General features: G+C 33.7%; 4 protein-coding genes and 1 pseudogene across 11 annotated transcripts; 2 read left to right on the forward strand and 3 right to left on the reverse strand.

Moving 5' to 3' along the window:
- The first annotated feature begins 904 nt into the window (after window positions 1-904).
- On the forward strand, window positions 905-6,444 carry LOC110730535 (putative pentatricopeptide repeat-containing protein At3g08820). Of its 2 annotated transcripts, none has more exons than XR_002513081.1 (3): window positions 905-1,120; window positions 2,179-5,407; window positions 5,513-6,444. XR_002513081.1 is itself a non-coding variant. In XM_021910347.1 (3 exons), the coding sequence occupies exon 3, from the start codon at window positions 2,548-2,550 to the stop codon at window positions 3,967-3,969; it is 1,422 nt and encodes a 473-aa protein (XP_021766039.1). In that variant the 5' UTR covers window positions 906-1,120; window positions 2,179-2,411; window positions 2,535-2,547; the 3' UTR covers window positions 3,970-6,444. The 2 variants fall into 2 exon arrangements, 1 of the variants encoding a protein (XP_021766039.1); XM_021910347.1 differs by having other exon boundaries at window positions 906-1,120; window positions 2,179-2,411; window positions 2,535-6,444.
- A 2,371-nt stretch (window positions 6,445-8,815) lies between these two features.
- On the reverse strand, window positions 8,816-12,801 carry LOC110732545. The gene is made up of 3 exons (XM_021912502.1): window positions 12,345-12,801; window positions 11,401-11,549; window positions 8,816-11,279 (listed from the first exon to the last, which is right to left on the reverse strand). The coding sequence occupies exons 1-3, from the start codon at window positions 12,500-12,502 to the stop codon at window positions 11,227-11,229; spliced, it is 360 nt and encodes a 119-aa protein (XP_021768194.1). The 5' UTR covers window positions 12,503-12,801; the 3' UTR covers window positions 8,816-11,226.
- A 6,901-nt stretch (window positions 12,802-19,702) lies between these two features.
- Window positions 19,703-22,330, reverse strand: LOC110730545 (60S ribosomal protein L10). Its single transcript, XM_021910359.1, has 4 exons — window positions 22,183-22,330; window positions 21,112-21,613; window positions 20,663-20,744; window positions 19,703-20,072 (listed from the first exon to the last, which is right to left on the reverse strand). The coding sequence occupies exons 1-4, from the start codon at window positions 22,190-22,192 to the stop codon at window positions 19,977-19,979; spliced, it is 690 nt and encodes a 229-aa protein (XP_021766051.1). The 5' UTR covers window positions 22,193-22,330; the 3' UTR covers window positions 19,703-19,976.
- A 3,742-nt stretch (window positions 22,331-26,072) lies between these two features.
- Window positions 26,073-37,401, reverse strand: LOC110730555 (annotated as a pseudogene).
- Window positions 37,402-58,138: 20,737 nt separating this feature from the next.
- LOC110730561 lies at window positions 58,139-66,467 on the forward strand. 7 transcript variants are annotated; one of them, XR_002513094.1, is made up of 14 exons: window positions 58,139-58,279; window positions 58,503-58,611; window positions 59,574-59,658; window positions 60,127-60,433; window positions 60,517-60,761; window positions 61,080-61,293; window positions 61,903-62,199; window positions 62,289-62,448; window positions 62,658-62,892; window positions 63,116-63,294; window positions 63,634-63,812; window positions 63,944-64,072; window positions 64,262-64,344; window positions 64,484-65,887. XR_002513094.1 is itself a non-coding variant. In XM_021910396.1 (13 exons), exons 9-13 carry the CDS (start codon window positions 63,681-63,683, stop codon window positions 66,296-66,298), a joined length of 732 nt encoding a protein of 243 aa, XP_021766088.1. In that variant the 5' UTR covers window positions 58,139-58,279; window positions 58,503-58,611; window positions 59,574-59,658; window positions 60,127-60,433; window positions 60,517-60,761; window positions 61,080-61,293; window positions 61,903-62,199; window positions 62,289-62,448; window positions 63,634-63,680; the 3' UTR covers window positions 66,299-66,467. The 7 variants fall into 7 exon arrangements, 3 of the variants coding, with proteins under 3 accessions (XP_021766088.1, XP_021766083.1, XP_021766075.1); XR_002513092.1 differs by having other exon boundaries at window positions 60,132-60,433; window positions 64,201-64,344; window positions 64,484-65,886; XR_002513101.1 differs by lacking the exon at window positions 58,503-58,611 and having other exon boundaries at window positions 60,132-60,433; window positions 64,201-64,344; window positions 64,484-65,888.
- Window positions 66,468-72,089: the final 5,622 nt, after the last annotated feature.

Consider the following 72,089-nt stretch of genomic DNA (forward strand, 5'->3'; position numbering starts at 1 on the left):
GGTTAACATTTTCCCTTGTATTTGCTTCCACCATGTCTTCATCTTGAGAATTATCTCCACCAAAAATCAAATGTGTCATTTTACGTTTGGGTTTCTTATTTGATCGATCAATTTGGTCCCTCTCCTCAGTTGAGGGAAGAATTCCATGGTTGTCATTAAGGTTTTCCTTAGGGTTTGTCATCTGGCTGAGAGAGAATAGGCGGAAAACTATTTTTACAGAGAAAGTATGTTGTACTAGTATTTTAAACAATTTCTAACCAACATATATTGACTTATTTTTTAATTATCTATATTGACTAATTTATAATTAATATTTCCTCCGTTTCTTTTTAGTTGACACGTTTCTTTAGTCACGTTTGCCAATGTAAAAATTCAACCGTTAATATCTTTAATTACCGATTACCAAAAATTATAAAAAGTTGATATTTTGAAAATATACACGAATCTAACAAAACTCCACATGACTGTATTTTTTATTACGTATAAATCACAAAATACGATCAAAGAAAAGTGTGTGAATAGTACTAAGTCAAAACGTGTCAACTAAAAAAAACAGAGGTAGTATATAATTATATATTAATATTATAATCCAAGCATAGCTCGGACACTGACTAGTACTCCCTCTGTCCCTTATTTTTTGCCTCATTTGACTTTTCACGGTGTTCAAGACACGTCTTCAAATGCATATATCTCCATTTCTATACGCGTAAAAATTATAAAAACTTGATATTAATAAACTATACAATGAGACAATTCTAATAAGATCCCACATGAATATATTATCACTTATAAATCAACGAAAATTTATGGTCAAAGTTTTAAAAGTTTTGACCCATATTTTTACAATGGGGATACTACATATCAAAGTTTCAAAATGTTTAACTTTTCTTACTTTTCAAAAAGAAAAAAACCCTTTAATTGACAGAAACGGTGTGGTCTCTTAAAACCCCGCCCCACAAACATCCAAAGTAGAAACGGTAATGGGAAGAAAGTTGGAGTATTGGTTTCGAAAATAATTCTCCCAAGAACAATCTCAAATATGAATATCGAGTAGAAAGGATTTAGGGCATATTCAAACTCCTTTTCAACGAATTCAACTCATTCACTCGTTAATCACTAGGTAAATTCTTTCATTGCCTACTTCTTTCGAATTCTAATTGATTTTTTTTTTTTTTTTTCCCTTACATTGGCTAAGGTATTGTATAATGAGAATGTCAATTTGTGGTTTTGATTATGTTTTATGCCTTGAAATTGGATTGATAGATGTTTAATTTAAGCCTAAACTAGTTAATTACTGGCTATTTTTTGTGTAATTTGCTAGGTTCTGCTGCTAATACTTAATTGTTAACAATTAATGAAACCCATTACTAGTAATTTGGGTTTTACCTTGCAATTGAAACTTTTCAGATTATTTGAGATTTATACTTTGAGCATTTGTGATAATGGCTCAACTTAGCTGCTTTTGAATCGGTTAGAGTGTTAGTAATTTAGTGTTTGGTTTGCAATTGAAACTTTTCAGATTATTTGAACTGTTAAATTTTGAGTCGAGAGAGCATGTTTTGGATATTGGTTTGGTTAGAGTGTTAGACCATGTTTCAGGGTCCGATTGGTTTATTTGCAGTTTAAGAAATGTTTGAATGGAAGACAAGATGAGCTTGTTTGCGTTCATTGCTTGATATTAAAGGCGTATACATGATTCCTTTCGTTCGATGATTGATTAGTATTCCTATGCCATGATGTATCTTTGGATTCCTACTTTGTTATCACTAGTCTATAGTTGTTTCACTTGTCTGTGCTCGTCATTTGTTCAATTCATCATTATGATATTAATTTTTCTGAAGTACTATGTAGGACATATAGCATTTAATCTTTGTGGTTTAGATGGATAAGAGGAATAGCAATAACTTGTCATCGTCATTTATATGCGTGATGGGAAGCAGGTTCCTGTTGGTTACGCAAAGTGCTTCTTGTTGCCATTCTTGCTAATCACTAGGTTCTTATCAATGTCATCATCAACTCAAATCTCAATTAGAATTGGACTTAATTGAATACTTTTAATTTGCTTCTGTTAATGCCCACTTCATGTTGCATAACCGTTTGAAACCCTCAAACTTTATTATTTCAACAGTAGTCTTTGAGTCTAACTTTTCTAAACAAATGATGCTAAACTTTTTGCAGGTAAAGATGATTAAAATGTTTTGATGTTGGAGTCATTTCTAGATGATTTTTTTACATTTGAAGTGGAAACTTAGGAGCTAATTGGTAAATGGTAATGTCATTTCATACTTTATCTTGAAGGTTTCTTTTCATGAGTTGAACATTGTAAACTTGACTTTTTCTGCGTTCTTTGTGAGAATAAGAAAGTTTGCTAGTTCAAATTGTTAATGAAAGGATCAACTTGCAATTCCAAGGTATGGTTTCGTCTCCTGGACTCATGTTTGGTGTGTTTTTGGTTACTTTTCTATTATTTGAAGCACAGTAATTGATCTGAATGGAGCCACAGCTGACGATTTTTGTATGCATATTGGTGAAAGGTTCTCGAAGGAGATGGTGATGACTTTAGCAGGAACTCCAGCAATTCGACCGTCCATTTCTCTCATAAAAGCTTTGGAGCTGAAAAGCTGTTTCGACATTGGCTTCAGATCCTTTGAGCACCTCAAACAAGCCCATGCACGCCTTTTACGCCTTGGGTTGTGCCAAGAAAATCACCTCCTCGACACCCTTTTGGGATATTACACTCAATTTGGCAACACCCATTATTCCAAACTTATTTTCGATCAAACCAATGAGCCCAATATCTTTCTTTTTCATACAATTATTAAAGGGTTGGTTTCAAATGACTTATTTGAAGAAGCTATCAAATACTACCAATCTATGCGTTCAAAGAGCTTGTTGCCCAATAGATTTACTATTTCATTCGCCCTGAAAGCCTGTGCTAGGATTTATGACTATCGGTCGGGATTGAAAATCCATAGCCTTGTTGTAAAATTGGGTTTTGATAAATATGTGTTTGTTAATAATAGTCTGGTGTCCATGTACTCAAAATGTGGGAGTATATACGATGCCCATAAAGTATTTGATAATATGCCGGAGAAAGATTCACTCTCTTGGAATGTTATTATTAGTGGGTATCATGATGTTGGGAAATTTTCGGAAGTTTTGAGCTTGTTTAGAGGATTTTTGAGAAATGGTTTGAAACCAGATGAATTAACTCTTGCTAGGATTCTTTGTGCTTGTGCAGAGCTGGGCGCGCTTGAATTTGGTGAGTGGATTCACAGGTATATTAACTTAAATGGCTTAGTAAAAGATTTGGCTCTAAATACCTCGTTGATTTACATGTATACCAAGTGTGGATGTATGGACAAAGCACGGGGTATCTTTGATCAAATGCTTGAAAAGGATGTAGTTGCTTGGACTTCTATTATTCAAGGGTATGTGGTAAATGGTTTTGCAAAGGAAGCAATAGACATGTTCTTTGAAATGGAGAGAGAGAATGTAAAGCCTGATTGCTACGCCATTGTTGCCATGGTACATGCGTGTACAAGGCTTGGAGCAATGAAATTGGGAGAGCGGGCAATCAACTCCCTTAAGTGGGAAGAAGTGGTGGCCAACCTTCCTCTTGGAAAAACCATAATTGACATGTATGCTAAATGTGGGAATTCTAACTCTGCATGGAAAGTTTTTAAAGAGATGAAGGAGAGAGACATTGCAGTTTGGACTTCTACAATGTCTGGCCTATTCATGAATGGGCATGCTAAAGTTGCATTTGGTCTTTTTGCCCAGATGGTAAAATTTGGTCTCCAACCAAATGGTAGTACTTTCATAGGCCTGCTAAACCTTCGTGTCTGTGGTAAACGTCATTCAGCAATCAAGATCATTTCAGGGATTACTAGAAGAGCGATTGTGCTAAGAGACACGAACCTCCATTGCTTTATTGTCGGGACATGTTTGTGTAAAGATTATCGGTAAAGTTTCAATACATACGGCAAACTTCTTGGTTGGATGACAATATAACCAAGACAAACAGCATAGCTCTGTCCTCTGTGAACTTTACAAATATACGCGGAAGTTTTTACAGATGCAAAAGAAAGAAGGTGATGTTTAGTTGAATACTTTTTGTGCAGCAAACATTTCTATGGGAAATCTTGCTACTGTATCTCTTGCTTTCCCCTTTTTGTGACTCTAAGCTAAAACCAAAATTCTGATGATTCTAAGGATCATATTCCTTTGTTTCTGTATCTCTTGCTTCCCCCTTTTTCCTACATCGATTCTTACTCTATTTTATACTTCACCAAACTTCATGAGTAATGAAGTTGATGATAATGAAGATAAAGCTGAATTTTGGATAAGCTTCCTGAAATGTTTTCAGGTTCTCTCTCCCTCTTTTTCTTTTCCAGAATATATTTATATCTGCTGCATTATTTCCCAGTGGTGACTTGGAAATGGGGGATTTAGGGCTCATTTCTCTCACATTTTCACTGTAAATTTGTTAAAAATAGCTAACATTTTTTTTTCAGATGCAACCATTTAATAATGTATCCCTATCAGATCTTAAAAGTTTTGGTAAATCTTTGAGTTCTTTTATATATTAGAAAGTTTATTTGTTACTTCATAGACAAATAAATTCTACTTTTTTTTTCTTTTTATTTACTTTTGTGAATATGAGACTGAAACCAACAGGGAATTGGGGCAGATTTTCTCTGGGTTAAAAAAAATTTTGATGATAATATATCTAAGTCTTCTTTTATAGATTATTATGGGTGTATCATAATTGCTTTTGTTATAGTGCTAGGTGACCTATCTTCAATAATGCATGGGACATATATATGTGTTTTTCAGTCACCGTGTTTTGGCAATTATGCTATGCCACGAACTGGAAAGAAGTTTTGATTCAATCGGAACATATTCAGTAAGTTATCTTATGTATTCTGAGTTAAGGAATAAAGGGAGACCAATGCTACAGTTTTGATGAGATAAATCAAGAAGTAGTGCTTTTTGTGGAGGAAACAAAGACCAATTGAGAGCACATTTGGTCAGCATGTTAACATCCACTGGACACAGAACGGAATGAGTTTTATCATTTACTCCCCCACCTTATTTGATACTTTTCCATTTACTTTTTCAGATTTAAACAAAACCTTGCGCTAGATGATTTGAAGGTTTATTAGGAAGCGCTTCTAAACATTGATGTATCAGCTGGATTCGCTCGCCTCTGACCTCTGAGACTAGTATAGATTATGAATCAAATAAAGACCTTACCTAGAGCAATTGATCAAGTATCAATAAACAATTCAAACGATCTTGAACATTGAAGATAGTTCTTCGTTCCAGATTCGAGTGGCAGGTACTTCATTTGATCATTCATTTTCAGATTCTCCAGGTCACAAGATCCCCAACTTTTAACCAGGTATCGACTTCCAATCTTTTTGTTAGAAGAAAATTTCTAATGTTAGCAATTTAATATTGTAGAAGTAATTTGATTGGTTATTGCCTGAATATAAACATCTTTCAGGATGAACAGCTATTTATAATGCTATCAAATGGATTCATAGGCATTCACGAAAGAGAAATTCTTTGTGCAATGCTTCTGCTCTTTTTATAAATTTTTTGAGGCAATATAGTCTTGTTATGCTTCACGATTTGATAACCTTCGACTGCATGAACTCCTGTATCGGCCTACTCAATGTGTTTCTGCATTCTCGACTATAACTATATTTGGTAAGCCAGAGTTGGAACTCTTGGAAGTATTGGAGTTGAGAACTGATGATGTGCACAGCGGCTCGGCAGAGTAGCAGTTGAAGTAATTTGTATGATTCTATGCACAAAGATATGCAATTATGCCGAGCAGGCGAGCAGGGCAGTGGTAGTTTGTATGATACTCCCTCCGTCTTTTTATTAAAAACCTTTATTTTATTTTGGGGAGCCCAAAATTAAGAGCTTATTTCTATTTTAAGGTTAGTACTGTTTGAGAATTCTCCTCTTTTTGATGAGTTATCACTTTTTTTTTGTACTGATGACATCAATTTCCAACACTTTATCTCCCTCTCTTCAATTATTCCCAACCACTTTTTTATTCCTCTCTATCTCTCTCTAACCCTACATGCATTTATGTACTTCTACTAACTTTTTTAATTCCCGTGAAAACCCAAATAGTCTCTTAATTAAGAGACGGAGGAAATAATATTTACAAATATGTTTTACTTCGGTAGGATAAATGTATGAAATATTATCATTTAGATATTGTAACATTTACATGAAAGAAACACTGTGAAAGTTTGTATGATGGAATTATAAAAAATTTCATAATATTGTACTCCTATCCGATTTATTTTGGTTACCCATTAAATGTCTTCTTTTGTTATGTACATTTAACCTATTAACTTACTCTTTTCCCACTCTAAATAAGATACAAATTGATTACTCTCTCCGTTGTTGTTTTTTTTTTTTTTTTTTTTTCACAATCTAAAATGCGTATCTTTGACCCCAATTAAACATGTGTAAAAAAAAAATATATATATATATATATATATATATATATATATTTTGAAAATTCATTTCAAGAAAAATCTACACAAATATCCTACATGATATTGTTTTGATGATCTTCATAATAGTGTATCTTTGTAGTCAAAGTTTTCAAAAATTGGCCATAAAAGTCAAAACGTACTTAAAAAAAATGTTTAGTAATTTTGGTGTGAAATTATTTTATTAGAAATTTAGAATCTATCTTTTTAAACTTAATTTTTTTTTTTTTGAAAATAAGTGAAAATGAGAAGATCCATCTATTAATTAAGGCTACAACAATTCAAAATCAATTAGTATGATACAACTTAAAAAGAAAATTACGTTCAACCTCCAAATTAGCTTGGACTATTAACCCTTGGAAAGACCTAGTTTTATATACCACAGAAGATAAACAAGGTAGCACCAATGATGAAATATTTGCGCATCTGAACTTGAATCACTTTTTTTTTTTTTTTTTTTTTTTTTTTGGTAAGAAAAATTATTCCACCGTTATACATTGTTCATCTTAGACATTTTTGGGTATTTGATAATTTATTGAAAAAGATGGCACATTAAGAGAGGCGAGTCATAAAGATTTATTTCTCGGATTGATATTGTGAAGGATGAAGGTGAGAGTGATAGCTTGTGGGGAGGCAGGCAATAGAGGTAGCTGGTGGCGAGTGGTGGTGGCTATCACGGCACGGTATTAGCAGTAGTGGTGCCGGTGCATGTGGAGCCAAATGAAAGAAAGAGTGGAATGAGGTAATTTTATGGACGAGGCAAAGGGTTCACTCAAGCCAAAATGCAGGTGACATTTAACAATTCACTTATTATTTATAGAGAATATAATGTGTTAGTGGTTAGGATAGAGAAAACATACTCAAGCTATTTGCATATATATAAAGGTAAGAAAAATAATTATTAGGAAGCATTCCTCACTAGGGGAATTTCTAATGTAAGGATAAGGATGAGATTCCGTATATGCTTGAACTATTTTGCTTATACTTGTGACTTGTGTTACTAGTTAGGAAGGAGTACATCAATAGTGCTTAGAATATGCTTCCTTCAAACAATTTCTTTCCAAAATTAACGAAAGGTAATTTTACAAACATTTATGAAGATGATAAAATAGAAAAACAGCTCTATTGAGTTTTTATTCGCATTAAAATTTGAAATCCGCAGTCTGCACTCGACCAATGATCCTCCTGCTTCAGGCCCCCCCAAATCTGAGGGTGGCTGCCTGACTGGTCTACTGTCATTCCGATACAACATAAAGATACATTAATTCCAAATCTGTATATAAGAGTATACGACTGCCCAAGCAGCTCATATCTTCAACCTCCACTAGTCCACTGCTGATAAATGATCAGAATTCAGAAATATGACCTCCAACCAAGATCCCAAAACAAGGGGGGGTCACATTAATATGATTATAAATGTAGGTGTCTCTCTGAGGTCTTGTAGATGCTCAAGAGTCTGTAAATGGTAGATCGGCTTGTCTTCCAATTTCATTTGTGTTACTGGCTAAAAACCTCACATAACCAAAGCCAGCATTCAGTCTAACAAATCCCTATTGTAGCCTGTAGCTTGCCTCATCTTTCAACTCTACCCGTATTATTAGAAAAAAATTCTTTCAGGAACAATGAGCTGCATCAGCAGTGGAAAGACTCTTAGCATTACCCACATAACCATCTGAATACCCTTGCCACCCTTTACTCAAGAATACTGTGCTAATGGAAAACTAGCAAGCGTATGATACCCAGTTGTTAGGGTCACTACTTAGAAAGCAGCAAGACTATTGTGCCCTACTGGTAGAGTCATTGGTTAGATGGGAGAAAGTGTATGGTCTATAGATGGCAGATTCTTTATTCAGATCAGACTTGAACTGAAATAAGTGCACATTGCACCATCTGCCTCTCTGTTGAATCAAGTATCAACAGAAGAATTCAGGGATCCACAGTCTCCACCATGTAGGAAGGCAAAGGATCAAGATCTGAGCTTTGACCAGTGGGGGACCTGGGGGTCTTAAGAAGTAAGAACAGAGGGATAGTATAAGATCCTATAGATTTGTTTAACTAAGATAGTGATACACCACTGACAGAGTGTCAGAATTAAACAGGAATTACGGGCAGAATATAAAGAAAACGACAAAATTGATAGATGATATGTGGATTACAGAACATTATAAGGATTTTCAAGGTTTCAAGAAGCTTGATCCTCTCCCAAATACACTGAAACTGGAACACTCGATAAATTTTTTATACTTTCTTCCTCTATTCTCCTATATACATAGACACACTGCTCTCTTCTATTTAATTCTCCCTACTTCGTCCTCTAGCTATTTCATAAGAGGAAAAAAAAAAATCATATTTTAATGTATCCCTCCCCTACAATCCATGCATGACATTGAGCAGGACAGAGATCATAGAGCATAGAAGGTGTTCAGAACTCATTCTTTAGCTTTGTATATAAGGTATTTGAAAATAGTAGTATAAATAATGTTTGAAATTATTAGTATAGATAATGTGCAGCAGAAGATTGTTAAAATTAAATTCTAACAAGGATCAATCTCACATCTTGTATTATTCAGAAATACTTCTTCAGATGATTAAACTTAAGGAAATCTTTAACACATTACTACCAATAAGATTCCAGTAACACCACTAATCTCAGCTATTAAACAATTTTAAAATACAGAAAATGTATAAGAAATTAATTAGTGAAAAAATACATGTAATTGATTGATACGAAGTATAGTTATCACAGAATCATATAGCTGGGATGGTATGCTTGTAACATTGTATTAAGATCCTAAATTCAAGATTGTTTACTCAAATAGAATAGGAAGATTCCATAAGATATGATTTCAATTCAGATGGGAATCAATCATTTCTTGGGTCATAATACTACATCAAAAAAATTGATAGAGATTTGAACGTTCACAGTTTTAGGGTTGATTCTATACTTCTATGTTTGGCTGGATGTAATCCAAGATCAGGAAAATTTGGTAGTTAAACAGGCTAACTTGAGTTCTCTACTTGGGTGGCATGAAGCAACAGTAAGCATGCTGTTTTCATGATGAAAGACCTTAATACTTAATAGAGGTGTACAGTGCAAGCTCAGCTGATTGTGGTGAGGTCACTTGTGCTCTCTTCTCTCTCAATATATAGTGGTTTAAAGAGATAATGGTTATGTAACTTATGTCAACCAATGTCCTTTAATACTAGCAGATGGATCCACTAAAAGGTTGACTCATCATATAGGCATCTGTAATGAGTCTTTTGTCATTCTCGCCAACTTCAGGCAGTTAACCATCAAGCAAAATGGAAGCAGCATCAAAAGCTGGTACAGGAAGTTACATAAACATCACAAAAGGATTTATCTGCCTTCTTCCAATCAGTTCTTCCCTATGCATTATGCTCAATTCTTCAATCTAATGGAGTCCCATGGAAAAAGAAACAGGAGAGCTTTAGATGCTCCTCATTTATCAGAAAATAGCAACGGAAACGAAGAAAGAGATGTAAAATTTGATGATGACGGTCCTTTTTATTAACTCGTTCAAAACTATCAGCAACAGTTCAATGATACTCCAACTTTTCCTCATCACAACCCATATCTAAACAATTTTCAACTGCTAATACAAACTTGAAAAGATGGAATTAACATATTAAGTATGTCAACAAAATATGCACCATGAGCAAAGGACTTATGCTTGTTTTCATGTGGGTCAGTGCATGATCAATGCTTACCTCACTAGACATGGTCACTGCTTCAAATTCAGGGTCAAGTAGGTATCTACCTACCAAAACTTTGATTAATCCACACACATGGCACCAGACTCCTGATGGACGAGATTCTTTCAAAAACATGCCAATCCTAGAATATTGCTTATCAGCATGAGCTTGTTAAAGCTCCAGCGGAGATGGATCAGTAGCCTCTGAGGGAAACTCGAGCCATTCATCTCCGAGTTCCAAAAGAATTTTACAAGAAGATGAGCTTTATCACCACGACAGTCATTTATCAATCTTCCACCGGCAGATCCAGAGAAAAAAAAAAAAAAAAAATCCTAGGTTCATTTTCAACACGGCTACACCAGCTTCTGAGGAATCACACTAATTATATATATGAACTTCTTCCTGTCATCAGGAGCACCTTAGGGCCCAAAGGAGAGCACAGGTGCCTCCTAAGTTTTAGGTTCCAACCAACTCCCAATTTTCCAAATTTATCCTATTGTTGCCCCTTCTACATTCTCCCTTCCAAGGAAGAGCACCATAAGGATATCTTAGTGCCCTCTGAAGGCCTCTCCCTTTTTTTCACATTTACTCAACACGCATTCCAATCCCTTCCAAGACCATTATCTGACCCTCTTCCCCTCTTTTTCTTCCTTTTATTCTAGGGTTTGAGGTGAGCGAAGTAGAGGTTAAGTTTGGAGAGAGTCCAGGTTTAATGATTTGATTGAAAAAGTTATATAAGATGACCAAATCAGCTTAAGCAAAAGAAGAGCAAGAAGTCGAAAAAAATGCAATCAATATAAATACAATGGATTAATCAGACATCATGATTAAAAATTGCACTAGAAATATATCATACACCATCACCACAAAGTGTGCATACAAAAAGTTGTAATACAAAAAGAAATATCTCTACCTATAAAGTCTCAACTAGAAGGCCAGTGCCAAAGTAGTTAAAACTCACTTAGTTACCAATGTCCGAAAAACTTAGTCATTGTCCTCTGCCCATCAATTCATCAGAATCTGAATCACTTGCGTTATAGCCTAAATAGACCGCAGACAGAAAATCAGAATAAGGAAAGGGAAAAATATAAGAATGATATAAGTGAGCAAGAACAAGAAAAGTCAGGTTTTTTTCAAGGGAGGGGATGAAGGAGGAGGTTACCAGGGTGCTTTTCGCCCACTCTCCAAACTGATGATCTTACCCTAGAAGCCTTTGACATCCATACTTTTGCCTGAAACCCATAAATAGTGAGACATGATCTCAAACAAATAAGCAACATCATGGCACAAACCAAAGCTATCAAGAAGCAACTTATAAAAAGCACACTGAGTACAATCTCACATCAATTCTAGCTGCTTCTACTAATTTCTTACTGACAAGAGAGCCTCAAACTGCTCGGATATGTATTCCTAGGAAGAAGAAAGGACTATGCACATAATAAAAAATAATAATCTTTACAACTTTAAAGCAAGCTATACAAATAACTACACCCCTAATATTTAGCCAAATCATTCGCCCACTTCATGTCGGAGCACACTCAAGTACCAGCTAGTGCTTCAACAAAGGAGCAAAAGAAGAACTAACATATTCTGATTCCAATTCAAATTAAGGATCCAACCAAACCCTAGTTTAAAGGAATCTAAATGTTTTTATTTTATTACTCAAGCACAACTAAAATCATAATACTACCCCATTAGAGAACAATCAACCCCCAAGCACAAGGATCCCATACAACTCAAAAAGCTGACACAAACCCAGAATTTATCCATTCAATTCAAAGAAAATGCAAAGTTGTGCAATCACAATAGTCAACAAACAAATCAATCAACTGACAAAAATCCACAGTCACATTAAATTCAGCCAATAAAAAATGATGGGCATCCATAAAAATCACCAAATAACACAAAATTTTTTAAATTGAACCAAAAAATTTCCCCAAAAAAATAAATTTAAAAATCAAACCTTTAGGGCATATTCAAATTCACTAACTAGCATCACTAATTCACGAAATTAACAAAACCCCACAATTAAACTCATAAAATTAACACAATCTAAAATGATGGGCATCCATAAAAATCTCAAAAAATGAAAAAAAAAGGAAGGACCTTTTGGACATCTCTGGGAGTACTTGCATATTAGTATCGCCGCCTTTAGCCTCCTTGAGAGTGTCTTGAAACCACCGCATCACACAGTCGGCCACCACCTCCGACAACGGCTGCCGCGCCTCTCTGCCGCCGTTGCTGCTACTGCCTCCGTTTTGCATGTCGTTTTACTGCTAATTCTCTGCGTTTTACTCAATTATTTTCTGATTTTTTTTTTCTTTTACAATAATAAAAGAGGAGAAAATCAAGGAGGAAGATATGAGAAATGGAAGCAATTGTAGCAAGAGAGATTCTCGGTGAGAAGGGTTTTTACAAATTTGAAGTCAATTATATAGAACGACGTCGTTTTGTATAGCAAAGCAGGGTCAGCAGATATCCAGTTGCCAATTGATAAAGTGACAACCTTTTGCGGTTTTACATCCAAGATCCAACTAGAATTTTTTCCTTCTGATTCGTTTGTTTTAAATATTTTTTTTTCTTTTAGAAAAAAATGAAGGACTATGCTGAATCGGCACTCCTCACAAGTTATGTCAGCGGTCAGCCCACCTTCGCAAGTCAACGCCTGAAAGTAGAGGAGTAGGTAAGGGAATTTCCCTATTCCCAAGCAAATGTAGTTGGTAGGGGGTTGAATTTTTGACCTCAAAGTAATAACGTGAGTTCCCATCAATTCCACTAAACTATGTGGTATAATTGTTCTCTCTAACTACCAATTTATTTTTTTTATTTTTATTTTATTTGTTTTCATATTATGTACAAATAACGGTATTTTAAGAATTACATGTAATAATAATGCTATCTTATCTTAAGGATTACATGTAGAATTACATGGGTTACTCAAGCATAAAAACCTCAAGTTATACATAGAATTATGGAGTACTTCGTAGGTTTGATAGGATAAATTTATACTATGTATTCTTGTATCTAAGATGTATGTAATTGTGTATATCAATGGTATACTTATAAATAGTTGCAAACTGCAAATTTTTAATGGAAAAATATAATCAGTTTTCATTTATTTGGGCTAATGCGCGGGTATTCCTCTTCTCTTTATCTTCTTTTCTCCTAAACCTCAAGATCAAATTGCTTAAAGAAGGAGTAAATTCAATTACCCATCTCGCACTTTATTGAATCTTAATCAAATGTTGAATTCGTCATACTAGTAGTTTTTATCGTGGAAGTATATGAATTGTCACGGTCGTTGCAATTATAATTTGTTAAATCACCATACATCCAAGTATCATTTATTTATGATTTTATTTACAATATTTAGATATGCTTAAATATTGAATATTTTGCCTCCTCAAATACTCTGACGCTCCTTTAGTATGTAATCTATGATATAACCAAATACCTCTAATATACATTTGCTTGTTCAGATCATCCCGTATAAACATATGTGTACTTGGACAACTACAACTTCACTTGATAATGTTAAACAAATGTAACAATATTAAACATTATCAAATAATGAAGTGCTAGCCTCTTTCTGTTGTATATACACAAAGCTTGTTACATTATATACATTATACACACGTTAAGTTCATAGTTCCTAGTAGAATCTATGCTCAACTATATTAATTAAGCACCAGTGGTCTAGTGGTAGAATAGACCCGGGTTCGATTTCCGGCTGGTGCAATAAAGCTATGAAGAAATTTGCGCCTAACGTGGCAGATTGGGTCCGCCACCATTTGTCTAACCTTCATCAGATTATGATTATGCTAGAGCGCATCTGAGCTTTGTTCTTTTTAGTCCATTTTTGTATAAAATAAACTATTATTGCAGGAAAGAAGTGATTGTTACTAATCAACTACTTATCATCCAAACTTATCGTTTCAAATTTTTTGAATTAATCTGAAGAGATCATCGCGGCATCAGTCTTTAAGATCAAAAAGTATCAAATTTTAAAATTTACTACAAAAGGTTCGTATCTCCAAATGGAGAGAAAATTTATGTACTCCATACTTTTATATCCTCAAAAAAATTTCTAATTCCTAGCTACTATGTTTTTTTTGACAAGATCCTAGCTACTATGTTGGTTGAAGTCTTTGAAATCATTGATTTGGTTTCTTTCTTTTTTTTTTTTTTTGGTGCAATTGGTTTCAAACACGGAAAAATTGGAAAAGAAAAATATTAAAAGATAAAAATGGAAATTTTCATGAGGTACCTTTTCGATCAGTTTACATGAATACAGGAATCTCATCAAAATTTCCTGCTATGTTTTAACAAAAATATATGAATAATAAGTATTCGAGTATATTTTTGTTTGTTTGCTTAAGTTAAAGTATATTTTTGTGGACAACTATCGAGGAAGACAAAGATTTAGTAAAACCATGTTGAAGTTCCTTCCATAAATTTCTATCCATGGACCTGATGAATTTAAGATGTTTTAGGAAAAATAGCTTTATTTATTAATTTAAATCTTGTGAAAGAAATAATCATACAAAAAAAAAAAAAGGAAAGAAAGAAAGCTTTCAGAAAATTCAAATGTAGTTACTCCGTACTTTTAAGTTTGAAGACATTTGATTATAACACGAAGTTGATTTATGTCATACAAAATACCAATACGCAATGTCAATTGAGATTAGTAGCAACATAGCGCGAAAGAGGAGGGGTGGATGAGATTCGAATCCGTGACCTTTGTGTCACACTAGCTTCAATACCATACTAGTGGACCAACTCAAGTTTATAGTTAAGGCCTAGGAATATGTTTCATACTCAATCATCGAAGGTCCGAAGTTAACCTCTTACTTTCACTATATGGTCTCATTCTACCATCTCATTTGTTCAAGATTTGTGACAATCTATTGATTAAAATGGAGCAAGTAATATGAGACAAATAGAATATAACTTAAAATGATCAAATACATTAAATCAGATTAACATGTTATATAAATTAATATATACTGTAGTATTGATTATTTAGCATTAAAAAAATTTAAACGGTAGTTTTTTCCTCCAAAGCTACTTTTACAATTATGGAAGGAAATCGTGTACACATCTATGTACACCAATGGTTTGCATATCAACATGATACATATTACCTTAAAAGTACAAATAATAATCAAAGAAAATAATCAATGTGATAGTATCTGTAAAAGTATTATTGTACAATTGTTGTATTATTATTAATTATCTGGCCTCACTCTAACCGTCCGAGGATAACAATTTAATAACCCTTGGATCTCCACCCTTATCCAAGTGTTCTAAAAAAACAAATTAATATTTTCTTGCATTTATAAAAATAATTCACATAATTTGATAAAGTGAATGAACCTAGCAAATTCATTTTAAGGTAAAAAATCATACCAAAAATGCTATAAAAATGTCAACATTTAGACCCTTGAAGTACTATACTATTACTGTCACAAATAATTGTTTTGCTAGCGAGAGCATCTCTCTCTAATAACCCTGTTGGATATCGATGGATAAGGGCAAAGGAAAAGAAATCGTTTCTTCCTACGACTTTGAAATCCTGGCTTCGCCCCAATCGAAGGGAGAGAGAAGCCGTCCACCCAGCCGAATCAACGCCCGATACCCACCACCACGACTACCAACACCAGCGACGCAAACTTTTTCTTGCGTCCAGTGCAATGCTAGGTTTGCTTCTCAATATGACTTGCGTGGTCATATGACGTACATCCATACTAAGCCACTACCCAGTGTCTCTTCCCAGGAGGCGTGGCAGGCGGTCAACCTACGAGCCCACGATGGTAATCCACCACCCCAACTCGTTGAATTGTTCCATATCCAATTAAAGCGTGAGCGTGAAATTGAGGCCGCCAACTTGGTCCAATTGCTACTATCACCACCAACACTAGCTCCACCGGCACCCTCAGTAGGACTCACCCTCGGCGCCTTGCCTACTATCGAGGAGCATCCTCGTAGGGTGGTTGACTTGAACAAGGAGGCATCCGATGAGGATGATGAGGAGTATAATTAGATCGTTGATCGGAGGCCTTTAATTTGCATGGATTGAGAATGTTACTTTGCATGGGAAATCAAAGCATTTTTAAAAGTTTATGTTTTGTCATAATTAAATTTAGTGGTGTTTAAGTTATGTTATTATGTTTTATTTTTCTTTAATCTTCCCTACCCATATTATTAATCAGTTTATGATGTGGTTAAGTTGTTGTATAATAATTGTCTGAAAAAACAAGAGTTAATTTGAGTAATTTGATTATCCAATGTGCAACTATACACTTTATACACATATTATACAAGTATATTATTTGTATAAGAATTTGCAAATTAAAAAGCTTCAAATTGTATTCATCCTTTAATTTGGTGCAAGGAGACCAAAAGACATATAAGACACTTTCTTTATGCACACATACATACAAGATATATGAAATAAAGCATAAGTCTTATCGATTTAATTTTAATGGGTAAGCTTACGATTTCAGATCATTATTCATACAAAATAAATAAAAAGTTAAAATTTTCAAGATATATGATTGTATATGTATGATTGAAATCCGATCTAGTCTGTATCCAGATATAAAATCTTATGATACGATCATAAACCTAACAAATGTGGCTAGTCCTCATTCAAAGTATGTTGCGTCGCTTGGTACTTAAGATTTTATGTAGTAACCAATACAGATTATTATAATTTTATTTTATGATTTTGCTATCATTAAGCACAACAATGATGGTGTGCTGCACGTAAATAACACTCCCAACACCGTGTTCATTGATAGCATAATATCCAATTAGGGAAGATTAATTCATTGTATGGTGTCGATCGATCCTTTGTACTCATGATTGTGTTGAAGTACACAATTAATGACGTGCATGTTGCGCACTTTATTGCACCTATTAAGTTCAAACCTTTGTATATATGTTGACCGTTTGAGATTATAAATCGATTTCGATCATGTTACAGGATTTACATTGCACCTGTTAATAAGTTCAACCTTTGTATATATGTTGACCCTTTGTGATTATACTCGATGTAGATCATGTCACAGGATTTACATTGCACCTGTTAATAAGTTCAAACCTTATAGGCTCACAACATTGGGTGATGCTCTGATACCAATGACATGGCCTTTGTGTAAAACTAAAGTTACTTAATCAGTATTATGTATGTTCAAGAAATGCGCCGTGTAAGACTTCATTTGTGGCATACATCTCCCTTATTTAAGCTCTAAAATAGTTCCACTTGAGTTTTTATATCATATGCTAGGTTGCAAAAGAACGGGCAGTGGACATTGATACGAATAAGGATACGAATGCGGATACAGAAAAACGTCAATCTCAAAATAGAACACGACACGAGTACAACATGATAAAATTCATACAATAAGTTTAGTAAAAAAAGAATGTGACAACCTTTTTTTTTAAATGGAAAAAAGAATTTGACAATTTATTCAGTATTATCGTAAAAATATTATATTATTTCAATAAGCGGAAAAAAATGATAAAATGACCTTAAAATTATAAATCCAAATATTATTGAGTACATTAAGTATGTCTTACGTCGCGTATCGAAAGAGTATCGGTGTCCGACATGAACACGACAAGACAACTGAATGAAGTGTCCACGTATCCTAGGTCATATTTACTTCAGTAGACAGTTTACAATGGCGTTAATCCATATTTATTGGTATACTAATTTTGTATCCAGGTGATGCCCAAATGATTGATAAAAATTTAGGATAAACTTTTTGGATTGAATGCAGGATATTTAGACATATTGAATTGAAATATATTTTATTGAACTGAAATTATTTTTACTGAACTAAAAGAATTTTTATCAAAACAAAAGTTATTTTTCAAGATTTAAACTTATTTTCACTAATTCTCTATTATTTTTGTAAGAAAATTAAATATATTATAAATGAATCTTTATTAAAAGAACTTTTAAAACGAATTTTAGGATGAAAAAGTACCAAATTATAAGATATGTATTACAAAGTAAAAGTTAAGATTAATTTTGTATATGTAAAATATTTGAAGTATATTGATAATAAAACATTTTTATCTTTAAAAACTTATCCAAACTTCACAGTAATACATATTTGTAATCCGTGGTTTATACACACGGGTGTACAATGCTCATCATACACCCGGATAAATAAAAAAAAAGGCGGAAAGAACATCTTGTGTTTCATAAAGAACATACTTGTATTTGACAAAGAACATGTTTGTATTTGACAAAAACATGCATTACCGAAGAACATAAAGATATAATAAAAAGAACGAGATAAAAACTTAATAAAATTTTCTGAAAAATTACACATTATTAACGGAAAAAATTTAGAGGTGATAAAAAATCGAGTAGAGCCGGGCCATGTCATAATTTCTCGTGCCCAAACCCGTAGAAAAGTAGCGGGTTTTGGGCTTTTTTCGAACCCGGTTCGAGTTTTAACTAAAAATGCATTTTTAGGTTTGTCTAAACCCACCCTATTTCGGGCCGGATCGGGTCGGGAAGCGAGTCATGCCAATGTTGATCAACTCTTAAAAAATCCTTACCAAAAATATTATTTCCCCAAAAAATAGTTTTCTATCTCTCCAAAAAAAATTCAACTTCCCATAATAATTTAGTTTTTTTTACTCTAATATTATTTTCAATTAAAAATAATTTAAGATTTCAATATCAAATTTCAAAATAACATATGTTAAAAGAACATAATTTATATTGTAAAGTACATATAGTTAATACCTAAATAACACGCTAATCAAACTCAAAGAATATATGATAATAAAAGTAATTTAAATATGACATATGATAATAAAAATAGAATTTGGACGTCATTACGACCTTAAAGAACATACACGTCAAATTCAAAGAACATACTTTGTATTGTTAAACCCAAAAAAAAAAATATGTTTATCAACATATGTTAAATAACATAAGTTATAATGTAAAGAACATATAATTTTACTCAAAGAACACACTGATCACACTCAAAGAACATATTAAAGGTATGTTCCTTGTCAAACATTATATGTTCTTTATCAAACATTATATGTTCTTTCCGCCTTTTTTGTTTACCCGGGTGCACCATGAACATGGTGCACCCGGGTGTATTATCTAATTTTCACATATTTGTCGCCTACGTGGCATAACACTTGACGAACAACATAAATGCCAAGTGTCGTTGTCCCGTAATCAAGCTGCGAGACCCGCGCTTTATTTATTAGTGATATGATTTACCAAGTGGGCATTGGTAGATTAATGGCATTAATCTAAAACAATACAGATGTCGCATTGCATTACTGTTGCCCTAGTCTGACTGCAAAATTCACAATCGACTACAAGAAATACAGGCTAGTAGGTGTAATGAAAAGTTGCTTCATGCGATTATATCTAACCAGCAAGGCAGCAAAACAGAACTTAACAAACTTACAAGCCATGAACAAAAATCAACGAACAGAAGCAATTTACCCAATATTTTCAAAAACTTTGGTCTAAAAATAAAAACACAATCCTTAAAGAAGGTACTAGGAGAGCAGAGCGTGATTCTATATCAAATAGATTCATTGATGCACAACACCATCTTAAAAAGGACCAGACTGAACCCCTAGTTTTAAATACTAGATGTATGACAATAGTAACATATAATAAAATGAACATTAAGCTACAACCAAAAAGTCTGGTATAGATCAATCATATAGGAAGGCAAATATCTAAGCTTGAAGTTTCTCTTGTGCAATAGCAGTAGCACTTGTTAGAAAAGCCTGTCCAGCATGGCGGTTTGATAGAGGTCCATGGCAACCAAGAAGCTGCAAGGCACAAAATACATCAGAGAGCCCCGTAAGTCACTATTAATTATTAATAATAAGTAAGCTACAGAAATAACGAAGGCAGGAGGAAAAACTCTACATAGACAAGAATTGACAAAGCTATCAATTCGCTAAAGAAAGGTTTGTTCAAGGCATTGGGCAACTCCGAATGTATTAACATAGGCAAACGAAGTAGAAAATTCTAGAAAATATGCCCTCATAGGCAAACAACATAGAAAGGTATATTCCAGAAGTTAAGAGCACTGACTGGTATTAAGTACTAAGCAAAGTTTTCCAATAAGCATGCTCAATCACAATAATACAGAGAAGCCTTCACAATTCGCCAGCATACTCAAAAACCACAAATATGAATAGACCAACAGTTATGAAGCACAACAATCTGAGCACGTTGATAATTTAGTGACTGTTAATCTAAACTAACAGTGTAATCAAATAATATACTAGTATAAGGGATCTAACTATTAGTTCCATGCAAAAAACGAGATCAATGATAATGTCATCAGGTTAACAGAGAACAAAATCCGAAATCCAATCATCATACAAAATTAGAAGTGAAAAAATCAACAAACCTTGGCATTGACACCATCTGGCACAATCCTGTTCTCAGATTTGTACTTCAAATAATCAGCACGGTTGTACTTGGTAAAGCCCCTGATCAATAGAGTTACAGAAATCAGTACTGGGAAACATGATACTCATAATTCAGAGTTCAGACTAGCATCAACCACTACTCTCAAGATTCAAAGACTACCAGCTAAATTAACCACCAGTATTGTACAAAAAACTGATCAAATAGTGTATAACTAATATGTTAAAAATATTTGAGCTTTCTACGATCATTTTATAACATTTGTTACCAAAAATTAGCATTGTTGAACCAAACAAAAGAAGTCCCAAGTAAAATGCAGGTACTCTAGTTCTAAGCATATAAATGTTTAATAACCCAGATACTACACATCCCAATTTTCATATAGATAAGTGTTGAAACTTAAGAAAAAAAAGCAGAGAGTAAACATACCACTTCCTGCTGATAATGATCTTTTGACGACCAGGAAACTTGAACTTAGCACGACGAAGAGCCTCCTGAGCATGGTGGCTGTTACTGTCCTTGCAACGAACGGAAAGGAGAACCTGACCAATTGCAACACGAGCACAAACACCCTGAGGCTTGCCAAAAGCACCCCTCATACCTGTTTGGAGCCTATCAGCCCCAGCACACGAAAGCATCTTGTTGATACGAAGCACATGGAACGGGTGAACCCTAACCCTTAGATGGAAAGCATCCTTTCCAGCAAACTTAGTCATGTACTTGTTGCAAGCAATACGGGCAGCTTCCAAAGCCTCACTTGACACATTTTCCTTCTCCCAACTGACAAGGTGCACACAGAAGGGGAATTCATCGACACCTTTCTTCTTCATACCGACGTCATAAATCCTGATTTTAGGATCAGGGACACCACGGCAAAACCGAGATTTAGGGTATGGCTTGTTCTTAATCTGACGGTAACATCTTGCCGGTCCTAAATTGAATCCATTTAAAACAATCACATTTCAATTTCTTTAGCACAAAAAAAATTCATTTATCACATCAGATTTCATTTTATAAATCCCTCATTTGAGCAAAGCACATTACTATCGAATTAACAAGTAACTCCATGATATGAAAAATAAAAAGGAAATTAAGTTAACGCAACACATCTCAAACAATCAAAAAATTGGATCAACCTTATTGTCATTTGTTCATTACTAATCAAATATACATAAGCACATATTCATACAAAAATACCACAAATTATCAGTATTTAAAAAAAAAAATTGATCGAATCAAAACAAAAGTATGAAAATTGTGAAATAAAGTATGAAAAGTTACAGACTAGATAAGCAAAAAAATCACTCAAAATGCTCATATGAAAACTAAAAATCAAGCAAAAACTAGCAGATAAAAACAGCGGAATTCGATTTATAATCCTGAATTTGTCGAAGAAACTCAATTCACAAAATCGATTGAACATACAAAAACAGAATTGACAATTGATACTACAATCGAAACACTAATCCAGAAAAAATAAAGCATAGATGAAGATCTTACTTCTTCCCATGGCGGCGTAACTTGAAGAAATTCTGAGCTCCGAAAATCGAAAAACCCTAAGTCGGGGGACAAGAAGAAATAAAGTGGGCTTATAAATAAAAAGAGAGAGAAAAAACGGGTAGATCGACGGGTTGCCCTGTTTGTTGGGCCGGTCAGGGGTATTACGATTTATGACGTTTGTGCTGGCGTGTTTTAAGTGTTAGATAATTAGATTGCCCATTTACGGCATCTTTTTTCAACAGTTTGGTCCAGTCTATGATCTACGGCCCAATTAATAATTATAATCAATGTCTAATGCAGTAATGCTAGTATGCTATGTTCTGTTCACATGATATTTATCAATAAATTAAATTATTTCTTATAAAATTAAATTACTTTTGTTGAATTTATATCTTTTAATAATTGATTGCAATATGATAAACTAGTTTTGTGCCCCGGGCGATGCCCAGGTTGTTTACTAATAAGATAAACATTTTATCTATATGTTAATTTTTTGAACATATCATTGATACAAATAGTGTAATGTAAGAGGAGTACATCCCTTTTAATTTAGGATATTTTAACGTCGGATACCATTGATTTTTGTAAAAGCACCGTATATATTATAGATTTATAAACTATATATGAGAAAAATATTTATGTTATTCGAATTTGCTACTTGATAATTATATTAAAAATTTACAATCTAAATAACTTTTTTTGAAAGTTACAATCTATTTTATTCGTATGGAAAATTAGAAGTCCTATCAGAAATAAAATTCTAAATTTTTTTTATCTAAAAATCTATCTTAAATATAACTTTCTTATTCTATAAAATCTATCTTAAATTCGCTTATCTAGCGTCAGAGTAGTCGTATTAAATCTTATATGTCGCCTACGTGGCGCGACACTTGGCAAAAAGTTGAAACGCCAAGTGTCGCTGTCTTGTAGCCTGACTAATAGTTTAGCTTCATATATATTAGTTACTAGTTTTGTGCCCGGGCGATGCCCGAATTATTGATAAAATTTTAAGATAAATTTTTTGGCTCGAATGTTAAATAAGGTCATATAATTCTTTATGATGATGCAGAATATTTAGACATATGATATCATATCTCTTATTTATATAGTAGTGTATTTTTTGTAATTTGTTTGTAAATAGATATCTAAGTTATTATTAACTTGAAATTTATTTATTGAACTTAAATTATTTTTACTGAACTGAAAGTATTTTTTTACCAAACTAAAATTATTTTTTCTGATAATTAATCTATTATTTTTTTTGAATATATTAAATATATTATAAATGGATCTTATTTTAAGAAACTTTTTAAAACAAATTTTATGATGCAAATAAAACCGAGTTATAGGATATTTATTAAAAGTTATAATTAATTTTGTATGTATGAAATATTAAAAGTATATCGATAATAAAACTCTATATAACATCTTTATCTTGAAAAATTCTATCCAAAATTCGCTTACTTGACATCATATGTGTCACAATAATATATATTTGTCGCCTACGTGGCTCGACACTTGGCAAAAAACTGGAATGCCAAGTGTCACTATCTCGTGGCCTGACTGCGAGATCGGCATTATATATTAGTGATATGATATGATATGACATTGTAAATTTTGAAAAGTGAGTGTAATAGGGCCTAACTGCCTAAGGAACTAATGATATCGTTGACATGTTATAGGTTCAAATCTCACTTATTTTTATTACTCCCTCTGTTTTTTTTAATAAGCTAGAGTTGAATTTGCACATTTGTCGAGACACAACTTTGACCATTGTGAGGAGAGTAGCCTATCGTTGGGGATCCCGTTTCCTCTATGCCCTTGGCCCTTCAGAAGCCTAGGATTTTACACTTTTTAGGGTGTGTTAGGATTTTACTTCCTAACTGTTTGGGAGACCTTGAATTAGAATTGAGTCCGTCATTACTTTTTTTGTTTATAATTAACCAATAAAGAGTCACCAATGAGTTTTAGGATAACTCATAAACCTTGTTCATACCTTTCTCCCAAGTAGTGTTCAAGGGATAATTAGCATGAATCATAAGTTTACCCATGCCCAAATTGGTCTACTAAACCAGAAATGAGTTCAGGAGCGAGGGTACTAGAAAAATGTTCTCTTTGAGAATCGCAATCCTAGCCCTAGTGCGGCCTTTACTAGCTCTTCCTTTTTCACAATTTCATTACCAAATAATATATGCAACGCAATTCCTAAAAACTAAGTTAGTCGATTTTATTTACAAACATTAATCACAAAAAGTCTACATTGCAACGAATGTCGTTATTCTTTTTTAATTCAAATTCGTGAAAGGAACAAGAAATAAACAATATTCGCCGTGACTTAGGTGATAAAATAACAATTTAATTATTAAATTATAGTCTTTAATTAACGCAAGATATATGCTATGTGAAATTAATTAATTGGAGTTTGTTTAAAGTGATCAAACAACACTAATTAATTGATTAAAGTTATTTAAACAAGAAAGGAAAAGTGATTTAACTAAGTGCTTAGGAAACTAACTATTCTCCTTTTTTGCTAGATCTCCGTTCTGGGCGGTTGTGGACTTCCCTCCTTCTTCGTACCTCCAAGGACTTCAATGGAATGGATTAGGGTTGAAGAGTATTTAGGAAGAGAGGGGAAAAGTAGTATGATAGTAACAGAGAACTTGAGAAATTAGGGTTTCTAGAACTCTAGGGTTTTTATTCTGATTTTTTTGTTGTCTTTAGGGCTAACGAAGACCCCTATTTATAGGCGTAGGAATCTAGGTTTAGGGTTTCAGAGTCATGGTGTCAAGGGGCGTGAACAACTCACAAAGTCGCGCTGGAGTGGCGAGCGCAACTCTGGGACTTGCACGCGGCTGACACGCACAACTGTGAAAGTTGCGCGCGGTGCGGTTTGCCTTATACAAAAACGCGTTTTTAAAACTTTTATAACTTTTGATTATGAAATCGGATTAAGGCAAATAAGATATCATTGGAAAGTTCTGAATGTCTACTTTCCAATGCCGTTAGAGTTAGGTTAAAATCTGTTATGGATCAAAAGATATGGCCGTTTGAGTGCAAGGGTGTCGGTTTTAGGGCCCGGTTTAGTATTTTAATGATAACTTCTTCGTTTTAACTCGGAATTGGGCTTATAATGTACAGTTGGACAGCTCTTTGAAAGAACTATCCATTTGTATAGGTCATGAACAAATATTAAGTCTTTAATTGTTCTGATTGGCTCGGTTTTCAACAATGTAAGATCCATTTGATCCAATCACTGCATTTGACCATTTAGGTCCGTTATTAATCAAGATTAAACATGTATGAACAAGTTTTAAGCCTAATAATTTGGTCTCAAATACGGGTTCTAACTTACTTCATTATGCATTTCGGAGTTCATAAACACTTTAACTTTGATCTAGCATGAAGAACGAGTTTTTGTAACATCATCGCACTTCCCGTCAGGACAAGAAGCAAAAAGTAGGTGTCTACAACCATCAATATATTTAATTAAAGGTTAGTAAAAATTGTGAAAAAATTAATTAAAGTAGACATTATGACAAATCCAACAACATATTATATGATCATATTTATATATTATATATTGGTAAAAAAATTAAGTCAATGATGACATATGAATGGTGCAAAATCCAAATTCTAACTTATAAAAAAAAATGGATGGAGTATTTGAATTTGAATTTGGAATTAATTTGTTGCTCTTCAAAAAAATATTTAAGAATATATTCACTTTGCCTTTTTTTTTTTTTTTTTTTTTTTTGACAGCCTTTCTTTCACTACGAAAATTCCTTGAGGGAATTTGATTATCTCAAACTCTCTGCAGGCCAGTTTTATGTTGATCATCGCACAAGACAAGAACAGAAATGGAAATTTATCCTCATTTTTACAAAAATAAATGATACAAAAACAGATTAAACAGAATTGGAATGGTAGCCTTTTCCAACAAAAGGAAAAGCGAAGATGGGGTGGGGTAGTGTGCAGAGGACCATCCTTTATAGTTGATACACGAACACAAAATGATTGGACAAAAATCAACGCAAATATACATCAATCTGATTGCAGACTCCTATAGCCAAAATTGGAAACATTGATACAAATTAATATGAACATTGAATGGTGCTGCAGGGCAGGCTGGAGATGCGCTTGCACGCAGAACCCCAGGCTGCTCGTGTATGTATATGTTAATGTTTCTATAAGATGGGAGGGGAGAACAAAAGAAAAAATCACTATACATATATCTATGTAGGGTAAGGGACGAACTACAACCACCCTTGAATCTATATACTTCATACTAAAGGTTGATACAGTCTCATCTAGCATATTGACAATGGCACGTGGGATGTGGTTGTATCAACTATCACTCCAACTATCTGCATCATCGTCTTCATCGCTTCCAGCCATTGCCTGTTTCAAAATTTGTCAGTTTATCAGTGGAAGAAGAACTATGAAATATAGATGGGCCTGACTGCAAATCAATGATTCTACAAACAGTTTTTGAGCATGGACAAACCTGACGGATAGTGCTTGCTTTTTCCAAAATGGCAGCAACCTTCAAATTTGTTCTTGGACCTTGAATATTGGGTCTAGCTGCAACTGCTGGTTTCAGATTGAACGACTGAAAGGAAAAAATAAAAATTCAGCTGCAAGTTTTGGAGTATTTAGACAATGTTCAGGATGAGTAACACCCATGAACATTAGGAAAGACAATGTTTAGGATAAGTAACACCATGAACATTAAGAAATGCGATCTGAGGGCAAACCTTATTTCTTATTTGTTCAAATAATGAGTCTCTCTCTTCTGCTTTTGGTTCAGCTGGAGGATGTGACCTTTCAGTTACCTTCCTCAGCAGCATTCGTGGGGATTCTGTTTCTTCAGTTTTCAGTTCAAGCTCTTCTCTAACCCTTTCCCGGACCTTCCTCAACTGCGCCATTGGTGAATTAATTTCTTCAACTTTAGGCTCAACCTCTTGTTGAGACTTTACCCCTACCTTTCTTAGCTGCAACTGTTCCAATAGAAATTCTCTCTCTTCAGACTTAGGATCAACTAGTGATTTAACCCTGTCTCCAACTTTTCTTAACTGCAACTGTTCTGGTAAAAACTCCTCTTCAGCTTTTGTGTCAACTGGAGGTTTTACCCTTTCTCCCACCTTTCTCAGCTGCAACTGTTCCAGTAAATATTCTCCTCCTTCCTCTTTTGACTCCACTGGTGTTTTGACCCTCTCCACTTTTCTCAACTGCATTTGCTCCAGTATAGACTCTCCTTCTTCGGGTTTTGATTCCAATGGTGGCTTTGTCCTCTCAACCTTTCTCAACTACAAAAACATAAGAGATATAAGAACACACCATTCTAAGTGTATGTGGTTATTATCTTTTATTTATTTTTTATTTTTTTATGTAAAGCATTTTCAAGATAAAACTACAGAATCTAAGATAACAACGATTTCAGGACTAACCTTGCTTTTGTCAATGGAAACAACCTCAACAATGAGAGGATTTCTAGGTCTTGGAAGCTTCTTCTGGAGAGTTCCATTACTATTTCCATCTGCATAAGATGGAATCTCATCATATTCACTCGACCATGTTCTTCCCGCCTCAGGAGCCACCAAACCCGGGGGTGCTTGATCCACAAGGGGCGGAGAGTAAGAATTTGCTACTTCCTCCGACACTTGTGGACTGTGTCCAACCAGCTCATCTTGAATAGAAGTTTCAGTGTCCACTTTCGTTTCTAGTGTAGATGTATTTTCAGAAAAGTGACCAACTAATGATCCGGATTCAGGGGGATCCACAGTAGGCTGACGGGAACCTTCAGAAATCTGAGTGCCATTCAATGACGTTGAGGCAGAAGAGACCGTAATAGGTACATGGTCTTGTCTTCCAACTTCACCTGTTTTAGCGTGGGAAGAATCTTCAGAAACCATAAATGGATTTGACGCTGTATATATTCCTTGCTGTGTTACATAAGCATCCAAATTTGTGGATACAGAAGAGACTGTGGATGGTATATTGTCTTGTCTTCCAACTGCACTAGTGTTAATCTGGAATAAACCTTCAGAAACTCCAACCGGCATTGGCAGGGCAAATACTCCTTGCTGTGCCACATAACCATCTGAATACCCCAGATGTCCCTCATTTGTAAGAGACTGAGAATTAATTTCAGTTCTGTAATCGCTAGTTGATAGGACAATTGATTGAAGAGGAGAAAACGCATAGTGCACTGCTGGTGGAGCCAAAGGCAGGATTGTCGGTGGGATTGAAGAAAGTGTATTATTCCCTGCTGCAAGGGTCACTGGTTGGAAAGAAGCTATTGTATGGTGCACCGCTGGTAGGGGTATTGGTTGTACTGGAGCAAGGGAATGGTGCATAGTCGGCAGACCAATTTGTTGAACTTGGACTGGAACACGGGTATGTTGTACCACTTGCCTCCCCGCTGGAGCAGCAGCAGAATTTTGGAACTTGCCCAGTCTCCATTGCATAGGAGGCAAAGGAGGCAGAGATGGTGGCTCTAGGTTGATTCGAGGGGGCTGACCAGAGTTCTCCAACTGGGAGGCTTGATTACCACTACTTAGCATGCCATTGCCATGCACCAATACATTGGAGGTGTCCAGTGTATACTCAGCTGATTGCGGTGAAATTTTTGACAGTGTAGGTTGGTCATCATCATGTAAACCGGCCGCAGCTATGCTTGATTCTCTCTCAACATATTGGGGATCAAAGAGAGCATGGCCAAGTGAATCCAGGTCCTTCGCTTCTGCAGCTGAGTTCTCACTACTCTTGACATCTTCAGGCAGTGAACCATCACGTAAGGTGGGAGAATCAGCAGAAGATATGTAGCACATGTTGGCATTGGAAGTTACAGAAGCATCTCGAGCAGGATCAATTTGCCTTCTTTCAGTTAATTCTCTTCTTTGCTCCATGTTCAATTCCTCATCATTTTGATGGAATTGCTCGGTGACTAAAAGAGGGGGCTCATGGAGCTTCTCAGGAAGTAGTGACAAAGTCGATGACGTAGTCGACCCATTTTGATGATAATCATCCATGATATCAACTTGTTCGGAACCATCAGCAACAGTTTCTATATGCTCCACCTTCCCCACATGACAATCCGAATGTGACACATCCTCAGATGCTACTACATAAGAATCATTAGTATGTTCACAGGGTATGTTAAGGGGGGATGCATCAGGAGAAAAGATCTTATCCTTGTCACCATGCTGATCAAGGGGAGCATGATCAACGCTGGTTTCACCATGAATAATTGCAGCTTGAGATTCATGATCATCCACAACAGTATCTGACTCAAAGGCTGGTGTTTTATCTGGATTCCCATCAACAGAAACAGGGTATCCAGTATCATTACCAGAATATACCTCACAAGCTTCATCTGGGCAAAGCTCCAGTAGAGTACTATCAGTTGCCTCTAAGGGCATTGTCAGCCATTCGCATTGCTTTTCCAGAGGATCTAGAACAGGGGATGGCTTTCCCACCTTGAAAGAGTCCTTCAAAATATTATCAGCAGACCAAGAAATCTCACTATTGGAGTCATCCCTGGAAGATGCAATAGCTGCATCAGCTTCAAAAGAGCCACAATTAGTGAGTTTAGCTGCCTCAGTAATCTCACCAGGTGGAAATTCTCGTGCGCTAGTATGTAGCTGATTGGACATGCCACGCAAGTTTTCAGCTTGGCAACCATGCAGAGCAAAAGATACTATTTCTTTACTCACAGCAATATCATCTTCCATACTAGTATCTTCCCAGGAACATGGAAGATTTTCCGCAGAAGAACCAAAAGATGCATGGCCAGAATTCTTTGTTTCAGGAAGCAGCTCGTGAAGACCAAAACTCGCAGTAGAATCTGTGGCAGAGCATAAATCTTTTGAGTTTTTACCAGTTGATGGAGTACAATCTTCTTCATGGGCCATAATGATGGACTTAGTTTTCTCTTGATACATAGTAACGGAAACAGGAGAGTGTTTACCAGATGATCCAATGTCTGAACAAGCATTTAATTCTGCTGCTCCAAAACCCGTATCATGCCCTTCGACCAACGAACCAGCTGTATCATGGGAGTCTGTTTCAGGCAAATGTACCAAGCCATCCGAGTTATTTAACAAACCCCCTGATGCCTCACAATGTACACTACAATGTGGACCATCCTTATCATGAACTGAAGGTTCCACACTGACAAAATGCCCACTATCCTCAGAAGTGTCAGAAAATGTTCTATGGGAATGCAAGATACCAATTTGATTTGTACGTCCTTGATCCGTTTCTCCCAAATCAACATCAAGCTTTGCAGAGACTTCTGATTCTGGGCATGGAAAGGGATCATCTTTTAAACTAGCTTTCATATCTACAGGAAGAACCTTCTTATTTGAATCTGCAAGGGATGAAGTATTCAAAGCTTCACCAAACTCCTCCTCACTCTTCAATATGTCATCAACTGCGGCATGAGCAATACTGGCTGCTGCATGCATATCTCTTTCTTTTCTGAGAATCTCCTCGTATGTGGAATGATGGTCAAATAAGATATTGTCAGAATCCCAGTTAGAGGCTTGGATAGTAGTAACTGCTACATCAAGATCAGTTGTAGTCTCCATCAAAGTGTTCACACTGTTGGAGCATGAACTTTCCCTCTCTTTAAATAAACGATCGCCATCTTCAGATGTGATGGAGTTTCCAATTGATTGTGAATCCAAGGATACACTATGGAGCTCCTGCCGTTTTTTCGCTTCCATCAGAATCTGCCATCACGGGTTCCACATTCAAATAGTGTGGATTTTTCTTACAATCAGAATCTGTCTCAAATTCAGACTCCATATTAGCAAGAGCGTCCACATAATTATCAATCTCACTAGCAACATCATCAAAATCACAACCACCATCAGCACTGCCTTCTGACATGCTTTCTCTATCTGCAATTTCTTCACCACTCACCACCTTCGAAATTTTTGATAAGTTACTATCATGACTTTCATGATAGAGTCCAGGTACTTCCACAGATTTATTGTCACTCAATGTATTCAACTTGTCCTGATTAAAACCACCCAGTGATGATTTGACCACTATTTTCCTGCCTTCAGGTGAGGAGCATAAGCTTCTTTCAGTCTCTATTGATTCTTTGACAGGAATAATTGCACCAATTTCCACAATTTCAAGACCTGTTTCACAAACAGTATCTGACTTCCATGTCAATGCTAGAGGGTCAATACATATTTCATGAAGAATTTTTTGCTCCTGTGGACTAGTATCCAAAAACTTTTCCATATAACTTTTCACATTATCCTGCTCGAAAAGAGATCCAGTAAACTGCCTTTTCTTCAATTTTACACGACGCGCTGGATCATTAATACCACTCTCAATACGCTCTTCCAGAAACAGCTGATGCAGTCTGCACTAACAAAATTCATACGTTAATGTTTATCAGTTAGCAATCTTTAAAGTATATAAGAAAAAGAATTGAAACATTGAAATATACGGAGGTTTCATACTTGGCATGTGATGACGGATAGGATTCTGGAGTATCTCCATTTCTCCAGCGTGGTCCTCTCTTCTGAAACACGATCAATAAGACAAACTTAGGACAGAATTCTACATATACATGGAATTCACAAGCTTGGAAATAAAAATTTACTTTACAGTCACAAAGTAGTAGTAATAAAATTACACATCCAAACAGCAGAGAAACCAAAGATTAATCAAGTTAAGTATAAACCAATACAGTCAAGGTGGTGCTGAAAAAGTCTTTAGAAGCTAGAAGGCATATGCCAAGGGGCAAAAACTAGCACAGCAGCAAACTGCCCATTTTTAAAATATATATCTCAAATCAATATTCAACATAGAGAAAGTTGCCAGCATGCCTCCATTTTCCGTACTGACAGAATTTCAAATTCCAAGAGAGTCAACAACAAACTAATAACATAAACCCAAATTAGGTCAAACATATATGAGAAGAGCGCCAAGTAATATTAAGCACCAATACTTCGTAATAGATATCAATAGCAACTGGATCTAATAATAGGGACAAGTCGTAATATGCTGATGACACAGGTCTATTGATAACAAGTAGTAACATTAAGCACCAAGTTTTATAGCAAACAGAATGATCACTAGCAGTGCACACCAACCCATTTGGTCATATCAATATTTATCCCCTTCAGACCACCAAGCACAAAACTACACAACTATTTTAGAAAGGTACTCCGAATAACATAATCTAAAGAGGTGTAAGTGCAACAGAGGAGCTGTAAGTGAAACGGATACACTAATTTACCCATCCAGCTCACTTTTGTCTCCTTTTAGCAGAAACTGCCAACTGATATTGCATATGAAGTCAACATCCTTTCATTACCATGCTGTAAATATATATTTCTAGGCCTTTGTCATCACCATAAGCCACAACTCAGATCACTTGTTATTGTTATTGTTGCAGCTACTCTAATTTATAAACACACACGCACACGTGTGCGCGCGCATGCACACACACACACAAGCCACATAAGAAGTTTCTTCGCATATTAGGGTGTATCATTGTACCTTTACTCTTCGAGTTTTCTTATCCCTCTGTCCTTCTAATTTTCTACCAGTCAAAGATGTTGATTCCATCTTAAAGAATGATGGGTCAGTGAAACGCTTCAAACACGCACCGGCACCCGCAACATCAAACCTGCAACATGTTAAGCCGTCAACATCATCAACTAATAACATATCATTCTGTGTGGAGATACATAGTTATCAAGATAAAAGAAACCTACTTGTCAAGAAGGAAGAGACGAGGAGGACCTCGACACTCCTCATAAGAATCCATAACAAATCGAGGTAAGTCTTCTCGAGTAACCACACTCTGATCCATACGGAGATTAGGATGCCAGTCAACGCCTGCGACATACATATGTTAAAGTGGAGAACAAAAGCCCATGCAATAACTGTTATCACAGAATTAACAGCTTTTACTACTCTAAAATCCAAGGGAAGTTTCACTGTTAAAGTTTTATCCACAACAAATTCAGAGTAAAATTTGTAAATCCTCTGAATATAAGATACACAAATTTCATCCTGCGGGCTGAAAATGCCTAAGTAAACGTTGTACAATCCAGACCAGATTGCCAGAAGACAGTATATAGGCATCCAAATTATCAAATAATGAACCGAATTCAGGCCTACAGGACAAGATTTACCAAAGTGATGCAAGAAAAGAAATGAGCGAAACCATTTTTTTGTTAGTTGCAATACTTGCAAAAGGTTGAAATAAATAGGGCAGGAGCTTTTAAAATATTATACCAAACCATGGAATCTTTAATCACGCCATCAGCCCAACAACATATAATAAAGTGAGTAGAGCAGGCCCTTAACCAACCACGAAATAAAATTTTCCTTTAGACCCTTGATTGTCAAACAAAGAGTGTTAAACCTGACGCTAATTGTTATTTATTAAACAAATTTACTACTAAGTTAAACAACAATAAAACCAGGCATCTTCCATAAGAAATGCACACTTGATAAAATTCCCACCTGTGTTGTAGAGAAACGCTGTATGGCTAGTTTGGGAGAGGAGTGTCCTTTCAATTGAAGGAAATTCAGCTTCCAGTTGCTGGACACGAACTATCAGACCATGACCTCTAGCAGAGGTAGCCATAACTTCTTCATGCAAGTCATGGAATATTTCAGCAGCAAACCTTTTTAAATCAGAAGATATACAAGTAATCAGGGAACATCTCTTGCAGCAAATTATGAGAACAATAAATTTGATACATATAGATGTTTGGTTTGTATAAAAAACATGGGAGTTGGGAGTTCTTAGGAATTGCAAAATTAGTAAGTTGTTTGTTTCAATAAAATTTGGTGAAATGGGGGAAGTAGAACTTCCTAGGAATTTTCAGTTTCCACAAAATGTAGAAATTTACTTACCTAGTCCCCACGAGGTAAGTTGAAATTCCTATGGGAATTTTTCCCTCATTACTAACCAAACTGCTTTAAGAAATTCCCATGAATTTGATTGTGGAATTTAATTCCTATAAATTAGAAGTTCATGGGAATTTTCATTTCCTATGTTAACCAAACGACCACAAAATTCAGAGATTGACCCCTCGAAGGGAAAAGGAATAAAATAAAAATCTACCTAGATGTAGATGCATCACACGATCCTTTATCTCTAAACTATTACTCGTAACTCTTTATATGGTCAAAGATCTATGTTTGTTCCAACATGTTATGGGGAATCATGGTTTGACATTTGCACTTTCCGTTATGCAGATGTATTGGGTGCTCAATGCCTTATATTCTCTCAGTAAGATTGGTTAATTATAATCCTATATGAGACAAAACAGTTCCACATGATCAATGTTGTGGACAGACAGAAAAACAATAGACAGAGTTTAAATGATGTTCCTCTAGCTTGATAGCACTTTTTAATGTTGTCCAACAAAGAAAGCATGTGACTTTCAAAAACCTAAATCAATTAATCTTTCTCAACAGTCAATGTAGGCTTATAAAAATTATTTATCAGACAGCAATATTCTCTAATAGCTGAAGATGGAAAGGTTGCATCTCAATGTTTCAAACTACACATCAAGACATATTCAAGTCTATACTGACAATCTTTGCATGGTTTAACAAACAAATCATTGCATCCTTCAAATCTTTACACCAATGCCCTTTAGCTAATTTATTTACCTACCATTGTCATTCAAGTTGATCAACATTAATAAGCTAATATTCTCTAATAGCTAATGGCACAAGATGAGAAAGGTCATTTTCAAACCCTATACATCCAACTGTTAATTGCCATTCTATATACTTGGGACAAAATCATCACATACTTTTCATCTTTTCACCGAGGTACCAAACCTTCTGTTTACTTATCTAGCATTGCCATTGAGCTTGTTCAACGACATTAATGGCTGAAACTGAGTATTTATTGGCATTTTTTAGCCCACTAAGAAATTAGGATGCAAATAATCACAGCCTTCACATTGCTTCACTTGGGCACTTGGGTGTGTTTGGCTTACATCTCCCCATAAAGCATTTAGTATAATGACTACACACTTAAAGGATCCTAATCCAAAAGAGCTGTTAATGCTAAATTGGCAACAACCAGAGTATACAGCTTACAACCACATCATGATGACTAGGAATGTCTTAGTATGCAAAATCACAATGGAAAAAAGTATATAGCATAACTATATTTAGACGGCCTACTGCGATTGATAAGGTTAAGCATGTAATACACTTAGGAGAAAAAAGCTTTATAGAAACTCTACAAAAACAGAGAGGACCACAGTAATTAGGAGCAAGAACTTCGGCCAGAGTACAATAAGTAGCATAATTCAACATCTCCTCCTCATTGGCTCATTGGTTTATGAAATTATATTTATGACACTAAATCCACATCCAAGATGATTTTTTTTTTTCCCCTGTTCTATAGCTCCCCACAGCTGTTTAGTCCTTTGCCTACCTCTAGATTTCCAGCCTGTTTCATTTTTCTGCACCTTTTCATTTCATATTTTAAGCATTTATAGGTTCTTAGCCAGATGCAAGGAGATTCTTTCTCTAAAAGTCTATCAGATTCGGATAATACAAAAGCTCATATGGAGCTTAATCATCTTATTGATCCATGTCGTTATAATAAGGATGCATATCAACATCAAGTTAGCTATTAGTCAGTTTTTTCTTTTTCTAGGGGTGCCAAAGTAAAGGAACTTTATTATTCCCTTCAAAATTACTTGAGCTAAGCCTTTTTCCCATTCCAGAATAGGTCAACCCTTCGTCATGTGTACAGTATCATAGATAAAATTTATTTCAAGTTTACTCGCTATCGGACACAAAATCCCCTACCTTGGATCAATTATCCTAGAAAAATCAACAACGCATTGTATAATGCCCAGGCGCTCCGCTACTCGGGATCAAATCAAACAGCCAATCACTAATCGGTTTCCAACATAATCCAACAGGCAGCATACAATTTCAAAACATACAACACATACTCCCTTCCCCATATTTCCTTTCATTTTCTTATTCAGGAAATGAAGCAAGAGTCTGATGAGAGTATCATTTCTCGCTTAACATCACAATCAACAAATCTGGTAGGCATCAAATTCACATAATATCTTCCTGCAATTTAATATCACTAACAATAAAATCTAAATACTTCCATTAACAGCCAAAAAAGTGAAAATAAATACTTCAAATTCAAACAATAACTAATTTAGGCAAAATTCCGCAAAAATTGCATTTGAAGTCAATGTAAAGCTTAATCCAAAAATCAAACTTAAAAAGTGAAAATAAATACTTCAAAACCAAACAATATCTAATTCAGGAAATTCCGCAGAAATTGCATTATGAGTCAATGTTAAGCATAATCTTAATTAATCCAGCTGAAGCAGATCTCAACAATTAATTAAATTCAAATTCACGCGATAACAAACAACTTTTCACCAAATCAATCAAAAATTGAAACCCTAAGCATATTCAAAAATTGAAAGAACATACTCAGCTAAGTCACCGAGCTGGCGAAGAACACCAACAAGACCAGCCATGGCAACACCTTCAAGCAGAGCTTCAGGATCATCTTTATCAGCAACTTTATACAACTCTGGATCCGCTAAACTATACTCATTCCTAATTTGATGCCTATTCAAAGGCATTATCTCTCAATTTCTTCAATTGCAAACCCTAATTTCCTCTGCAACAAAAACTTCTTCGTCTTCGTCTTCGTCGAAGAAATTGATGGCAGGATTTGGAAGAATTTGTCACATTTCAAGGAATCAACCATGAAAAAGCTTTGCCACCTAAAAATGGCAGCCAAAATAAATAAATTTATAAAAGTGAGGAGGAGAGAGAAAGTGGCTGAAAATGAAAGACTGAGAAAGAGTGACAGTAAAAAGGAGGAAGAGAAAAAGGCAGGAAGAATTTATTGTTGTTTGATTTTATTTTTTGAGGGAATTTAATTTTTTTGCAGGAGGGTCTGATTTTATTTTTTGAGGGAATTTAATTTTTTTGCAGGAGGGTCCATTATATTTTGGATTTTTTCCCAAATTGAGCTTTATTGGTAAATTATTTACCAAATTGGTCTCGTGAAAAAAGTATTTCCCAAACTAAGCTTCTGGGGTGAAATGTTGTCTCGGACAGCGTTTTACACCCAGTTTTTTTTAAAAAAAAAAAAATCAAGAAGTAAAACGTTGTCTCACCTTGTTGACCTGTTGGTATGTATTTTGGCAAAATATACTAGTATATTTTGCCAAATTATACTGGAATATGTATATGGGCTTTAAAACGCTGCCTGAGGCAGCGTTTTATTTGAAGCATAAAACGCTGCCTCAGGCAGCGTTTTCTGCTAGACTGCATTACCAGCAGCATCTGCTACACTGCATCACCAGCAGTTTCTGCAATCTGCTGCTGCCCCTACACATAACCCTCACCCAGCAGCATCAGCTCAGCCCCACCATGAACCACCACCCCCACCACCATCCACCACCATCAACCACCTCCCCCACCACCACCGGCCGCCACTCTCGACCACCCCTATGCAATGCAAAACACCCTAAACAACGCAAGGACATTCCCACCACCCCCATCATTAACCACCACCCCCACCACCATCAACCACCTTCCCCACCACCACCGCCCGCCACTCTCAACCACCCATAAACTACCATAAAATACCCTAAACAACGCAAGAGCATTCCCACCACCAGCCCCAACCTTTCCACCACCATCGACCACCACCGACAACCATCAAACACTGGAAACAACCCCAACAGCATGATAACCATCGTGAAACAGCACTTTAAGTGCAGGAGACCAAATATATGCTGCTTGATACATATAACGGATATAAAAGATATAGTTTCACTAACAAAAGTCAAATTCGGACAAATAAGGGAAATAAACTTCAAATTATACAGAGAGTCATTTAGAAAACATTTCTTGTATTAATAATGTAAGCGTTATATACAACATTGTTAAACATCTGAGTACCACAAAAGGATCAACTAACTAATACTATCCGGACTCATGTATTGGAGTTAACTGATCTCCATCCTGTGTGTCCTCCGTCCGTCTACGAACACGCCTCGGACGCCTCGTGTAATGCTGAATGGTGGTGAATGGGTCTCGGGACGGTGGAGGAGTCAGCTGGCGAGACGATGAGTCATCCTGGCTGTGGCCGGGAGCGGTGTTATGGATGAAGTAATCCTCTGCCCGTGTAGAGCCCGAAGTATGACCTCCACCACTACTCTGTCCGAAGTCGAACTGTGAATGGAAGGAGTTGGGGTCATGATCATCCCTGGGGTGGACGAGATGGCCATGGCCATATCTCTGCAAGCTATGTATGCCCATATCTCGCACCCGCTCAACCTGGGCTCTGGTGGGTACGGCTGCTAAGGCATCTGAAAGTGCATCAACCATCGCACCCATATACCCCGCCTGCAGTAATCATCCATGAATTAGTAATATGATATAGAATTTCAAATAATTTTGGAAAACAAGAAACTGAAAAAACTCACAAGTCCGCTGATAACATCATAAGCTGGATGGTAGTGCGTGGACGGTGGGGTGTAGGTAGGGTTGATGAAAAGGCGTGTAATCTGCCTATACCATACCATGTAAGGATCACGCGGATCCATAACACCCTGAAACAGGTGACCGTCAACGCGATGGACTCCAACAGCTGGTCCCAAAGCTCAATGAATTGATGATGCTCCAGTGCCCAGTTTGTCTCCAACTTTCCACGACGGTCAATGCTGTGGAGGCGAATACTAGTGTCACAGGGCATGGGGATAGGCTGGTGAAGTCCGAACTGTCGCAACACTCGGTCCGGTAGGTGGCTCTCCATGACCTCGAAACAGATCATGGGGGTCCTGGCAAGCCACTCAGCACGATGCTCGAGCAAGTGTTCCGGCATGGCCTCTACCAACACAGCAGAATAGGGATCCCATGTCATCTGCAACAAGGATATATCGTGAAAAGGTTAGGGCAATGCCAATAAACAGTATAAAGAGTAAACAAACGATTACAAATTTAGTGCAAGATTCCACCTGTTCATCCGAGAGTCGATCGAGGGCGTCACGGTAGTAGAGAAGACCTCTCGCTGTATGCGCATGTGTTAGTCTGGGAACCACCCACCTGTGGCAACAAATTATTTAAGAAGTTGTACTAGCTAATTATAACAAAATTTGAGTACACAAGTATAATGTTACGAACCTACAACCGTATGCCTGATCGGGTTCAGGGAGCGGGGGAGCATCGTATGCTGCGTACTGATCGTCCTGGTCCAGCTGCCCTGGACGGTGTACAACAGGCCTACCTGGTCTCCCTACATGGATGTGCTCCTAAGCCCATAGCTGTTTTAAAAATCAAATAAAAGGTAAAGCATAAATAACGTCAAGTCATTATCAAACTAGGCTTAAGGATAATGATGAGGTTTACCTGTAGCACTGTCTTGAAGCGTTTTCTTATTGTAAAAGTACATCCCCTTCTCGAATTCTCCCCCTGGAACAAATGATGTATGACTCCCTGAATTGGCCCAATACTCATCAACTTCATAATTCTCATTTATCTGACTAAACTAGGGTACTGCAGTTCTAACCAAGGGCTCATCAATTTCCATCTGCCCATCTTCAAGATCCATTTCATCAAGCCTATCATACTCCTCCCCATTATCATCCTCATCATCTGTATCCGCATACACATCGTACACCGACAATTCGTTATTCACAATATTATCAAAATGACTTGGGTCTTCTTGAGACGGTGATTCTTGAACCTCATCTCGCATCGGTGATGGAGCCACGGTGTTTGATGTTGAAGGACCGGATTGGCCGAACATTGTCACACAGCCCCCCGCATGTGCAGGTGATGATATATGAGGACTAAACGACATCTGTAATTGATCATCATGCAGCAAGCGACTGAAAGTTCCCATCCCATATTCATTCGATGGAATGTGGTTTGAAGGGCCTTGGAAGGACGTGGTGTTGTAATCGGAGACATATGTAGGATGTTGTTCTGCCCAAGTACTTTGTTGGGTACATATAGGCACTGTTTCTACATATATCTCATTGGGAACACCCTTCATTGTAACAATGCTTCTCAAAGCTTTTAAATGTTTGTTTGTGGAGACAGGTAACACTTGAACCCCATGCCCAGTCTCACACCTCATTTTAAGGTTCAGTTCAGCATTCATTGGGTTTGGGCCGATACTACTGTGAACCTCATTCATCAGATCATTCACAGTCATGTTCGGTTCAAGTGTTATAAGTTCCATATTCCCTCCACTGTACTCAACATTTGATCCATCGCACATAATTTCACCTCCCCACCGGCATAACAACACTACATTTTGTGAAGCCATATTCTACATACCAACCAAAACACATTTAAGGATAATCGAATTCTAAAACAACGTCAAAAAACCCTAATTTAACAATACATAACATACATAGCTTCGATAATGGAAAGTTATATCAAATTTCGAGAGCCTACATGTGTAGCTAATATGACAACAATGAAACAAGTCCATTCTCATTATCAACATTTTCATCATCAATTTCATAAACTCTTAGTACCGCATACAACTATCAACATACTAATACCGCATTACCATCAACAATTTTATCATTTTTTTCACAATAATAGACCACATTACCATCAACAATTTCATCAAAAACAAACCACATTATCATTGACAATTTCATCAACAATTTCGTCGACAATTTAATCAACAATTTCGTCTATATTTTTCCTCAACAATGTACCACATTATCATCAATAATTATCAACAATTTATCACATTTCATTACTAATTAGCAACAAATTAATACAATTTACATCACAATTTGCTACAACATACAACAACTGTCTACTACCAACTATTCAATGTAAAATTCAACAATGTACTACGAATTTAGGGTTTACCCGGATTTAAAGAGTGAGTGAGACAATGCCGGCAACAACTTCCGTTCACTTTGGCGGCGGCAGGGGCGGCGGCACGGCAGGGGAGGCGTTGGCAACGGATGTGGTTCTTTGTTGCTGACAATGAGAGTTAGTGAGAGAGAGAGAGTGTAAATTGCGTGAAAGAGATTGAGAAAAAAAGGCCTGGAATTCGTTATAATTCCCGCAACAGATAAAAACGCTGCCTCAGGCTGCGTTTTATGCTTGTACATTAAACGCTGCCTGAGGCAGCGTTTCATTTAAAGATATAAACGCTGCCTCAGGCAGCGTTTATTTGTATAAAACAGGTATGAAATACGAAGTTTTTGAAAAAAGTCAAACTACCATAAAACGCTGCCTGAGGCAGCGTTTTATGTCTTGAATTTTTTTTTTAAAAAAACTGAGTGTAAAACGTTGTCCGAGACAGCGTTTCACCTCAGAAGCTTAGTTTGGGAAATACTTTTGCCACGAGACCAATTTCGTAAATAATTTCCGTATAAAGCTTAATTTGGGAAAAAATCCTTATATTTTTGGGAGAATAAATGAAAACAGTAAATTATTGTGGATATATAATGTGACCCAATTTACCACTCCGTACTTGTGTAGTTAAATAGGCGCGCATCTTGCCGATTTATTTGGTCTCTTTCTTTCGCACTCCGTATCGCTATCGTTCACTGATACTTCTTCGGTCTTTCGTCTTCAAATACTACGGGATACCTTCGTTTTCCATTACTTGCAACAATTAGACATTTTTTACTCATATTTTATATCAAATTATTGCAAACGAAACAAAAGTAGTAAAAGTTTACCCTGTATATATTATGGAATACTCATATCTGTATTATGATGTATACTTTTTTCGATAAATATCATTGACATATTTTCTTTTTTCTTATGTTTATTTATTATGGAGTAATACATAATTCCAGTTACATACAATTATATGTGGTTTTGATGAGTACTCTATATATTTTATAAATTACAAAAATGATAAAGTAAATCTCATATGACCATAAATAGAGTTAAAAGTTAATATGTGTCAACTAGGGGTGTCCATAATTCGGATTAGAACCGAAATCCAATCCAGTCCAAATCGGATTGTGATTTTTTGAAAATTCAGATTTTCGGATTGGATCGGATTGACCCTAATCGGATCCAATCCAAACCAAACCGAAAACCGAATTTTAGAATTAAGCATGCATAATATGGAAGTTGCTGCTGTTTTAAGTCGTAAACTATTGAAAGTTGTTGCTTGTTATTAGTATATAGTACATGGAGTAATTGTTGTAATGGACTAATGGTGTTGCCTTTTAGTTATACTAGTTATTTTGAAAATTTAATTTGACTTGATGGTAAACAATTTATGTTAATCATGACTATTTTCAAGATTTGCATTAATCTTAAGAATTGGATAAAATGTTATTTTTATGATTGCATTCTTATTTTTATATATCGCACTAGTTAATTAGACGCTATAAACTAACGTATTTTAATTCGGATTTTCAGATCGGATCCAAATAACCGAACTTTAATTCGGATTGGATCGGATTGGATTGGGTGATTAATTTGGATCGGATCGGATTGAAAAATTGAAAACCAAATTATATTTCGGATCGGATTGAATTTGGCCTAAATCCAAACTAAAAACTGAACGGACATCTCTAGTGTCAACTGAAAATACAAAAATATATTAGGCAATATGAAGTGCGGGATATCATTAGTTGATATTAACATACTCATATGAGGTTATTGTTCATGTATACTTTCTCGGTTTTCGTTATTAGTTAATGTGTAACTACAAACTACCAGATGATGAAATGTTGTCACTTATTATTAAACACCCAAAGTAACAAGTGTTGCAATTTTAATGAAATTGAAAAAGGGTAGTGTTATTGATGAGGTAGTAATGCATGCATAAATAAGATTATTGATAACTAGATTGTACCATAATTTCATGGCCTCAAGATTATGAGTTGGGAGGGACAACTCTTACAAAGCTACTCTCTCTATCCTTAATTTTTTTTGCCTCATTGTCATATATTGGTCAAACTTTTAAAACTTTGACCATTAATTATCATTGATCTACAAGAGGTAAATTAGTCATGTGGGATAGATCTTGTTGTATTTGTCTCATTTTATATATTATTAATGACAAGATTTTACAATTTTTACGCAAATAAAAATAGAAATATATGAATTTTAACACGCGTCTTTGAGACCATGAAAAATCAAATGGGGCAAAAATGAGGGATAAGGCGTACAAGTTACCACTAATATTTTATTTTTGCTGTAATAGTTTGCTCATTTACGACTTGATAACTTACTTTTGATTATTTTATTAAGGATCTTGCTAACGGGGCGTTCGATAAGCATTTAAAAATATTTCATAAAGCAATATAAATTTGGGAATGCATGCTAAAATAACTCATCGATTGGTATAATTAATGTTCATTCTAATATAATACTCCCTCTGTCTCATAATACATGACACGGTCAAACATTGCATACATGCCAATGTATTAGTTTGACTTTATTTTTATATAATTAAATATTAATGAAAATTATTTTAAAAATTATATTATGAAACTCTATATTAAAACCTATCTAACAACATATTTTATGATAAAATATATTTTTATTATGTTAGAAAAAAACTATGTTAGAACTTGTGTGATGCAAGGTTTATATAAAATCTATTGTAATGTAGAAGGTTCTAATATTCAAATTTCAAAATTGTTAAATATGGTAGCTCCACACACACACACACAAGATGACATTGTCCTTGCATTTAGGCGGAAAAAAATTATTATGAGAGTGACATGTGGACAATGATGATGTCAACAACGTTTTGTTTTAGTTATGGTTAATAGATAGATTATAGTCAAATTGTGAAAAAAAAGTCCAATGTCTCATGTATTACGGGATGGAGGGAGTAATACTTTTTTTTTTTTTTTTTTGGTGTTCCACCCGTTTCACCCTTTGGGCGAATTTGGATTCGAGGATCAATTCTGGGTGATTAGGTTCCAGTCCCCTCCCAATTGTTGTTGCGGGGGATCGAACACGTGTCCTCCCTACCAAGTGTAACCCTAATTACCACAACACCAACAACCAATTGATATATAATAATACTAATTTTAGTTATCTTATTCAACGCCCCTAAGGCGTTCGTTAACTTTTGCCCTTTTATCAATAATTGGTTATTCCACTTGTGAAAATCAATTTGTATTCAATAAAATTCAATATATTGAACAAAAATAAGAATGATATGGACGGATTTTCTATATTTTCCTATAAAAATAAAAAAAAAAGTAGAAAAGTTTAGGGCTTATTTGGCATTGTTTTTGTTTTCAGTATTCTTAAAACAAAAAACCAAAAAGAAAAACCAAGAAAAAGGAGTTTCCACTTTTCAGTTGTCAGTTTTCAAATTTGATTCATTATATGACAGATATCATATGATTTTGAAAATAAAAAACAAAAAATCACAATAATACCAAATGAACCCTTAACGACTTAACATTTTCTATTTCTTCCTTGTAAAATAAAAAATACCGACCTATAAAAAAATAATGGCCATGTTTGGTAAATGGCTTTTTGGTGACCTTTTGGTTAGCTTTTGGCTTTTTTATGTGGTCAAACAGCAACAAAAAGTGTTTGGTAATTGAATTTTCGGTTAGCGGAAAAGCTGGCTTTTAAGCCAAATTGAAAAAATTGCTATGAGTAGCTTTTTTTGTTGGCTTTTGGCTTGTTGTCCCACAAATTATCTAATAAACAGCCAACTGTCAACAACTAAATTTACCAAACACTTTTATAAACAGCCAGCTTAAACAGTCAATTTCAAAAATTATTATAAACAGCCAAATATTCCAACTGATCAAACGAGCCAAGTGATCTAGTCAACCGCCAACAGCCAACAATCATTTGCCCAACAAGGCCAATATAAATAAAAAGAAAATTTGAATTTTAGTACCTCGAATATGGGGGTAATTGAATTTTAGTACCCATCTAAAATTTTATTTTAAATTAGTACCTCCAAAAACACAAAACTGTAGATTTCAGTACCTCCGTCCATGTTCCGTTAAGTTTTTCGTTAGTGGGGCCCGTTTCTAATTATTTAATAATTTAACTTATTAAAAAAAAAAGAAAAAACATTTTATAAAAAAAACTTAAAAAATATTTTTAAAAAAATCAGAAAAAAAAACCCTAATACCACCAGCCACCCACCTTCCACCGGCGGTAGACCAACCCCGTGCCCAGCAACCTCCCCTCAACCTCCAGTCCGCAACAGTAATTTTCGGCACCCCACTGCCTTCACCACCAACATCCCGCAACTAGCAGAGCACCGCAACCCCTGCTCCGTTCCCACGCACCAGCCAGCACCAATTCCTCCGACGCCTTCACCACCAACATCCCGCAACTAGCAGAGCACCGCAACCCCTACTTCGTTCCCACGCACCAGCCAACACCAATTCCTCCGACAAAACCACCACTTTTCGCACTTCCAATTGAAGCCGTTGATCTTAAATTCCTCAGCCCTGATTTGGTTTCAGGGTAAGGGTGAGAGGAGTACGGCTGTTTGTGGGTTTTGGTATGGGTGTGGGTTGGGGTTTCGGCAGTTCGGCGACGGTTTTGGGTAGGGGAGAGGAGTTATGCGGCGGTGGTGGGTTGATTTGCTGCTGTTAGCTTCTCGCTGGGCTGGTTTAGGTGGTTGCGCTTAGGGTTTCGGGGAAGGGGAAAACAGGGAGGGAAAGGGAGGGGTGGGGTGTCGCGGCCAGGAACGAGGAAGGGAGGGAAGATGGTGGTGGTTGTGTCGGTGCCAGGGAAGGGGAAAACAGGGAGGGAAAGGGAAGGGGTGGCCGGCGCCGGTGCCAGGGGAATTCGGCCACCAACAGCCGGAAGCCGGCGCCGGCGGTGGTGGCAGTGGCTGTTTTTATTATTATTATTTTTTTAGTTTTTTTTTACAAAATTTTTTCCTTTTTTTTAATAAATTAAATTATTAAATAATTAGTTATTGGGCCCCACTAACAGAAAACTTAACGGAACTTGACGGAGTACTGAAACCTATAGTTTTGTCATTTTGGAGGTACTAATTTAAAATAAAATTTTAGATGGGTACTAAAATTCAATTACCCCCATATTCGAGGTACTAAAATTCAAATTTTCCTAAATAAAACAATGAATCACATTTCACACTAGTTCACATGTCAGATACGAAGATACTACTATTACCGAGGTACTAGTTTTACCGAGTACTTCGTATTTTAAGATAAACGGGCCCCACTTGGCACAACTAAAAGAATTGTGGAAAACGCCAAAATATCGATTTTGACATTTGCGAACCGCAACAATTTTTTAATCCGTCTCCACAAAAATACACCGTAGGTACTACTACTAGATTTTGTACCATATGAAAATAGTAGGACTACAATGATTTTTTTTTTTTTTTTTTTTTTTTCTGGGGTCATAAATATTTGTCTCACTTTATAATTCCATAAAATAAAATTGTATTACTCCTCAAATGTTAAACTAGTACGAAATATCACATGAAACATGCTCCATATTTTGTTGTGAAATTGATTTTGCAACTTTTGTTGCATTTGAAGATGAAAATATGTGGTTGGTTCTTGGGAATATTTGGAGCAATATTTTATGATTGAGTCTTTCCTTAATTAGGAGTAAAGATAGAGGATAAGAGGGCGAGACTAGTCATTATATTTTATAATTTTTTTCATGACATTTTATAAAGATTGATATACTTTAAATACGTAGTATGTTAAAGAGCAATTAATGGAATGTGAAATATTTGTGTTAAAGCAATAATAAATACAAAGATCGATAATTGTCTTTTATACTTTTAGGTTTTCACAATTTCGGAGATTCGATTATAGACAATTACTATATGAGCATTAGAGCATATACTCACAACTACCCTTTCCTCTTCACTTGAACTATGAAGCATGCTTAGATTGATGTCATCGATTTGAGGATGTTGTATCAAATGTACGTAGAAGAAATAAGGTAAAAATTGTATAACAAGGAGAGAGGACGACCGAACTGAAGGAATTACCAACACAATAGGGTAATAAAATTATTACCTCCCACTACAATAGTAATAGTTCTTCAATTACTACAACATGCGTACATACTTCCTTTGATCACCACGGTACCTTATCAATTAAACACATCGTCATTCTCTTAATTTCATCTTTATTATCCCCTTAATTACCTTAGTCCAAACACGACCTGAATACAACTTAAAAATTTTATGGAGTATATGTTATTGTCCACAATGAGTTAAGCTGAACCTATATCAGGACTATAACCTAGCTTAATGTAATTCATATTCCATATTAATATTAATTTACAACCGCAACCCTAAGTATAAATAATTAATAAATAGTGTACGTTAGCTTCAAGGCTAGGCTTTGCCACAATGCTGTTCACCTAAACGTGGGAGCAAACCTTCATTGGCTCCAGAAGTCACCAACGACGTGTATAGACAGTCTGCATTCTGTTGCGATCATAGCAATGTTGAAGGTGCATGTTTGATACTTGGATAATTTAATTTGGCATAATTGTCACTGTCTTCTAGCTAGCTATCCATTTTTAAGATGCATGTTGCATTGGATGCATGCTTGGTTTAACACTACTACGACACAACTAAGGAAAAATTGATAGCGTTGAATCAAAATTGATTGATGATTCTACTACGACACAACTACGGAAAACTTGATAGCGTTGAATCAAAATTGATTAATGATTTCTACTTGTAAATAATAACTTATACGAAGTATTTGATTGAATTAATTGGGGATCGTCATCATTGAAATTGAGTTTAGAAACTACTATGGTATATTATAAAGGAAATACAAATAAAGTTAGGAAGTCTTCTCTCAAAACTAAAGCCTAACTTATCACTAATTAAATAAGAAAATTTACCATCTACAAAAAGGTCTATATCTTAATAGACTTGCTTAAAGTGACCCATTACGAAGTAACATAATCTGCTGCACAGTAGTTAGAAAAGTCTTTTCTCAACTACTGTTGTACATGAAACATATAATAATAGTAGCATATATTCAAGAGAATAATCAAAAGTAATATAGAAAAGTTAAAATGAAAGTTTAGAGAATGACTTGCCACTGTTTTAGAACGATTAAAAGTTGAATTTTGGTATTCTCTATTGACTATTACACTATATAAATATGTTTGTTGTGATTGTATTTTGTCATTTAAAGCATGTATACATTTGTATTGAAAACCTAAATAATTTTTCTTCATCAAATTATAACATAAATAATTTTCATTTGATAAATATATATAGCAAGGAAGAGTACGTAGTGGATCTCTAATCATGCAATCTTTGCTTAAAAGCTTTGACTGATTGGTGGAAACATGCTTTCAGATGTTTTACTCCTAGTCTATATATGTATGCCCACTATAAATTTTGCTATCTATCATATATTTACATTTGTATTGAAAACCTCAAGTTCAACAACTGCACGAACTATATATTAAATAAATATTTACATAAACTAATACACATTGAATTAATAACTAAGGTTAGTTATGGTGGTAGGAATGATTGCTTGTTATGGTCAAAACTACCACCACCTAGCCCGTTAAGTTGGTAGTTCTGTTACCTTATATAACTAATCTAAGCAGCAACATGTATTAGGAGAACCAATAATAATACTTTGTGCTCCTTCCATCTCATAATATAGTTTACGACTGTACGCCGTTTCTTCAGATCAGATATATGTTACGCAATAAAATTTGGGTGTTTCAATTTTTGAAAGTATAATTTTACGTTAATGGATTAATAATAGTGAAAGACGAAAAAGGACAAGGAATAAAGACTTGTATTTACATTAATATATCAATGAAATTATATTCAATAATTAATTAATGCATGCAAGTACATATTTGTAATAGGACTTAATTTGGACAAACTATATCTATCTATCTATCTATCTATCTATCTATACTATATATTAATAAAAAGCGTTCCTAATAACGCTTATGTGCCACGTGGCATCCTCCTACACTAAACTCACCACTTCATCTTTTAATAATAAAGTAAAAAATGCCTATCATAAGGTTTGAACTCAAGACTTTCAAGATGTGAACTAAAAAATTAAAATTACCATCGCAACTATTGATGCCCCAATTTACCAAATTAAGTCCTATTAATCTAATATATATACTTTCTTAGACATAATCTGGTAATTACACCAATTACAATTATTCAAAGAAGCAATGCTGGACATCGTCCGGTGTACACACTAGTGAAAATATTGAAATGTAATAGGATTTTTTTTTTTTTTTTTTTTTTTTTTTTTTTTTTTTTTTTTTTGTGGCAAAAAATGTATGATATGTAATATGTTGTGTTATGATAAAAGAAAATACTCCGTACTCCTTTAGAACATCTCCTAGAGTTACATTTAAGGACCTTTTTGTAGTTTATATTAGAAACTATAGTTGTAGCTTAACCATTAAGGAGGAAACATCTTAACTTGTTTGCAAGAAGGTGTAGCTTAAATAGTGTAGCTTGATTTTTTTTTTTTTTTTTTTTTTTTTTTTTTTTTTGCCTTTGTTGGTGAAACTTATAGCCTAAAAATATCGTAACTTGAAAATATGATGTTCATGTCAAGCTTCAAGGTCTTGTAGCCCATTATCGGAGACACTCTTAAGATTTTATTAGTAATTTATATATGTCAATTAGAAGTTGTTACCACTAAATACTACGTAGTACTCCTTATTATTGATGATCGACTAATCACAGTAGTTCAATTTCAAACTTACAAACAATTTACTACGTATTTATTTACCTTTTATGACAATTATTTGCGATCATAAGGAGTTATAATGGGCTAACGTACCACACCCCTTTTCCATCCCCCTACCACTTCTGGAGGCCCAGTAACATATAATCTAACTTAAAAATACAAAGAGGCCAGTTTTATTCTAATGCAAAAATATGGGCCTAGCTTGGAATGGACCCACATAAATTCTTTCTAATTGCTCCAAACTTGTATTCCATGCCCAAGAAATGGCCAATGGCTAGTACGTAGCGTTGTAGAATGAGACCTTGTAGAGTTATAGTGATGGTCAACTGGACTTTATCGCATAACGAAACAGATAGAGTTTGCTTCCTCCTCCATTCTTTTTTATTTGCAAGATTTGTAGCGTTAAAACACTTGAAAGTTTCACGTTTGCTAATCATATAATTAGTATTTTAATTAACTCCATATCTGTAGACATCAAGTTTGTGTTAATTTTTAAGTATCAAATATATATAAATAATGAGATAATATCAAAAAATATATGGAGTAAGATATTATCTTTAGAATCTCGTAAAATATTTGATAATTATTTTGTTTACTATTTTACTAGATGGTATAAGTGACAAAGACCCCATCTCGTCCCAATTACCTAACATGGTAGCGATACATATGAAATAAGCCGAAAAGCCCCATACTATGAACATATATCAAAACTGAGAGTGAGGGATAGCTCAGTTGGTAAGAGCTTTCCTCCCGGTTCCAGGTAATCCTGGGATTGATTCTCATCCCCGCCCTAAGTGGCTCATATGAACCAAAAAAAAAAAACATATATCAAAACTCTATCCCTATTTCCGTATATTTTTCTACGTACCTCTTATTTGTATATTGCTGATTTGAACTTTTATGGTCTATAAACTAACACGCTCGATGGAATAATTTTTGCTCTTCATTTTTGCTCATCAAATTTCAAAATACAAAGAAATTTATAGATAATGTGATTAGGTTACATAGTTTTCAAAAAGCTAAGGTGTGTGTATCAATCACAATGTCAATTCTTGTATTTAAGAAAAAGTTGAAAGAAATAAAGTGTTTAGTTGCTCATCGACCTTACCACTTTTGTAATGATCAATGGACAATGAGGCTTACAATACAACAGACAATGGCTCCTTAGTCACATTGCAAATGAGCAAATGGTGGAAAGCAATGTACGCACGCCTGGTTTATATGAAGGTGGAACTCTTCTGATCAGTGACGGATGTTGCGCAAAAAAGTTATAGGGGTCAAGGTTTGATCCCCTAATAACCTTTTGTTTCAAAGCAACACTACTTAATCACTATGTCACAATTATCTATAACCATACTTTTGATAGGTATCATATTATTTACAACCTAAAAGTTAAGAAAAAGCTTAATTGGAAGGGTCCGACTCTTACCCGACCCAACTAGGATCCACCTTTGGAAACTCACTCTTTTTCAAAATAAATGCCCCTATTTAGTTGAGCACGTTTGCTAATGCAAAATTTGACTAATAATATCTTTAATTATCGATAAGTATAAATTATATTCGGAAAATATACATTGAGAAGATTCTAATAAGTACTCACATGAATATATTTTTTTTCTCAGGTATAATTTATTAACAAAAGTAAAAAAAATAAAAAAAAAATAAAATAGAATTATATAAATAATGCAAAAAGTCAAATTAAAGCATTTACTTTATATTTAGAGGCGGTTTATATTTAGAGGCGGAGGGAGTAAATCAAGTACGGATCTTATTTACGTTGATAAATTGATAGCTAGTGATGTACTTTCCATAGCTTCTTATGTCACATTGCAATATCTTTTATAGAATGTTATAAAAAGAAATAAATAAATAAACTTGCATAAAAGCTTTGGGTTGCACTTTTTTGTTTTTCCTTTTAATTGTTTTAATTTAATTAATGCATCACTTTTTGAGGCGGGCTGTTTTATTGAAGTACATTTTACCAAATCCTCCTAGGGTTTTTACAACTTTATGCCGATTAAATCAATGTACTAAAATTAATGGTAAAAAAAGAACTTATGACTTGGTCTCTTCGACTTGTTATAGAAAATATTACTCATATTGTCTAAATCATATTAAAACAAAATATTCAAATTAGAAATTTTAATTTTCATGACTTAATACTAATTGTCTTTAGTTACATAATTTATTTTTAAAAACTTGTATGAAAATTACATACACTAAGATGAATTCTATAAGATCACATCCAATTTAACAGTGTCGTTTTCTTATATATAAACCTAAGCTACAATCAACATTAGTCCAACTAGTACATCAAACTAGACCAAAGAAAATAAAAAAATAGATCAAACTTGATTGAAATCAGATCAGAATATATTATCAAGTAAACATATTTGAAATAGATGTTTTGATATTGACATAAGTAGAGTATATATTGTTTGTCACATTTTTTTTCATAAACAACAAACCATTCTTTGACTATCCAATAAACTATCATTAACGTACCTCAAACAACATCTACCAAATCTTAAAAACCAACCAAATAATCATTACCAACCAAATACAAGCAATAATTTGAAATATTTGTGTGAGTAATTAAGGTTTCTCGGCAGATCCCGGATTTAAATAGATACTGTTTTACTACAAGCATATCCCACTTCTGATATCATTTGATATATGATTCTCCTAAAAAACCTTAATTAAATTATTAAGTTGAATTTTAATATGGGTTTACAAGTAATTATTTGAGTCAATGACGTTTATAGATTACGGAATTTGCTGTTTTTAGACTTAATCTCTACTAAATTTGACTTGGCGAGAAATAATAAATTCCTCCTAACATTATACAAATAATCGTACAATTCTTAGTCATGTGTTATGTTTTTAATTTGGCATTTTTGCATTAAAACAATCACCTAATCCTTCAAATATATAATTATGAAGTAGATAGTTTGATATTTATCACAAATTTCAACACATCAAATTATGTTACCATAATTTTTTTGAAAGTACTCCCTCCATTTTTAATTATTTGCTCCATTTTTTATTTTCGGCCATTTTTAGTTACTTGCTCCAATTCAATTCCTTATTTAGAATGCTTTTACAATATTTAATTCATTTCTCTCAACTAGTGGACCCAACATAAATCATATTTTACTCCGTATTAATTTCAATTCATATTTTCTCTCCTCCAATTCTCTCAACTACTTTTGCTTTTTACAATTTTTTATTCTTCCACCAACCCTACTACCTTCATATTTTATTACTTCTCTAATTTCTACTAAAACTCCGCGCATAGAGAAATGGAGTAAGTAATTATTAACGAAAGGAGTATATTGTTATCTCATAGCTATACCCCTACATATACCGCTACTATGTAGGAAAAAAATAGTGTTAAGGCTCGCTCTTTGCCTCAATTTTACTTCTCCTATGCACGAATCGGAGTTTTTCATTTTTTTTTTCCTAGTATGAGAGGTTTTTGAAATAACTAAAATGAAAAAGGAGTAATATATATATATAGGGAATGAATCATGTAAAAACAAGTCTAAAGGTGAAAACTAAAAACAGATAATCTAGACCATTGAATTTTAATCGACGGATGATATTATATCCACGTGATATCTAATAATCTTAAGCTTGGTTTTGTTTCTTGATATCTGATAATCCTTTCTCTCTCCTCTATTATTTACTCTATTTTTTTCTCTCTCCTCCTTCTCACGTTCTCCATCTCACTCTTTCTCTCTCCTTCTCCCAAAAAAGTGAATCACTAAATAGAAGAATTTGCTTCAATTTCATCAAAATCGCCATTAGAATTTGTTTCAATCTTCATCAATTTCGTCGTTAGCTTCAAAAAAGTGAGTTTTTCATTTATGATTTTGTTTAATTTGGTATATTCTATGGTTTTTTTTTGGAAGTCAAACTGAATTTTCGATTAGAATTTTTTGAGTTTTGATTTGAATCAGTTTTGTGGTGTAGATGTGAGCTGCATTTGTGTGATTTTGCTTGATTTTAGTAGAATAGGTTTTTTGTGTAATTTTGGGTCGATTTTCTTTTGTCACAAATTCAATTGTGAGCTGTATGTAGCAGTAATTACACTTTATCTGAGCTTTTTCATGCTTATTCGCGTTTCATAAGAGTGTAATTATGTCAAAATTTGACTTAATTTCTTTATATGGCATTCTTTGATCTACATTTGTAGACCTGGAAAATGGGTCATTCGGGTCGGGTCTGGGTCGGGTCAAATTTTAGGTATCGGTTCAAGTTTGGGTCGGGTCGGGTCATTTTGGGTTTCGGGTTGATTTCGGGTCGACTGATAATCTGGTCGGGTCGGGTATCGGGTCAACACTTCGGATCGAGTTTGGGTCGGGTCAATTTTCGGGTCGGGTCATTTTTCGGGTCGGGTCGATTTTCGGGTGCAAATTTCGGGTCAACTTTGGGTCGGGTCATATTCGGGTTGATGCACTGGGTTAAATTCAACTCTGTATATATATATTTATTTATTTTTTGACAAGAAACTCACTATATTTATTAAGGCTACTTTTTTCATGGAATATACTCATATAGTAACTGTGAGACTTTTGTTGACCTTGTTTTTTTTTTTTTTTTTTTTTTTTGGTGTTTAGATTGAGAATCAATTTCAAGATCTCTTGAAACTAAGAGGGATGCTCTAACTAATTGAGTTATACGCTTATACGAGTTATACCTTACTCTCTTATTGTCCTTAGTTTTAATACTTTTATTATCATTGTTACTGTTTACTGTTGTAATATTTATTTGTATTATTCTTATAATAATCTATAATATAATCTATGTTTTTAAGTGCTCCATTAATTTTAACCGGACTTACACTGATACATGTATGCAGGCATGTCGTGCAAGAAATTGATTAATAATAGACTTCCTATTATAATAATCAGTAATTTACATTATAGAATTTTACCAATTGAATATTTCTAAAATATTTATTGTAGTGGCGATTTCAACTAGTACATACAATGACACAAGAGTGACAAGACTTTTTTTCTAATAAAGACTTAAAGAGTAATAGTTTGGATGGACGCCAAGTCGCCAAATACACTTACTCGCACTGTGATCTTTTCTTAACCGATTCGATCAGATATATGTTATGACATGCTTCGTTTGAAATTAAATTTACTGATAAATTGCAAATTATGAGGTCAAACCAGCCAACATGTACTCAATTTTTCTTTTGTGACCGATTCAATCAAAAATAGGTAATCACATGCTTCGTTTGATAAAAAAATTTATTGTTAATTAGGAATTCAAACAAGTCAACTTAAACTCAGTTGTAATTAGTTCTTAAAATTACATGCTTTAATGTACAATAATATATGCGATCAATTACTTAAATATAAGGGTGAAAAACGACACAAAATTTTATTATAAAGTTGATTAACAACATTATTGTAAACCTATCCGATTCCAATTAATTTTTTTCAAACGAAACTCATAACAAGGTTTTTCTTATTTAAGGTAATTTGATCTCAAATTCAAACTTTATAAGATTAGATGAAACCTTTTTCGGGCTACTTAATAGCTCAGTTTCTGACTCTCCGGTCTAAGTTACTTCATACTTTCATAGGATGTCTCATGACTATTAGACTATTAGAATATTAGTATATTGTGAACTAATGAATTATCAAGTATGCACTTATGTAAATATGCTTGTATCGATATACTACTCAATTATTTAAAATATTTTGTAATTTCATTTGGTATTGAACATTATGTACGCATTATTATTGTACTATTTTTTTCTAGACTTAAATAGAAAAAAAATAGATTGAAGTCAGTTTGATTGCGATTATTTTCTATTTCGGTTTGCTCAGGTTAAATTGTTAGCTTAAAAGCTTAAATAGATTCTGGTCATTTCAGGTATAAGGTAATCTTAGTTCGAGTCACTTTGGATTTCGAGTCTATTTGGGTAAATTAATCCAAGTTAAAGATCGGGTCACTTCGGGTCGGGTCAAGTTCGGGTTTCGGGTCAACTTCGGGTCGGGTCATTTCGGGTCTCGGGTCAACTTCGGGTTTCGGGTCAAGGTCGGGTCAATTCCACTTCGGGTCGGGTATGGGTCGGGTTGCTTCGGGTTTCGGGTCAATTTCGGGTCACTGTATTTTGGTCGATTACGGGCCATGTGTCGGGTCATCGGGTCTGGGTTAAGTTTGCCAGGTCTATACATTTGTGTATATTTTTGTATCTTAGAATTTATACGAATCTGATAATTTTGTTGAAGAACGCTGATACAAGCTTGTAAAATATATTTGTTAGAGCATTTTTCTCTCTTGCTTTCGTAAACTGCAGTTAATTATTGTTACTTTGATTTTCGCTCACTTAGGGTTTTGATTTTTAGCTTGATTTTGCATCTTTGATTTAAGAACTTGGATAATTGCTGGTTTTAAAATTCTAATCGGTTTAAGATAATATTTATCAGGTTTTATATAGTTGTTAACCGATTATGTTACTCAATTTTATTCTGATTCCGAATTCAAGTGCGAGTGTTAATATGATTTTCTCTCTCATATGATTATGTTTCTAGCTTGTTTTGAATTGATATCATGTTTATAATTGGATTTATCTGTTGTATCAAAGTGTTTGTGAACACTAGTATTTTGCATATGGTTTTGTATTCTGTTGAGTATAGGAGGAGGAGAGAGATTAGCAGGCCTAGGTTTGGGAAATTATGTTCAAATTCAACTTAATTTTTTTGTATGGTATTATTTGAGATTCATTTGTATATTTTTTTTCTTAATTTGTGTAAATTGGGTTTTTATGTGTGATTTTAGCTTGATTTTTGTTTGATTTTAGCTTGATTTGAGTAAAATTGGATAGTATTATTAATTAGTGATATTAGAGCACCAAAAATTCTTCGAAATCTTTATATTGCATAGAGTATAGGAGGAGAGAGATTAACAGACCTAGGTTTGGTAGATTATGTACTGTTAAAACATAGCTATTATGATGTCCTGTTACTTTAGGCAGTAATGAATAGACAAACTGAGCCTATTATTATTTCTGTGTGGGTTGACTAATTTTACTGATGAGATTAGTTGCTAGATATTGTATTACTGATTATATGAGGAAACTAAGAACAACTAATGTGTTGAAGTCCAATGTTGTCATAATACTCTTTCAAAGTTTTATTCAATGATTCTTGGTATAGAATTGATGCTCAAACTACAAAATTGATCAGCTGGATCATTGCTAGACGGAAAAATAAATTGGTATAGTTGTGTAAAATAGTTATTGTTTTACGCAGGACATCAAAATAAGTTATTGAAAAATTACAGCTTTCCTTGCATTAAAATTTGTATATCATTGTTGGTGTGTGGGTTCAGTGCTAACACTTAATTTGCATTAAAATAGTTATAATTTTGCTATATATGCATCAAATTTGATTTCTTGGTTTTGCAATTAGAATTTTGATATTCTTTTGCTATTTATTGCTACGATTGATGGTGTTTGCTTAGGCGGCTGCTCGTGGTGTGGTTCGGGAGTTGCATCTGCTCGGATTGGTGTTTGGTGAGCGGTGCCGCGGACGAGATTTGGTGCGGTGGCGAGCTGCTGGTTACAGGGTGGTCCGACGGTAGCTGGTTGTGCGGCTGGAGGTGGAGGTGGAGCTACTTGAGTGATAGGCATACATATAAATGTGGTCAATGCTGTCAAAATTGATATAATTACCTTATTTTTATATACAGCGACTTTCGTTAATTTTATATATAGTGGCCTTTGTATAAATGTGGTCAAAATTGATATAGTTACTTTATTTTTGTATATAGTGACCTTTATGTAAATATGGTAAAAATTGATATAATTAACCTATTTTTGTATATAGTGACCTCTAATTAAATATTGTAAAAATTGATATAATTACCTTATTTCTATATATAGTGATCTCGGTGTAAATGTCATCAAAATTATTATAAATTGATATAATTACCTTATTTTTGTATATAGTCACCTCTGGGTTGTTTCACACCATCAGATTATCTAGTGAACATTCAATGGCTAAGATTGCTTGTTTTTAGTTTTCACCATAAGCTCTGTTTTCAGCGGAACCTACCCGTATATATATATATATATATATATATATATATATATATATATATATATATATATATATATAGGGGAGAGATCCGGTAAGAACCCCTCCTTATACAAGAACCCTAGTTATATAGGAACCAATCTCAGCCGTAGGATTAAGTTACTTTGGACGGTTAAGATTAAAACACATATCCTACCTCAAACCCTTTACCAACCGTCCAAAATTTTCTCTCTCCTCTAACTTTCACTCTCTTCGTGTTCATCACTTTCTCTCTCCTCAAACCCCCAAAAATCTCCATAGAAATTGCAATTCGAAGGATTTTCAAATCAGGTATGTTTTTTTTTTCGATTTTTTTCAAATTTTAATGAAATTAGCATGATGTTAAAGTAGATTTTGCGATTTTTCGATATGATTTTTGCAATTTTATTTACGCGATTTTGTGATTTAATTTTTGCGATTTTTTGATTTGATTTTCGTGAATTTCGCATGAGTTAAATTCGATTGTTCATGTTTCTGATTTGATTTGATTTTCATTAATTTTCGGCGATTTTAGGGTTCAAACTTTGCGGCGATTTTCACTTTAACGGTTTTAGGGCTGGAATTTCAGCGATTTTAATGTTCGAATTTCAGCGATTTTAGTGTTTAAATTTCAGAAATATGAGGTAATTTCAGCGCTACTCTTGATTATTAGATAATTTCAATCCATTTTTTTCGATTTTTTTTGGCGTCATTTTGGGCGAGTGATGGTGGAGGTCGAGGATGAGTAATGGTTGTGCGGTGATTAGGAGCAGCGTGGGGTGCTGTTGAATGGTGATTTGGTGGTGCGCGGCTGCTTGCGGTGTTGGGTGGCTGTGAGTTGTGGTTGTTGTTGTGGACGGTGGTTGGAGGAGGTTGGAGATGGTGGGTGACGGTGGTAATTGGTGTTAATCCTAATCCAAGTATATAGAAGCTGTAGTTACTGTAAAAATAATTGTAATAAGGAAGTTCATATTCATTTATATTATATTGCTGCAAACTTAGTTGTATGAACTGACAAATTGGTAAAATAATTGAAGTAGAAAGATGAAGACTGGTTGCATTTATCACGGAAGAAAAATTGGAATGGTAATTGTTTAGTGTACAAGAGTTGACCAAAGCATTTGTAGCTTATGAGGAATGAATGAGTCATGGTTGGTGGCTGGTGTGAGTGAGGGTTGATAGGGAGTAATTTGTGGGCTGCTTATGGTGTGAATTTGGTTGTGCTCACAAGGAGATGGAGCAGGGGAGTTGCATATAAAGCAGGGGATTGTTGGCTTCTTAATTGAAATGTTTAGGACTCGAGACACCGAAAATGGATTCAAATTAGGACATGATAGGGAGTAATTTGGGAAATAAAAGGCTTGTTGGTGCCCTAAAGGCAACCCGCTGTACAATATAGAAGGAGGAGAAATTATTTCTTAGATTTTTAGTTTTTTTGGCAATTTATGTGCTAAACTCTTAGCTTAGCATGTTCTAAACTCTTTTTCATAACTTAGCTTAGCATGTTCTAAACTCTTTTTCAGCATATTCTAAATTATTCCTATGTTCAAAAATATGTTTCTAACGTTGAAATGTTACTAATGTTTTTGATTTCTTAAAATTGCAGCAAAATGCAAGGCCAAAATGTAGAAAAATCAAAAGAAGAAGTTACTATTATACAAAAAAAAAAAAATTACTTATTCAAGAAAAAGGTAATTAATCTAATGTTCTAAAGTTTACCTATTATGTTTTAAAGTTTGTTCTAAAGTTTTCTCTTATGTTCTAAAGTTTTCTATTATGTTCTAAAGATTATCATATATGTTTGAAAGCTTATTTTGTGGTCTAATGTTTTTCCATTATATTTAAATTTCATCTTAACACTTTATATTTGCACTATATGTAAGTTTTGATCAAAGCATACATGATTATGAACTTTTTCTTTTGTGGTTTTATTTTATTATGTTTGAAATTGGTTAAGGTTTTGGTGTTGAGGTTTGACTTGGTTATTTTTTTTTTATTTTTTTTATTATGTTTAAATTATAAGTTTATGTTCTAAAGTATTTTCTGATTATGTTCAAAATTACATATCAATGTTCTAAAGTATTTCTGATTATGTTCTAAATTGTCAATGTTCTAAAGATTATAATAGATGTTCTTATCATTTATATTTGATTTTAAAGGAAAGTTGTTGAAAATGTTGAAGCGGAAGTAATTGACAAAGCGAAATTTGAGAAACATTTTAAAAGTCTAAATATTCTCAAACGACGTAGCAAGCTTCCATCAAGGATTCAACCACCTCGAAAATTGAAAAAAAAGGAAGAAGAAGAAGAAGAAAGAGACAAAAAAGAAGTAATGAAAGAAGAAGAAGATGATGAGGATGATGATGGAGATGAAGATGATAAGGATGATGTTGATGATGAGATGGATAAAACAAAGTTGGAGGAGGAAGATGATGAAACAGAGGACGTGGAAGATGATAGTAAAAAGGTTCTAATTTATTTGTTGATGTTCTAAATTATATGTTTATCTTATTTGTTGATAAGCTATGTCACGTGCTTATCTTTTTTCAGGGTGTTCTGAGAAAAAATGTGAAAAGTAAGAAAAGAAAGATTGAAAAAGAAGAGGATGATGAGGATGTCCAAGTAATCAAAGAGGAAAAAAATCTAAATAAGAGGACAACTTATCAAAGAGTTCCTGCTAAGCAATAGATGAAAACGGTGTTAATAGGTCTTTCTGATAAGCATAAACAAGCAATAAAGAAAATTGGATTTGGAGCTTTTTTGGAATTGGATGCACCATTTTATGCCGATTCACAGTAAGCACTAGCACTAATTTTTATTTTAATTTTTATGTTTTAAAGATTGACTATTATGTTCTAATCTATATTTATTGTGTTTTAAATCTTATAATGTTTTAAGTTTCATTTATTATGCTTATTTTTTTTTATTTCTATGTTCTAATAATTGATTATATTATGTTGTAAACTTGTAATGTATAATTTTCGTGTTCTAATTCTTATAAGATTCTAATTAATGTTCTAAAGTTTAAATATTGTGTTAATTTTTATTTTTATTTCTATTCTATGCTCTAATCTATTTGTATTTTGTATTCTAAACCTTTAATTTAATTCTAGGTTGACGGAACAACTTCTTACAAATTTTGATCCCAAAAGATGTTGCTTGATGCTACCTGGGAGAGAAGAAGAAATATTCTTTGATGAAATTGATGTTCACATGGCATATGGATTGCTAATGGGGGATGTCAAAATTCATGAACCACAAGAAGAATTTGATGTGGAATATGCAAAATTTTTACAGAAATGGAGAAAAAACTTTGACCTTGAAAAGGTATGAATATTTTGTTTTAAAATGTCACTTGTGTAGTTATTAATCCTACATTTTAAAGTTTAAGTATTATGTTCGAATTTTATTTTCTACTTATCCTTTTAATAAAGTGTTCTAAAGTTTTTAATTGGATTATGTTCTAAATTATATTTTGTTCTTGTATTCTAAAGTTGTTATTATAATCATGTTTTAAAGTTCTTATGTTCTAAATTAGCTTTAAGTTATGTTCTAAAGTATTTTCAACTTATAGAATATGTTTAGCTTATGTTCTAAAGTATTTTCAGCCTATGTTCTATAGTGTAATTTTTATTCTGTGTTTGTCTTCTAAAGTTGTTATTTGGCTTATGTTCTAAATTGTATTTTTTGCTTGTTTACTGGTCTTGTTCTGAATTTCTAAATTATACTCTATGTTCTAAAGTATTTTTTGTATGTTTCAAACTATGTATAATTTATAAATTATACTCTATGTTCTAAATTATAATCTTTTATGTTCTAAATTATTTCTTCTTATGTTCTAAAATAATTTATGCTTATGTTCTAAAATATTTTCTGCATATTAATTATTACTTCCACCTATGTTCTAAGTTATATGTTTTATTTTGTCTCTTAAAGGGTGCTCCAACAAATGGACAATTGATTAGTAGGATTGTAAAGGTGAAAGAGGTAGATAAAGCAGAAGATCGAGTTTCCGATGAATTCATTTGGAATTTCGTGGTTTGTGTGGTTAATAGTTGCATGTGTTCAACTAATAGCACACAACTATACATTAAATTATTGTATAGTTGTAGGGATACGAAGAATATAGTTAAGTTGGATTGGTGCAAGTTTATTAAGGACCACCTGATGGAAACTTCTCAGAAATGGCTAGATGGAGAATCTTACTTTATTGGTCCTTTAATCTTTCTTACGGTAATTTTTAATTTTTTTTACCATTCTTTATATATGTAATTTATATTATGATCAAAATGCACTAAAAATAGTCTAATTAATTCTTATAGGTATCCTATTTTGATCGTGTACAAAGAAAAGGGTTGGAGCTACCACGGGGAGTTCCATTAATAGCATTGTGGAACAAGGAAAGGTTTCATATAAGAATAAAATTTGAAAAAGACCTTGGATTTGAAAAAGGAAAAGTACTAAAAAGACTAATTGAATATGGTATGATTTTCGTATATGCTTATGTTCTAAATTTTCCGCTATACGTTCTAAAGTTTACGCTATATATTCTAAAGTTTATACTTTATGTTCTAAAGTTTATTATATATGTTTTAAAGTTTATCCTGCATGTCTTAAAGTTTGTATTTTATGTTCTAAAGTTTATTATGTATGTTCTAAAGTTTGTAATTTATTCATATTATGATTTGTAGGGTGAAATCAAGAAGAAAAAATTGAAAAATGCAAAAAATAAAAATGAAGAGCCATTAATGGTAATTATGCCTTTTATATTATGCCTATCTTTTAAAAATTGTAAATAATATATTCTTACCTATTGATATATATAATTTTTGTAATAACAAAAGTTAATTTACTCATATTATAACGTGTAGGATGAGAAAAAAAAAACCGAAGGATAAGAAAAAGAAAGATGAAGGTCCATCAATGGTAATTATCGTTTTATATTTATCCATACATTATGTTTATGCATATATTATTTTGATGGACAACAAAGAGAACAAGCAAGGGTAATTATTTTGAAAACATTAGAAATTAGGTTTAGGCTATGGTTGTTGTTTAATTATTATTTGATTTAGTTATTGATTGAGTTTGTTATCTATGTGTGTGTGTTTTTTTTTTTATATTTTTTTTCCTTAATTTAATTGAATAGGAAGCAAGAAGTAAAAGAAGAAGAAGAAAAGATCAGACAAGGAAAAAAAGAGGAAAGAATAAGCTAAGCTACCTATGTACTTAATTGCGTTCACCTTTTATGGTTAATCATGAAAAACTCTTCAGCAATGTAGATCATAGAATGATAGCTGAATATGCTTTTGCTCAAGGAGATAACGCGTAAGATTTCAACACTGTACATTTATATGCTTATACCCTAAGTATGTGCTTATGTTTTAAAATTTATACTTATGTTCTAAACATTGTACTTATGTTCTAAGCTAGAAGCTTATGTTCTAAAGTACATGTTGGAAACTATATGTACACATCCTAAATTTGGTACTTATGTTCTAAACTACTTGTTCTAAGTTATAAATTACACTATAATTTATGAGCTTAATTCTAAACTATATTTATTTTCTAAGTATATGTTCTAAATGTTACAAGCTTATGTTCTAAAGTACTATGCTTATGTTCAAAATTATGTTCTGATTTAATTTTTTTTTCTTCTCATTTTAGGAGCTTTTTTATGTTGACAATTGGCACCGGTGATTAGGAGAGATGATATGGATAGTCTTACAGGAAATAATCACATGTTGAACAATATTGCAGATGCTTATGTTTTCATATTGAATTATGAAAACAAAAGGCGTGGTGTAGACAGAAAGAGTAGATTATTTTTCTCTACTGAATGTTATGTATGTTTTTGAACTTAAACATATAATCTTGTTCTAAATATCTTACTTATACTTTAATTTTTTTTTCCTCATATAGATTATACAATACACCTATGTTCTAATTACTTAATTTTTAATTTCCTTTTTTTTAGCTCATTCTTTGTACCGAAAAATACTTCAAAAACACTGAAAGTCAAGATGATAGAAAGAAAGCTTTGTTTAAGCAAATGAAAAAGGAAATGACAAATGCTGAAGTAACAACCTCCAACAACATTCAATTGGTAATATGTTTTTTTTTTTCTTTTTATTATATTCTATTTATTTTTATCTATGTTCTAAAGTATCTGATTATGTTCTAAACCACATGTTTATATTTTTAATTTATTCTTTAATTGTATTTATCTATTAGGTTTTCTTTCCGGTTGTTTTACCGGGTCACTATTATTTGTTGTGTGTCAACTTTTTGGAAGGAACACTTGATGTGATTGATAATAGATTTCTTCCACCAAAAATTTATTTTGAAGATAAATATGGAGATGAGACTACAAAGATGGTAAGTCATTAAAGTTTAACTTTTCTAAATAGTTATATGTTTATGTTCTACACTACATATTTAAATATATAAGCTATATACATATGTTCTAAAAATATATAGCTTAATCTATATGCTTATAAGTTATAAAATTTTTTAGTTGAAGGCATTTGGTGAATTCTATCAAGAAGTTGATAAGAAGAGTGACATTGTATCCTCCTATGAAACAAGAAACTTGAATATGAAATGGAAGAGCAACAAGAACAATCATGATTGTGGAGTGTTCCTATTGAAGCACATGAAAACATATGAAGGACAATATGGAAAACAATGGAATTCGGGACTAGAGAAGGACAATGTACGTTTAGAACAAGACATACATGATTATGAAGTTTTCTTTTTGTGGTTTTATTTGGTTGTGTTTGGTTATGAAGGTTTTGGTGTTGAGGTTTGACTTGGTTAGTTTTTTTTTTTATTTTTTTTTATTTTTTTATTATTTTTTTTTTTTAATCATGCTCTAAAGAAATTATAAGTTGAGAAATTCTACATGGTGGCCTCAAGGATATAAAAATTCTAAATGAATGATAATGTTTTTTTGCATTCTCTTAAGTGGCACTCTAGATTTTCATAATTAAGTATAGTGACCTTTTTTTGATTTTTTGGCTAACCATTAGTTTTATACTAAACAAACTAATTAACCCCCTTCCCAACCACCAAACCTACCACCCACATTGCCGCCAGCCACCAAACCCACCACCTTCACTGCCGCCAACCACACCAACACAAGCCCATCGCCACTGCCCCCTCCCTAGCCTTACACCACCGCCAACCCCCAACCTTGCCATACCCCACCGCCAGCCCCGAGCCAAACCTACCCATCGCCAGCTTCGACCCAATTTTACCAGCCCAATCACGAAAACCACCCCCTTTTTTCCCCAGCCACCATTTGAAACCCAAAACCCTAGCCACCACCCTCGAAACCCCAATCCAGCCATTGTACGACATCAAAACCCTAGCCATAAAATAGTGAAAAGTACGGTAGCCCCTACCCCACACCTCGAAAAGGCCGGTGCTAGGGTTTCGAGTGTGTGAAGAGGGGCAACCGGACTTTTCCGGCAACTTTTAGGGGGTTTCGATTGGTGGGGGCTGAGGTTACGGTGGTTAGGGAAGGGGAAGAGAAGGAGGTCAGGGTGGCGCCGGCGCCGAGGGAGGGGGGTCTGGGCGCGCCGGCACTGAGGGAGGGGGTCTGGGCGCATTGGCGACGTAGGCAGTGGGTTTGGCAGATGGCTGCTGGATGGTGGTTTTTTTAATTTTTTTTAATAAATTTTTTAATTACTTATGGTTAACCAAAAATTAAAAAAGTTAGCCAAAAAATCAAAAATTGGGCACTACGCTTAATTTTTCAAAACCTTGGTGCCACTTAAGAGAGTTGGAAAAAAGTTCGCCTTCCACGTAGAAAAACTGAATCCTTGAGGCCACCATGAAGAATTTCCCTTATAAGTTTATGTTATAAAGTTTTTCTGATTATGTTATAAATTACATGTCTATATTTTAAAGTAGTTCTGATTATGTTCTAAATTACATGTCAATGACTCAATGTTCTAAAGTATTTCTGATTATGTTCTAAAGTAATTCTAATTATGACTCAATTTTTTTTTTATCACGCTTTTATGAAATTATAAGTTTATGTTCTAAAGTAATTCAGATTATGTTCTAAATTACATGTCAATGCTCAGTGTTCTAAAGTATTTCTGATTATGTTCTAAATTACATGTCTATGTTTTAAAGTAATTCTGATTATGTTCTAAAGGTTTTTTTTTTTATTTTTTTTTATTTTTTTTTGCAGTTTGAGCAAATGAAAAGGTTAAGAGTGGAGTATTGTTGGAAGATTATAACATCAGAAATAAATGAAGAACGGAAAAGAGTGATGAAGATAGCTAAAAAGTGGTCAAAGAAGAACAAAATTGATATATGATTGTGTAGGTCTTAAGTATATATCTTTAGAGAGATATTTAAAACAAATATAATAGTACATTTCCTTACTTTTTTTTATGTATACATAAATATATTATAACAAGACATATGTTAGTTTAGTACCTTTGCTTATGGTATTGATGATAAGATTATGGTTTTGATATTTTGGTTTAAAAATGTAGCCAAAAATTTAATTCTACCTCCTTTTATAGTTACTTTTTTGGGTGCAAAATGACCATTATACCCTTAATTTTTTTTAAAATAACTAACCTTATTAAATTAAAATTTTGATTTCATTAGATTAAACCCCAACCTTAATTAATTTTACCCTCATCCCCATTATTTTTCTCTCTCCTCCTCCTATCCCATTCTCATGGTGGGTTCGTCGGTGGTTTCTAATAATTGGTTCATTGGTGGTTTCAGACTTTCAGGTCGTGGGTGGTATGCTCAAAACGCGGGTTTGTTGGTGGGTTCAGATCAGTGGGTTTGTGGGTAGGTTAGTGGGTTTGTGGTTGGTTTGTGGGTTAGCTGGGGTCGGTGGGTTTGGTGGGTTGTTGCAATGGGTTTGGTGCGTTCTTGGCTTAGATCGGTGGGTTTGGTGGGTTCGAGGTTTAGATCGTTTGTTAGGATCGGTGGTGGTGGGTACGTGAGGCTTAGATCGGTGGGTTTGGTGGCTTCGATCGGTGCTGCGGTTGGGTGGTGGTGGGTTTGGTGTTTTGTGGTGCTAGCTGGTGGTGTTGGGTTGTTCTGGTGTTGGGTGGTGGTAGTGGTGGGCGGTTCCGGTGCTGCTAGTGGTGGTGGTGGGTGGTTTTGGTGCTGCTAGTGGTGGTGGGTTATTTAGCTTAATCTTGGTTAAATTTGGTTTTTTTTTTTTTTTTTTTTTTTTTTTTTTTTTTTTTTTTTTGGGTTGGATTAATAGTTAACTATATGCCCTTATTTTTCAATAACTATGCTTAAGATCTTTTGCCTGGGTTTCCGCAAAACCCCTCTTTGTTGCGAGTGGAGTTTAATGGTGGTAGAAGTCATGTTCTAATGTAATTAGTTTAGAACACAAGACATTATGGTGTTGATAAGTAATCATACAAATAACAAATTAAAAAATATAAGCAACTTAGAACATAAAGGTTAAAATTTAGTACATAAAGGAAAACTATAGAACTTATTAATTAGATTAGAACATACAATAAACTTTTGAATATAGAGAATAATTGGACAAAAAATATATGATATTATGTTCTCAATATAATAAAAAAATACAAAAAAAAAACAAAAAATTACACGAATTTTTTTCCATGTGCAAGTAAATGAGATTATTTCTAAAACTAAAACGTCTCATGCGATTGTACTAATTGCAGATCCATCAACCTGAAAAAAACTCATTGTCCTTAAACAACATCAAAAGTCCTCCTCCTAGATCCTTCCCTCAATTTGAAAATGTAAAGCTCATTGTCCTTCTTCATCTCCTCAACACCACAATTAAAACATCCAATTTCAAACTCATATTGAAATTCATAGAAAATTGTTGTTGTAAACAACTCAGAAGCATCTTTTTCTAAAGGAATTAGAGTCTTACACTCCGGACGCTTATTCTTCGAATCATTATCCATTTTATTTTGAGTGTGCCTTTGAGCATCCAATGCACATTCAAACCTATAGAAAATAGAAAGTAACTTTAGAACATAGAAGATAACTTTAGAACGTAGAGTGAATTACATTAGAACATATAAAAATAATATACATGACATGCTTATTATGATCTAAATACTATTAAAACATAAAGCGAAAACTTTTAAACATGTAAGACAAAATTTAGAACATAAAAAGAGAACTATGAAATAAATAGTAAAACTTTAAAACATAAAAAGAAAAACTTTAGAGCATAAAAGGAAAACTTTAGAGCATAATGTATTAATTTATCTTTTAAACTTGCTTAGAACATATTTACTTTAGAGCATATTGAGTTAATTTAGAACATAAAACATAAATTAGAACATTGATAACAAACTAAAGAGAGAAAAACACTTCAGAACATAGAGAGAAACATTAGAACATAAAGAGTAACTTTAGAACATATTTAGATTATTACATATTACCTCATGTAGAACTCAATCAGAGTGAGATGAGGATTTGTAAACATAGAGAAAAAATTATTTTCACTTTCTGATCTAGAAGTGGTTCTCATGATGCCACCCAAAAATAAATCTCTGAAATAGGCCGAAATCAACATATCACGTATATTGTACATATGCGCCAACCATTCATGATTATTCAAATGTAATTCTGAAATAACTTTGTTCCATTTTTGTTCAAAATCTGTCGGCTCAATCTCTAAATGTCAAACACATGTACAAAGTTTTTTCAGAAAATCAGTGTCTTGGGCGATTCCCCGACTTGCTTTTTGAAGCACCTTTTTCATAATATGCCACATACAAAACCTATATTCAGTAGTTTAAAAAACATTACGAATAGAAACTCTCATTGCAGGGTCTTGATCGGTAATCAAACAAACAGGCTCATTATTTTCCATGGCTTTAAGAAAATTTTTAAAAACCCATTCAAAAGAAGGTATATATTCATGAGCTACAAAAGAAGACGCAAAAGTAACACATTTCTTATGGTGATCAACTCCAGTAAATGGACCAAAGATCATATTATATCAGTAACATACACAAATTATATGTGCAGAAAATATTAGAACATAAGGGTAAACTTTAGAACATAGAGATAAACTTTATAACATTAAGGATAAACTTTAGAGCATAGTAATTTACTTTAATTATTAAACTTGCCAATAACATAGTTAGTTTAGAACATAGTGAATTACTCTAGAACATAAACAATAAATTTAGAATATAGAGTGAAGCTTTAAAACCTAATAAGTAAACTTTAGAACATATAGACATAATGTTTAGAACACAAGACATAATGTTTAGAACATCTGAACATGATGGATATTAGTTTAAAACACAAAGCATAAAGTGTAAAACACAAGAGCATAAAGTTTAAAACATAAAAGCATGATGGATATATTTTAGAACATAAGGCATATATGTTTAGAACATCAGCATGTATGTTTAGAACATAAGACATACATAGTTTAAAACATAAGACATATATGTTTAGAACATCAAAAAATGATGGATATTTGTTTAGGAACATAAGGCAATAAGACATAGTGTTTAAAATATAAGTACATATGTTTAAAAAATTAGGATGTAAAAGTAAAATATGTAGAATATAAGAACACAATAAATATTAGTTAAGATTATGAAATAAATATATATTTAGAACATCACCTGTTTGTTTTGAATGTGGTATCAAAAGGAACCATATCGCCAAAAAGTGCATAATTTTTCCGACAAATAGGATCAGCCCATAAAACTCTACAAAGTCTATCTTCTTCATCAACATCATAGTCAAAGAAAAATGCACTCCATAACAATTTCTTATTTTGAAAATTATCCACAAACATTTGGACATCTGATCCGTCAATGTAAGCCTTCAAATATCTATAAAAATTTTTGAAGTCTTGTTTAGATGCACTAACATTATCATGTGATCCAGCTAATTCTTTCATCATAGTATAAGGCCTCACAGGACCAACATTTACCTGTTTAAAAAAAGAAAAAAAATTACTATGATTAAGGAAAAACTTTAGAACATAATAAATCATAACAAAGAAAACATTATTTAGCCATAAGAATAAATCACCTTTGAATTATCAACAATCAACTTTTTATGCATAATATGCATTTTTCTATTATCCTTTTGAAATTTTGCACAATTTGGAGTATATAAAGGATGATTATGTTCTTCTCTGAAATGATTAACAACATACTTTCCGTCCTCATATCTCATACATATGTGAGCATTGCATCCTACGCGAGTGACTAAACGTTTCCTAGTAATACGAACTTTTCCTTCTTCATCAACGGTTTGTCGAGCAATAGATTTTCTTATTGCCTTGAAACCTTCCTTATTGCAAATTCCATATTGAAAAGTAATTACATCTTTGTTATTCTTCTTCCTTTTAGTAGTAGATTTCCTAGAAGTAAACCCAGCAGCATTTGCATATGCTTTGTAAAAACTAAGACCCTCCTTGGGATCTTTAAATATCATCCTCACACTGGGTTTTAACTCCTTTGGAACACTTGAAATCCATTCCTTAGTGGTACCACCAGAACTAAATGATCCATCAACCTCAGGAGTACGATAAATAATGCCAACTGCATTAGAACATAAAAAAAAATAAAAAATAAAAACATTAGAACATGAAAGTAAACATTAGAACATAAAAAGTAAAATTTAAAACTAGAAGGTAAACTTTAGAACATACAATGAAAGTTTTAGAATTTAAAGAAAATAGTAGAACGTAAAAATAAGCTTTAAAAAATAAAGAGACAGATACATAGAAAACTTTAGAACAATACTAATAAACTTTATAACATAGTAAAGAAACTTTAGAACATGTAATTAAGTAAAGTTTAGAACATGTAAGTAAATTGAAATTAAAGCATTAAAAACAATAAATTACCTAAATGAGTAATAGAGGAAGAAGGAGAATTAGGTTCAACACCATCTAAATCCATGAACATGCAAAAACCTAATTTCAAAAACACAAATTGTAGCAAAAAATCAACCTGAAATTAAAATGCAATGAAATTCAAGCAAATAGAAAAACTCAAGCAAATAAAAAAAAACTAGAAAACTAGAAGATGAAATTAGGGAAAGCAAATTCGCAAAAAAAAAAAAAAAAAAAAAAGAAAAAGGAAATCTGGAAAAAAAACGAAAAAAAAATCAAAAATTAAAACAAACAAATTGAAAATTAAACTGAAGAAATCTAAAGATATAAACACTAAATTAATGAAATTGCAAACAAAAATAAGGAAAATCGCAAAAACAAAAAGAAAAAAAAAATAGAAAAATCGAAAAAAACAAGAAAAATCGCAAAAAAAGAAAAACAAACAAATTGAAAATAAAAACGAAGAAATCTAAAGATGTAAAACTCTAAATTGATGAAAGTACAAACAAAAATAAGGAAAATCCCAAAAAAAAATAAAAAAACAGAAAAATCGAAACAAAAAATCGCATGCAAAATCTGAAAAGAAATCTGGAAAAGAATCGAGGAAAACAAGAAATAAAATGAAATTAGAATATTTTAAGAATTGATAAACTTACCAGAGTATGAATTCGTTGATGAAGATTGGGTACTTTTGAGTTTTGAGTTTTGAGGAGAGAGAAGATGCCGAGGAGAGAGAAAATGTTGAGGAGAGAGAAGAAAGTGTCTTGAGATTTAGGGTATTTTGTTAGAAAGGTAATAAAAAAATTGTACAGAAATACAGAAATTCCAATACTAAAGGATGATTTTAGATGGTTAGATCAAAACTAATAAATGGCTGAGATTGGTTCTTATATAAGATTGGGTTCTTATATAGAGGAGGGTTCTTACATGAGCCTTCCTATATATATATATATAGAACCAAGTTATAATGAGAATTAAGGCTAAAATGAGAATTAGGAACTAATCTAGGCCCTTAGATCATGTTAATCGGACGGTCCACATGCTTCCCGTGTTATTAATGACATTTTCGTAATATTTCAACTTTACAAAGTGATTTCCAGTTTCATTTCTAAAAAGTAAATGAAAAGTCAGTAAAAGTAAATAAAATCAGTTATAAAGTAAATGAAATTGCCTTAAAAGTTAAAAAACTGGAAAAAAGTTTGAAAATCCGCGAAATTACGAAAATGCCATTAATGAAAGCGGGTGAGATGTGAGCCGTCAGATGGAGCGC

This window comes from Chenopodium quinoa, unplaced genomic scaffold (genome assembly GCF_001683475.1).
Source record: "Chenopodium quinoa cultivar QQ74 unplaced genomic scaffold, ASM168347v1, whole genome shotgun sequence".
Classification (NCBI taxonomy): domain Eukaryota; kingdom Viridiplantae; phylum Streptophyta; class Magnoliopsida; order Caryophyllales; family Amaranthaceae; genus Chenopodium; species Chenopodium quinoa.

What these genes read in the sequence shown, in the direction of transcription:
- LOC110732545 (XM_021912502.1), bottom strand. Translation starts at nt 12,502, where the DNA reads ATGCAAAACGGAGGCAGTAGCAGCAACGGCGGCAGAGAGGCGCGGCAG. An exon ending in CTCCCAGAGATGTCCAAAAG is followed by an intron (nt 11,550 to 12,344) that starts GTCCTTCCTTTT and finishes GCTTTTTATAAG; the next exon opens with TTGCTTCTTGATAGCTTTGG. An exon ending in AGTGGGCGAAAAGCACCCTG is followed by an intron (nt 11,280 to 11,400) that starts GTAACCTCCTCC and finishes CGGTCTATTTAG; the next exon opens with GCTATAACGCAAGTGATTCA.
- LOC110730535 (XM_021910347.1), top strand. Translation starts at nt 2,548, where the DNA reads ATGGTGATGACTTTAGCAGGAACTCCAGCAATTCGACCGTCCATTTCT.
- LOC110730545 (XM_021910359.1), bottom strand. An exon ending in ATCATTATCAGCAGGAAGTG is followed by an intron (nt 20,745 to 21,111) that starts GTATGTTTACTC and finishes TCTATTGATCAG; the next exon opens with GGGCTTTACCAAGTACAACC. An exon ending in CAGATGGTGTCAATGCCAAG is followed by an intron (nt 20,073 to 20,662) that starts GTTTGTTGATTT and finishes TGTGCCTTGCAG; the next exon opens with CTTCTTGGTTGCCATGGACC.
- LOC110730561 (XM_021910383.1), top strand. Translation starts at nt 60,655, where the DNA reads ATGAAAACGGTGTTAATAGGTCTTTCTGATAAGCATAAACAAGCAATA. An exon ending in CCATTTTATGCCGATTCACA is followed by an intron (nt 60,762 to 61,079) that starts GTAAGCACTAGC and finishes ATTTAATTCTAG; the next exon opens with GTTGACGGAACAACTTCTTA. An exon ending in AAAACTTTGACCTTGAAAAG is followed by an intron (nt 61,294 to 61,902) that starts GTATGAATATTT and finishes TGTCTCTTAAAG; the next exon opens with GGTGCTCCAACAAATGGACA.